The following is a 72,089-nucleotide window of genomic DNA, read 5'->3' as shown; positions in this document are numbered from 1 at the left end:
GTCATTTATGTCAAATATCTTCCGCTGACATTTATTTATCGATTAAATAGGTTGTTTTGGATTGAGGTTTCTTCGTGACGACCAAATCCTCTGACCCCGGATTTGGGGGCGTTACAGTTGAGGTAGAACAGTGTTTTGTCTATTGTTCCTCTGTTGAATCCACTTTCCAGAAGAAACTGAGCTAAAGTCTCATACCATGCTCTAGGAGCTTGCTTAAGTCCATAAAGTGCTTTATCAAGCCTGTAGACATAATCTGGATGTTTGGAATCTACAAAGCCTGGAGGTTGTTTAACATATACTTCCTCCTCCAATTCTCCATTGAGAAAAGCACTTTTCACATCCATTTGAAAGACAGTAAACTTTTTGTGAGCAGTATAAGCCAAAAATATCCTTATGGCTTCTAACCTAGCAACTGGTGCAAATGTTTCATCATAATCAATTCCCTCTTGTTGAGAATATCCTTTTGCAACCAGCCTTGCCTTATTCCTTGTAATTATGCCATCACTGTCAGTTTTGTTTCTGAACACCCACTTTGTACCAACAACAGATCTATTCTTTGGTCTTGGCACTAGGGTCCAGACTGTGTTTCTTTCAAATTCATTTAACTTTTCCTGTATTGCTTGCACTCAATCAGCATCTTGAAGAGCTTCTTCCACTTTCTTTGGCTCAGTATGAGAGAGAAAAGAATTGTAAAGACATTCGTTTGAAGTACATGTTCTAGTTCTAACACCTGCATCAGGATTTCCAATTATCAAATCATGTGTATATGATTTAGTCCACTTCCTTGCAGATGGAAGGTTTTCTCTAGAACTGGATGCTCCCCCATGATCCATGCTGTCTTCATTTTCATTTTCTGATGCTCCCCCTGAAACTATGCTCTCTGAGTTGGATTCTTCAGAATTTAGATTTTCAGAACTATCAGAACTTGGCTTGTCAGAACTTGACGAATCAGAACTTGAAGAGCCAGATGTATGTTCTGATACTTCTTGAGATGTGGTATGTTCTTGAGTATTCTCCCCCTGCATAGGTGCATCTTCCTTTGGCGTAGTCACCACAGTTTCAATAACATCAGAGTTTAATCCATCAGAGTTTACAGTATCAGGACTTAGACTGTCAGGATTTTCAGTATCAGAACTTGAGTCTTCATTTTCAAATCTCAGCTGATCATGATCAATAAAATCTTCAAGACCAGTAATATTCTTGTCATCAAAAGAGACATCGATAGATTCCATGACCACTCTTGTTCTCAAATTATAGACTCTGAAGGCTTTTATGGAAAATAGATATCCAACAAAGATTCATTCATCAGCTTTTAGATCAAATTTAGATAGCTGTTCAGGATGAGTCTTGAGAACAAAACACTTGCATCCAAATACATGAATGTACTTCAGATTTGGCTTCTTTTTCTTCACCATCTCATATGGTGTTTTTCCTTGCTTGTTAATGAGTGTTGCATTTTGAGTAAAACAAGCAGTCTGCACAGCTTCAGCCCAGAAATAGGTTGGAAGCTTTGCTTCTTCAAGCATTGTACGTGCAGCTTCAATTAGAGTTCTATTCTTCCTTTCAACAACTCCATTTTGCTGTGGAGTTCCAGAGCAGAAAATTTATGCTTAATTCCATGGTTTTTGCAGAACTCTTCCATTATCAAATTCTTGAACTCAGTGCCATTATCACTCCTTATGGTTTTCACAGAATCTTTGACCAATTTATCCAGATATTTGACATGATCAATCAAGATAGATGCAGTTTCACTTTTTGTGTGCAAAAAATTCACCCATGTGTATCTGGTGAACTCATCCACTATGACCAACGCATATTTCTTCTTTGCAATAAACATGACATTCACTGGACCAAATAGATCAACATGTAGTAGATGATAAGGCTCAAGAATTGATGATTCAGTCTTGCTCTTGAATGAAGATTTTCTTTGTTTGGCCTTCTGACAAGAATCACAAAGGCCATCAGGAGCAAATACTGACTTTGGCAGTCCTCTCACAAGATCTTTCTTGACTAGTTCATTTATATTGTTGAAATTTAAATGAGAGAGTTTCTTGTGCCAATTCCAGCTTTCTTCAATTGATGCTCTACTCATCAGACAGATTGCAGAACCATCAGTACTTGTTGAAAGCTTAGCTTCATAAATGTTACCACGCATGTATCCTTTTAGAACAACTTTGCCTTTGGATTTACTCACAACTTCACAGTGTTCTTCAAAGAAATCAACATGATAACCTCTGTCACATATTTGACTTATACTCAGCAGATTGTGTTTAAGTCCTGAGACCAGAGCTACTTCTTTAATGATGACATTCCCAAGATTGATATTGCCATATCCCAATGTTTTTCCAATGTTGCCATCTCCATAAGAAACACTTGGGCCAGCTTTCTCCACAAAGTGTGATAGCAGGGCTTTATTTCCAGTCATATGTCCTGAACATCCACTGTCCAGAACTAGAATATTTTTCCTGTTGCCCTGCAATCACAAAGACCACTAATGATTAGTTTTAAGGACCCAGACTTGCTTGAATCCTTTGGCCTTATCAAGTTTGTTAACATTTGCAGCGGATTTAGCATCAGAATTTATGTTAACATTTTTCTTATCAGAACTTACACTATCAGACTTTGAATCAGAATTTACACTAGAAGGAATAATGGAAACTTTCTTCAAAGAAGGTTTTAATTGATAATAATCATAATACAAACTATGATATTCCTTACAAGTATAAATGGAATGTCATAAACTACCACAATGAAAATAAGGATTTTGTGGTTTATATCTAATAGGTTGACTCTTAAATCCTGATTTTGAAGGTAAGGAGTTTATGTTCTTATTCTTCCTGCAAAAAGAAGCCAGATGCTTAGAACTTCCACAGTTATGACATGTTTTCCTAGGAGCATCAGGAACAGGTTTATAATCATTGCTTTTATTCACACCTTCCTTTCCATTCCTATTTTTTCTAGGTGATTTTACCTTGTTTGCATTCTTAACATCTTTCAGCTTATGCTTAAGCTGCTTCTTAGTTATTAAGCCTATGTTTACTTCAGCTGTCTTTTCCTGTTTTAGTTTGTAAGAAGTTAATCCCTCTTTAACTTCTGATTTATCATCATCAGACTTTACAGTTACAAACTTAACAGGTTTTAACTTTGGCTTTTGCTTAACAACAGGCTTAATTTCTACAGTTCCTTTATCATTCTTATCCTCTCCATAACCTAAGCCCTCTTTCCAATTTTCACTACTTAGCAAATTTTGAGTTGTTCTGCCAGAGTTAGTCCAAGTCCTGATTATCTCTCTTTCCTTTTCTAACTCAGTTTTTAGAGATTCATTCATTTTTAGCACTTCATCCCTAACATAAAAAGCAACATCTCTATCCTTCTGAGTTTGATGGAACATAACTAACTCTTTTTCAAAGAAATCATTTCTTTTCTTAAAAGCAAGATTTTTAGAAGTTAATCTTTCACATGTTAAAGTTTGATCTATATAACTAACAAACATGGTTTTAAGATATCTTCTCAACTCATTAATATCATCAGTATGAAAAGCATAGGTAGTCTGAGGTACCTTTGTTTCAGCAGCTTCAGAACTGCTCTCAACACTTTCTTTATCAACATTTGCCATCAAAGCATAGTTCTCCTCACTTTCAGAGTCTGAGGTGTCTGTCCAGCTTTTCTTCTTTGTGACCAGAGCCTTGCCTTTGTCACCCTTCACTTTCTTGCAATCAGGAGATATGTGGCCTTTCTCACCACAGTTTTAGCATTTGACATTGGTATAATCTCCTTTATCAGACTTTCCTCCTCTGCCCTCAGATCTTCTGAAATTCTTTTTATCAGAACTTGTGCCTTTCCTGGAAAACTTCTTTCCCTTCCTGAACTTCCTGTATGCAATCTTTGTGATCCCTTTCACCATAAGAGCACACAGCTTCATCATCTCCTCATCAGCATCAGTCTCAGGCAAGCTTTCAGAATCTGAGTCATTATCACTTTCAGAACTTGATGACTCAGTATCAGACTTTGTGAAAAGAGCTTTACCCTTGTCTTTTCTTGAGTAGCTACCTTGGGGAATTCTTCTTCAGCCTTAAGAGAAACTGTCCTTGACTTTCCTCCTTTCCTCTTGCTTCTTTGTTCCATCTCAAGTTCATAAGTCTTGAGCATTCCATAAATTTCATCAAGAGTTGTTTCATCAAGACTGTAGTTGTCTCTTATTGTTGTTGCCTTCAAATCCCAACATTCAGGAAGAGCTAACAGGAATTTAAGGTTTGAATCTTCAAGATCATACTCATTATTAACCAGTGACAGATCATTCAAGAGTTTGACAAATCTATCATATAAATCAGTCAATGATTCATTAGCCTTTGAGTCAAAGTGTTCATACTCTTGAGTGAGTATTGTCTTCCTGTTCTTCTTAATTGTATCAGTTCCCTGACACCTTGTTTCCAGAGCATCGCATATCTCTTTAGCAGTCTTGCAGTTAATTACCCTATTTGACATTACATTATCAATGGCACTATGCAGTAAGTGTCATACCTTAGCATCCTTAGCAATTGATGCGATATCTTCAGCAGTATAATCACTCTTCTCCTTTGGTACGGTCTTTGCTGCTTCACCTGTAACTGCAACTGCGAGCTTGGTTGGTTTGTGAGGTCCTTCCTTGATTCTATCAAGATATTCTGGATCTGTAGCTTCTAGAAACATGGTCATCCTCACCTTCCATATGGCATATTCAGATGGTCTCAGTATGGGAACTCTGATGGTTTCATACCGACTTTGAATTTGTGTCTTTGGAGGTTCTTCAGCTTTGGTAGGCTTAGTTGGAGTTTCTGTGTCAGACATGATTGTGTTTGGATCTTTAACTGTATGTGCGTTAACAGATAGGCTCTGATACCACTTGTTAGGTCACACACACTATAGAGGGGGTGAATACAGTGTAAAATACAATCAAATCGAACTTTTAATATTTCAAGTAACAGAAAACAAACTTTATTGAAACGATAAACTCTGTTACAGTATGGGACTGTTACCTCTCAGTGATGAACAAATATCACGAGAGCTGCTAGGGTTACAATGAATAATCTTCTCGAATATGATAACACTTCTAGTGTAAACCCTATGTCTGTGTTTATATACTACACAATTACAAGATAATCGCTAATTGATATGGAATATAATTCTGCTTCCTAAAATATATCAATCAGATATCTTTTCTTCCAAGTATTCCATTCTTCACGGAACTCCTTCTTCATGCATATCTCTTCTTATGTTTATCTCGATCTTCTTTCCTTTAATCAGCTACTATCCTTATTTGAACATACTTCAGCACTTAAGTTCTGATAACCATCTTCTGATGATTATCTCCTGATAATATAAGTACTGATATCCTTAAGTCCTGACTTCCAGTAAGTACTGATTTATCCTGTTTAAGTAAGATCTGAAAACTAAACATAAATCATATTAGCCATGACATTATCAAATATATCTAACAAATCCGTCATTTCACATGAATAAAATATCTCACTAATTTTATAATTATGTTTGCATCATAAATAGAAGAATTTTGATTACTTTTCTATACGTGGTGTAACCTTTTTTAATCGGTGAATTGATTAATTCTTATGACTTTTAGTTATACCAGCTTAAATCCGTGCGATGCACAAATCTTTTTTTAATATTATATACCTTTTAAAAAAATTAAATTAAATTGAAATCTTAAATTTTCTCATTTAAATCTTTTAAATAATATAATTTTATAATAAATATATCAATACCCGTATATATTCATAATTTTTTAATAAGAGATATTTGAAAAAGAAAATGATACTTATCGAATGATATAATTTTATTGATATTTTTCCATGTTTTTACAAAAATATTATATTTTAATTAAAAATTAAGTATTAGTTTAGATCAATAATATATGAATTATGCTTAATCAGATATTAACAACATTTTATCTTAAATCATTTGTCTACATTATTGTATTTTAACCCGAGACTAATTATACTAACAAAATCCAACTAATTATTTTAAGTTTGATTTTAATTTTTTAAAACCGGTTCAATATGATAATTTTGTCTTAATCGAAATAAATAATATATATGATTTTATTTTAACTAGTCGAATTATATTTTGATAAATTAATTTTTGATGGTATAAATTTATAGATCTATAATATTTATATAATAATGAAATTATTTGTTATAATAAAAATTATTGTAGAAATTAATTAAATAAAAATTAAGTAGTAAAATAAGTTGAGTTCAGTATTAGTTAGAATAATATAGATACCACGTATGAATTATAATTTAAATTTGTAGAAGACACGACTTTAGTATCAAATATAAATATATAGATTCAATATAAATTAGAATTTAAATTGAGGGTGAAGATGAAAAATACCCATTTTTTATTCATCAAAATACCCATTTTGAAACCATATGGATGAAAAACAGATGGCCCTAAATACCTATGTGATGGCCCTAAATACCCACCATAGAAAACAGATGGCCCAAAATGCCCAGGTTCAAAACAGATGGCCCAAAATACCCCCTGACACGCATGTGGTACATACGTATCCAGAGATACGCATATTCAGAATGCGCATCACGCGATACGCACGTCACACATGCGTATCTTTCCTTTTATTCAGTAACCAAAAATTGAAAAATGCAAAAAAAAAAGATAAGATACGCATTTGTGTTATTATCTTTTGTAAAAAAATTAAAAAAAAATAAGTTAAGACACGCATACCTGATATGTGTATCCCTCGATGCGCATTTGACAAATGCGGGCATTTGACAAATGCGGGTCTTTTATAAAATTGGATACTCCTTTTCAAAATGCGTATCCCGTCGGTATTTAGGGCCATACAATTCAGATCTGGGTATTTTGGGTCGTTGATGCTGAAATGTGGGTATTTTGGGCATTCTCAAAAGTGATACTTATATTTTTATTTTATTTTTAATATATAACTATTTACATGGATAAGAAAGTGTTTGAATTTTTTTAAAAAAATAAGTTCAGATACGCATACCTGAAATGCGTATCCCTGGATGCACATTTGACAAATGCGTGTCTTTTATAAAATTGGATACACCTTTTCAAAATACGTATCCCGTCAGTATTTAGGGCCATATAATTCAGATCTGGGTATTTTGGGTCGTTGATGCTGAAATATGGGTATTTTGGGCATTCTCAAAAATGATACTTATATTTTTATTTTATTTTTAATATATATCTATTTACATGGATAAGAAAATGTTTGATTTTTTTTTAGAAACCAATCAATCAAATGAAACCGTATTTATGTTTTCACTTATAATAATATAACTAGCCTAAAACTCGTGCGGTGCACGGATTATTTTTAATATTATATATTTTTTGAATTTAATTTGAACTGCAAATTTGAAACTCTGAAATTTATTTATTAGAAATTTTTGATAATATGATTTGATAATTATTTTAAATATGCATGTGTATAATTTAGTGAAATTTTAGTTTTTAAAGAATTATTACTTATTGAAAGATTTAGTTTTGTTAAAATTCATAGGTGTGTTTGTAAAAGATAATTATGTTTAATTTAAAAGATAAATTTTAGCTCACATCAATAGCAAACGAATTATCTTTACTTTGGTATACCGAACAAATCTGATTAATAATATTCAAATTTATTTTGGGTTAATTTGTTTAAACCCGGATCAATGATAAAAAGTTTATGTATCAATGATAAACCTCAATAAAAGTATATATTATTTTATGTTAGCTGGTATAATTATTTTCTTATTTTAATTTTGATTTATCATGAATGAATTGTATAATTTTGTTTTAGCCCGGATGAATAACATGTATTGATTTATTTTAGTCTGACGCGATTATACTAACTAAGAAATCATCTCTATTTTCATTTTATTAAAATAATTTTTGTTATTATAAAAATTGAAAAACACCTGTAATTATATAAATCCAAACATTTTATCCACAGATCTGCAATCAAACTTTTAATTTTCGGCTATTAGGGTCGGATCCTAGTTATCCCACAAACCTCAGCCTACATTATACCTAACAACGAATTAGGTAGACTTTAAATTTATTTTAACAGAGATCAATAATATAAGAATTACCTTTATTTTGAATTTAATTTTAGTTTTAGCGTAGATCAATAATATACATTATTTTATTTTAGCCTTAAACCCGTTATATCAACCATCTTTTATTTTGGCTATAATTAAATATTATTTTATTTTAAGCCGAATAAATAACATATTTTATTTTATTCTGATGATATTATATCGACCAACATATTATGGAGAACATTATGTTATAGCCTGGTTTGATAAAATATATTTTAGTTAGATCGGTAGTATTTATTGTATTGTTTTACCCTGAGATAGCAAATCTTGGTTTTAGTCTGAGACCCGTTATGTCAACTTAATCCAGCTAATTATATTTAGTTTTTTTGTTTAATTTCATTTTATACCGGAATGATTATTATTATGTTTTAGACCGAATTGATAATATGTATAATTTTATTTTATTATGACGATATTATATATTCCAAACGAATTTACTTTCAATTTATTTTATTTTAGCTCGTTTATTTTTTTTAGCGTGATGACATTATATCGACCAAACGAATTTGCTTTCCATTTTTTATCAGTCTTTATTATTTTATTTTAATCCGAGACTACAAATCCAACTAATTGTACTTAATTTATTTTTATTTTTATTTAGGATTGGATCAATAGTATAATTTTATTTCATATTATATATTATTTTGTTCAAATCAAAACCATTAGATATATTACAATTCTATTTGTATTTATATAATTATATTGTGAATAATAATCTATTTATGAGAATGTTTTATTTTAATTATTACTTATAATTATGGAGACCAAACCGACTACCAACCAAAGTTTTATTATTTCATTTTTAATATAATAGTATAGATAGTATAGAAGATAGATAGATAATCAGCATATATTAAAAAGAATTATCCATAATATTTTTAGAGAAAGATTTATTTTGTTTGGAGAAAATAAAAAAGACAACATGTTTAATTTAAAAAATGTATTGATTAAAAAGAATTGTCTAAAATATTTATGGAAAAAGTGTTGTTTTAGTTGGTGAAAATAAAGAAGGCAACGTGTTTTATTTATAAAGGTAATTGGTTAGATATTAACTAAGGGCAATTGAGCAAAATATTAATTTTTTTTTATGAAAGGGCAATTATGTAATTAAATAAATAAGCATAAAGTTTCCTAGATAGATAAATATTTCGACTTCAAAAATCATTTTTTTATTTTGTTTATGTAATTGAATTGTAAGATAATTATTACTTTAAGTATATTTGTCTTTAAATTAATTGTAAAAATTATATAAAACAAATATTTTTTACTGTGGAGCCGTTAGAAATGCAGATGATTTTGACTTTTGTACTAGTTTAAAAACAAAAGGTTTTTGCATTATCTTAAATAATGAGATGAGATTGTTGTTTGTTGTTGTTGAGGAATAAGGATGGAGATGCTAAATTATTTTTGTAAAGCAGTTAAGAATTTAGGAATTATTAAAGTCAAGGAGCTTAACAAAGACTTTAAGTAAAATAATAATTAAATAAAATAAATCATTAAGTAGGTGAAAAAGGTAATTTATTAGTTATTAGAGGTTATAAAATATAATTATTATATTTTATTAAATAAACTTGTCAGTGATATTTAAAGAAGTTATTTTAATTGAAAGAAATAAGAAGGTAACGTGTTATAGTTGAAAACGATTTTTATTTTTTTTTCCTATTATAATTCGATTATTAAGGCTAATAAAACTTTAAAGTAAAATAAGGGCAATTCATTAAATTCAGCGTGTATCAAAAAACAGGTACCGTACCAAAAGTTTCAATGTTTCGTCTTTTATATAATAGAAATAGATATAGATAGATAGATTGTCAGAAGGGCATAATTTCAGTAAATATTGTGCATTGCACAAAATTCACTGATCCCCGGAACTAAGACCTGAAATAACGAGTAGGGTTGTAAAAATCGCCGATTTCGACGATTAATCGTTGATCGGCGGCTTACCGATCAAATTCTCCAAAAATGGCCGGAAAAACGATTTTGGAAGAGACCGGTCAAAATCGGACAGAAATCGGGTCAAAATCAAAAAAAAAATTCGCTTTAAATCAGATCTTCGAAGATTTCTTATGAATCTATCAAATCAATTGCTCGATATGCATGTATTATGTATTTTTTTATTGTATCTTGACGGTAGTTAGTTGTGTGTAAATCGAAATAGTTAAGAATCTGTTTGGTTTTGGGGGAAACTGAAGAATGATTACAAGATTTAGAACGGATTCGTGAAACTGTAAAACATAGATGGTTGAGTCGGCGGTGGCGTCGGCGGCGGCGAACGTTGAACCTGTTATTGAGAAAGAAGAAAAGGTTTAAAATGATTAGAAATTTTGATGGCTGGAGATTTAGTTGGGCTTTATGTCTATGGACAAAAGCCCATAGACTATCCTAAACCAATTTCGAGTCTTTCTACAGCTAAGTGCCTAGGTCTTAGAGCTAAGTCCAAGAGTGTCCTAAGAAATATCTTAAAAATATTATAAAATGTGATGTCCTAGTAACTTAGGACAATATTCTCATGTATGCACTCCAACAATAATGTCTTATAATTGTGTCTTTGTTAAGTCTCACACACTGTAGAAGGGGGTTGAATACAGTGTTTATCACAATCAAATCGAATATAAGAACACAGAAAATAGATTTTATTTAACACAATAAACTCTGTTACAATATGGAACTGTCCTCTCTCAGTGATGAACAACTTATCACGAGAGCTGCTAGGGTTACAATGAATAATAACTTCGATTATTATAATACATATAGTGTAAACTCTATGTCTGTGTTTATATACTACACAGTTACAAGATAAATTCTAATTGATATGGAATATAATTCTGCTTCCTAAAATATATCAACTAGTTATATTTTCTTCCAAGTATTCTATTCTTCATAGAATTCCTTCTTTATGCATATCTCTTCTTGTATTTGTCTTGATCTTCTTTCCTTTCAATCAGCCGCCTTCCTTATCTGAAAGTCTCCTTAAGTCCTGATATTATCTCCTGATAAATATCTCCTGGTAACTTAAGTTCTAACAACTTAAGTTATGATATCTTAAGTTCTGACTTTAGTATAAGTATTGATTTCCAGTTAAGTACTGATTTGTCCTGTTATGTAAGATCTTAAAACTAAACACAAATCATATTAGTCATGACATTATCAAATATATCTAACAATCTCCCCCAACTTGTAGCATAATATACAAGTTTAACAGATATTTGATGATGTCAAAAACATTAAGTACAAATGCATGAAAATTTGACTAGATAACTACAACTTACAGTCCTTGTAGCTTTACCATCCTCAAGGTCTAATAACAGCTTCAGTCTTTATACACATCAGAATTTAAGCAGTTGTAGATCTTTGACTTGGCTTCAATTACTGATCTCTTTGATATCAGGAGTTATTCTGAGATAGTTCTTTAACAAACATCTCTCAGCATATTCAAGTTCATTAACCATCCTCTTTTTAGCATTCTTCAATTCAACTGTATCTTCACCAATTTGAAAGATAGCAGCCCTGAGATCATTTATTCTAGCTTTCCTTATATCCTGATCTAGTCTGATTAAATATGCCTTGTCAGAGTCAAGATTGAATTCCACAGCCTTATAACCCAAAAAAGTAGTTATAATCTTAGCAGAATTAGGCTTCATCTCGACAATATCACCTTTGTGATCTCTGTACTTGGGACAGTATGTGCTGTCAGACTTTACAGAGTAAAGCTTCTTCTGTCTTTGAATTTGAGTCTTCAAATAATTTGCAGCACTATCTGTTAATCTGTTCTTCACTTGAAGTAAGAATAGAACATGTTCCAGTTCCTCAAAATACTTCAGTGGTATAGCATTCTGCCTAATATGGTATACCCTTCCATCTGTCATAAAATATAACAAGATGTGTTCTTTCAAAAATGTATGGTAAACCATCTGTACAGATTCAAGCTGATTCAATCTTTCAGGAGTTGCTCCAACACCTGGTTCACTTAAAGAAGTTGGATCATTGGTTGTGTTATGTATACTTCTTTCATCAGCACTACCCAATCCAGATTTATCTCTGACTTCTTTTCATGTAACAACTTTTGCTTCAAAACCACTTGTTGCAGTCTTCAAAGATTGAGTTTGTTTAGCTTTGGTGAATCTTGGTAGGAGTAACTTTGAAGGTTTAACATGAGCAATGTCAGAGGTTTCCTTTTCCTTATCTTCTGATATCAAGCCAACTTGAGCTATGTCAGAGGTTGTTTGCTTCACTGTCATATCAGAACTTACTATATCTTGACTCTGAACAACATGAGCCATGTCAGAGGTTGTTTGAGAAATCTTCCTTTTTATCAGAGTAAGACTAGCATCTTCATCAGATATTTCTTCATCCATGAATAGCAAATAAACCTTTACAGGTTCATCAACTTTTTTTCCCTTGGACCTTGGATCTATCTCCACTTGTAATTTGGCTTTAGTTGCCTCAGGATTTGTCCTTTCTTTTATCACAATGCCTTTAGCCTTAGGAAGTTTCTTTTCAACAACAGAAGCTTTAGATTTGGAGTTTACTTTTTCTAACTTAAGTCTAGCTTCTTCTTCCTTTAGACTCTCAAAGTCCATTCCTGAATTTTCTTTCAGAAATAACTGTCTTGAAAGTTCCTCATCAAGTTCCAGATGTTCATCAGAACTTATCCTTTTACCATTATCAGAACTTATCCTTCTCCTAGTATCAGAACTTGTTCTTTGACTTGTAGTTCCAGCTTTGCTTGATGAAAAACCTTTACTTTGACCATGACCTCCACCAATTCCAGAGTTTCCCTGGTTATCGTTTTTATCATCCTTTCCCTTCAGTGTCTTAACAGTTTTGCATTTGGACTTAATTACTTTCTCCCCCTTTTTGGCATCAGCAGGTAAAAGAAGAGACACAAGTAATTTCACTGAAGATTGGATCTCATTGAGTTGATTTTGATGAGAAGCTTGATTCTTCAAAATTTCATCAATCTGAGCATGTTGCTTCTCCTGAGTTTTCTCAATGTACTCAATTCTGTCAAAGGTAGGTTTGAAAAACCTTTTCTTGTCCAGCTTGACAAGCATATCTTGCTGATTTATGGATTCTTGAATCTTGTCTACCTTGGCCTGAGTTACAGATTATTGACCTTGAAGGTGCCTTGTACTTAGTGCAGTAACTCTGAGCTGTGTCTTGAAATCATCATCGACTAGCATCTCATCAGCTTTGGTCAAGTGCTCAGCAAGTATTGTAACACCCCCAGATCCGGGGTCGGGGATCCGGGTTGTCACGGTCTTTCTTTCCACAATATCACTTCACTTAATTAATAATAAATAACCTCATACTGTGACCCCACACTAACACACACCACAACCCGTTATAGTCTCAGAGATGAAATTGAAATAAGTACAAGTCTTTGAATCCACAATTTAAAATTATTACAACCCAAAATGATTACTTGATAATTTACAGTTAATTGCCGTTATCTGCCACAAGTTATAATTATACATAATTTGATTCTCAAAAGTAGATGGTCTAAACTACAATGGATCTACCTCTGCAGCTATAGCAGCTACAACATCAGCGGGAAGACGCGGGACGCTTCCCACGCGCTTGCGCTGGGTCTGCTGGAGTCTGGCCATCTCTCCTAACTGTTGTTGTGTGATGAAGAAATAAAGCAAGAGTGAGCCTTACAGCTCGCAAGATAATATGTATAGTGATAACAATAATATAAGTATCTAAATGGATACTTGATAGCATCTCTATCATATGCAAGATAATTACTTACTAGATATAAGTAAAAACAAGGAATGAAGTTACCAATACTTCACCACACTTATATCATATATAAAGCTACTTGAACTGCCACCGTTCAAAGTATTATAGGTTTTAAGAAAAACATCCCATAGATGAGACCACAAGTTAAGACTTGAATAGATTCAATCTTTGAAATATTATTGAATGAAAAAGTTATGAGATACTTTATTTAGTCCCGATATATATATATATATATCCACATATATATATATCCCGAAAACATTTCCTGGAACCTCTGTTATGTGAAGTATGAACAGAGTTCGAAACATCCAATGAATTTTGGAAAGGAAAAGAATTTTGGCATAAACCCGATATCTTGCTGATCAGGCAAAGATACCAATAAGTAACCTTTTCTACTAGTAGATGGATGAATCCCCCACCGGTCATCACCCTGGCCTCATAAGGACCTCGCGCTAGACCGTACCCCGGCCCCTCACGCGTTGATGGACTGCCACCCAGCCACTTACACAATAATAGACCGTACCCCGGCCTGTCGCTTATGCCGACTCAATGAGATGGGCTTACTTCCCGAACGTTGGGCAAGTAATCAATTCATTTACCAAATCTGCAACCTCGTTGCGAATATAAAATACACCACAGAGCCGGATTCCCCAGGTTTTGAGCGAGTATTTAAATCCCCTTAAAAAGGAAGATCTTAAATAAAAAAGAAATGAGTTTTGGGATCCGCTTTGACTTTTAAAAATCATTTTGAAGACTCGAAAACACTTTAAAGAGTGTTTGGAGTAAGGCTGATTTAATGAAGTAAATCAGTCCCCAGAATATTAGAAAATATCTGAATATTATTAATTAAATAATATTCCCATAAAGAATAGTCTTTATAAAAATAATTGAAGTAGAAGTATTAAAACTTATACTCGAAACGAGTATTAAATAACCAAAGATATACTTATATGAAAGTATTATCTTTATTTGAATAATCGAAAATAAGTTTGATTATTGACATCTTATTCTTTAATAAAATAAAGAATATATTTCAGCAAATAATCGGAGTCATAGATCCTCAAATGAATATTCAAATAATATTCAATAAATAAAATAAGCTGAGTCATAATACCTCGAATGAATATTATAAATAATATTCATTAAATAAAATAAAGGAATCATAAGTCCTCGAATAATATTCGAAATAATATTCAATAATAAAATAAAGTTTCAAGTTATCGAATAAACCTTATTCGATTAATAGTTTGGAAAACTATAACCATATATATATATAAATATATATATATATATATATATATATATCCATATCCATATATACAAGATTACTCGGGATCCTCGACTCCCGGTTTTTAGAAAATATTTTCACCTTTGAGTCCCTATACTAAGGGTATATGCAAGATACAACTATCCTCTAGCATAGGTATTATCAAATAAACCAACAGATATATATCTCAAGAATATAAAACAGGCATGCATATATACCATATCACATGCTACAATATATCGCAACATTTGCTAAATAACAATCATGCAATATCACAAGATAATGCATAAACATACATTTACATCACAACAACAGTGTATCGGATAGAATACTTGCCTGAGCGACTTGGGGGTGAGAAAGGCTCGGGACGAGTCTGGTAACCTATAAACAACAAGTAAGTTGGAATTAAACCAAAATCACTTGTAAATCTATACTTTAACTAACTTAGACTCTAACGCTTGTTTTGCGCTCACCGATTTGCTTAAGTCACTCGGGTACCCTCGGCTCCATCATTTTTAATAATTTAATCTTTACGAGTTTTAAAGCGATTCCTTCGCGAATGACTTACCAACTGCCTAACACACTTACCATAAATGTTTCACACATTAATTAACCCTTTTTGGTCTTTAACCTATGTTTCAAAGTAAGGCGAGGGAAAAAGTTTCGTTCGCGAAACGCCGTTACTTGAAACGGTCGTTTCTCTTAAACCGTAAATCGGAATCGAACGAACTACATATCAAAACGAAGCTCGTAACATGAGCTATCTAAACATAGCAGTGGTCATAATTTAGCAGGGGGTTCTCGGGTCCTAATGCTATGCACAAAAACAGTCCAAAGAAAATCGGACGTTACGACGGCTATGTTTACGTGATATCCAATTTTTAACCCATTCACAAACAACCCAAATCAACCTCAAATCCAACATACAACCATCCTCCATCCTTATTACATCATAGCAACCCCAACCAATTCAATTTAATCTTTCATACTTATGCTTAAACCTAACTTTAATCATACTTAAGTTTCTTTAAATCAAAACCACAAAATTACCATTTCATTTCACTACCATTCCAAATCTCAAACTCTAATCATAATAACAACTACAATAACATCCTACTCATCAAAATCACCTTATAATATATATGAACCTAGGGTTTGAAAATGGTATACCTTCCTTGGATGGGTGGGTGGAGCTAGGAAGCCTTAAGAAGCTTGGAGAAGCCTTAGGAAAGCTTGGATCTTCAAGAAAAACAAGAAAAAGTTCAAGTTAAAAACTTGAAAACACTATTCATTGTCTTCTTCATTGATTAAATGAAGAAGCTAGAGAAAGAATTAATGGCTTAAACTCATGATATAGCCATAACTAAGCATAAAGATGGTTAGGGAATTTTCTTACCAATTAAGGATGCTTGGATCTTGATTTTGAAAATTTTAGCCTTGAAAAAGTGTAAAAAGCCGAAAGCTAGGTGATGAACAAATGCCTTGGTTGATTTTTTGATTTTTGATGAAATGATTTGCTAGCTTGGTTGGCTTGGTTTTGTTTTTGATTTAGCAAATTACTACCTTGCCCTTGAATTTGTGTGGTCCTTAATCAACCACACCTCCCTTCTTCCCATGTCATGCTTACCTCATCCCCATGATGTCATCCTTCCTTCCTTGTCTTCTTTCTATTGGTTGGATGACATCACTCCCATTAATCCCTTTGATTAACTTCCTAATCGTTTGCCTAATGACCGCTGATCTGTTATACGGTTCGCTTAACTTTCGTTCTCGTTTATCGTTTGAAGGATCATACCCGGGATCTTATTACTTAGGTTCCCTTAACCTTTCTCAATACATTATATTCCTTTTTTATGATCCTCTATTATAATCCTTTAATTTAAATCCTTTTTATCCTGTTACCTTATACTCAATTCTCTCCGTATCTTATGGATTTCCGGGAAAAACCAAAGTGTTCGGAATTGGGTTCTGACGATATTTACATACACTTATATACTTCATAGAGTACTAATAAAATCCCAGACTATCCATAACAGAACCCCTACATAGTGTGGCGTGAAAAGTTTTCTCATTCAGCTAAAACACTATTCACAAGGGTTACAAAAAGTTGAAAAATTTTGGGGTTATTACAGTCTCCCCTCCTTAAAAGGATTCTGTCCCGGAATCAAACAGAAAACAAATGGGGGTACTTTTCTAGCATTGTGCTCTCTAGTTCCCAAGTTGATTCTTCCACATTATGATTCTGCCATAGTACCCTGACTAGCTTGATCACTTTGTTCCGAAGCACCTGCTCCTTCTTATCCATAATCCTTACTGGCTTCTCCACGTAAGTTAGATCTGGCTGCATATCCACCTGCTCGTACTCCACTATGTGCCTGGCATCCCGATGATACATCCTTAACATTGACACATGGAACACATTATGAACTTGTTGCAAATTAGGGGGTAGGGCTAGCTCGTAAGCTAACTTTCCAATCCGTCTTAATATCTCAAAAGGTCCAATATATCTTGGGCTTAGTTTTCCTTTCTTTCCGAACCTTATTAATCCCTTCCAAGGGGATACTTTCAACAGTACTAAGTCCCCTACTTCATATTCCTTGTCCTTTCGGGCTAGGTCTGCATATTTCTTCTGTCTGTCTTGGGCTGCTACAAGTCGCCCTCTGATAAGATCCACTATATCTTTGGTCCTTTGGACCACTTCGGGTCCGAGCATCTTCCGCTCTCCTACTTCATCCCAGTATAAGGGAGATCGACACCTTCTTCCGTACAAGGCCTCATAAGGCGGCATCCCGATGCTAGCATGAAAGCTATTGTTATAAGAAAACTCGATCAACGGCAGGTGATCATCCCAACTTCCTTTAAGGTCTATTGCACAGACTCTCAACATATCCTCTAGTGTCTGGATGGTCCTTTCACTCTGTCCATCCGTCTGGGGATGGTACGCGGTACTCATATTTAACTTGGTCCCCGCACATTCCTGAAAGCTCCTCCAAAATCTGGAGTTGAACCTTGGGTCTCGGTCTGAGACAATGGACGCTGGGACTCCATGTCGCGTTACTATTTCCTTAAGGTAAATGTCCACCAGTCTATCGACTGTGTATCTCTCATTGATAGGAATGAAATGAGCTGACTTTGTCAATCGGTCTATAATTACCCAAATGGCGTCGTGATTGGCTTTCGTCCTTGGCAAGCCTACAACAAAATCCATCGCTATCTGTTCCCATTTCCATTCGGGAATCTCCAGGGGTCGCAAAAGTCCACTGGGTCTCTGGTGCTCTGCCTTTACTCTTTGGCAAGTCAAACACTTGTTCACCCATTCTGCTACGTCCCTCTTCATGTTGGGCCACCAGTAATATTCCTTCAAATCCCTATACATCTTGGTACTTCCCGGGTGAATGGAATACCTTGAACTATGGCTTTCATCCAAAATCTCATCTTTAAGTTCTTGAACATTCGGAACCCAAATTCGGTAGGAATACCTCATTATCCCTTTATCATCTTTCTCAGTATGGATCTCCTCTCCAGTCATTGACTTTCTGTCTTCATTCATTATTTTCTCTTGGCACAATCTGATCTTTTCCAATAATTCTGGCTGCATTGAGATCTCAAAAAGCTTTTCAGTTCCGGTTCCGGTTACCTTTACCTCTATTTCCATTTTCTCAAAATCCCTTATCAATTCTTCCGAAGTCGTTATCATTCTGAGTCTTTCCTTTCTACTAAGGGCATCAGCCACCACATTGGCTTTCCCTGGATGATAGAGAATCTCACAATCGTAGTCCTTGATTAGTTCTAACCATCTCCTCTGGCGCATGTTGAGCTCTTTCTGCGTAAATATGTACTTGAGGCTCTTATGGTCTGTGAAAATCTCGCACTTCTCTCCATACAAGTAGTGCCTCCAAATTTTTAAAGCAAATACTATTGCCGCGAGCTCAAGGTCATGAGTAGGATATCTAACCTCGTATTCCTTCAGTTGTCTCGACGCATACGCAATGACCTTACCGTGCTGCATAAGCACACATCCTAATCCTTTGTGCGATGCGTCACTATATATCACAAAATCTCCTTTTCCATCCGGCAATGCCAATACCGGAGCCGTTATCAACCTTTTCTTTAACTCCTGAAAACTGTTCTCGCATTTCTCCGTCCATTCAAACTTCTCTGTCTTACGAGTAAGTCGTGTCAAAGGGGCTGCGATCTTCGCAAAGTCCTGCACAAATCTACGATAGTAGCCGGCCAATCCTATGAAACTCCTTACCTCTGTGGGTGTGGTTGGCCTTTCCCAATTTGAGACCGCCTCTATCTTGGAGGGGTCGACCAATACTCCTTCTTTATTGATCACATGTCCTAAAAACTGTACTTCATTCCGCCAGAATTCACACTTCGAGAATTTGGCATATAACTGCTCCTCTCTGAGTATTCCTAGAGCTATCCTCAAATGCTCTGCATGTTCTGCCTCAGTCCTTGAGTAGATCAAAATATCATCGATAAAAACTATCACACACTTGTCCAAGTACTTCTTAAATACTCTATTCATTAAATCCATGAAAGCTGCTGGGGCGTTGGTTAATCCAAAGGACATTACCAAGAACTCATAATGCCCATACCTGGTACGGAACGCTGTCTTGGAAATATCTTCGGGTTTAATCTTTAGTTGGTGATATCCAGTTCTCAGGTCAATCTTGGAAAAATAAACAGCATCCTTTAGCTGGTCGAACAGATCGTCTATTCTAGGTAATGGGTACCTGTTCTTTATGGTTAGCTTGTTCAACTCTCGATAGTCTATGCACAACCTCATGCTCCCATCTTTCTTCTTAACAAATAAAACTGGTGCTCCCCACGGGGACACACTGGGTCTTATCATACCTTTATCCAAGAGTTCCTGCAATTGGATAGCTAATTCCTTCATTTCTAACGGGGCTAACCGGTAAGGTGCTTTTGAAACTGGCGCCGTCCCTGGGGCCAACTCAATAGCAAATTCAATCACTCTATCGGGTGGTAATCCCGGAAGGTCTTGGGGGAATACATCCTCAAATTCGTTGACTACTGGAATATCTTGTAAGTTGGGCACTTCCTTCTGCGTGTCCACCACATAGGCTAGGTAGGCCTCACTTCCTTTTCGTAGCATCCTTTTGGCCTGAGCCATGGTCAAAAATTTCTGCGTCTGCCTTTTTCCTCTAAATATAATTTCTTTCTTCCCGGGGATATTTAACTTAACTTTCTTCCCTTTACAGTCTATCTGAGCATCGTTTCTAGATAGCCAGTCCATTCCCAAAATTACATCAAACTCCCCTAATTTAAAAGGAATCAGATCAACACTGAAAGATTGCTCCCCTATGCCTATCTCGCAGGCGGGGTGAATCTGGTTAACAGGAATAATTTCATGATTGGCTATTTCTACCTGTAAGGGTTCTATCAAGGGTTTAGCCTTAAGTCTTAACTTACGTGCAAAGTCCTTTGATATAAAAGATTTAGTTGCTCCCGAATCAAATAAAACATTTGCACTGACTGAATTTAGAGAAAGGGTACCTGCTATCACATCTGAATCTTTCATAGCATCCTGGACTGTCATGTTGAAAGTCCTCGCAGTAGGTGGCTTATTGGAAGCAGCCCTGCTTGCTCCCGAAGCTGCTGGTTTGTTCATTGGGCATTCCTTCTTCCAATGACCCGAGCGTCCACACTGATGACAATTGGTGGTTGGAACGACAGCAGGGTTCAATGATGGGCACTTATTTGAATAGTGGCCCTCCCGACCGCACTTAAAACAGGTTACTGGCCTTTCCTTACACTCCCCAGTGTGATTCCTTCCACATCTGTTACAGGCTGGCAATGGGGGTCGAGACTGGTTGGAATAGGACATTCTTGACTTCTGGCCGCCCTGGCTCACACTCACACTCATTGGTCGCTTAAACCCAGTGTTCCTTCCTGGCAGGGACACTGCTCCTCGATTAAACCTAGTTGGGAAGCTCCTTCCTGCGGAACCTCCACCCATGCTCATACTTTTCCTCTTTATTCCTTTCTTCTCTCTTTCCTTCTGCATCTGCTCACTTCCAACTTCTACAATCGTTGCTTTTTGCACCAGAGTGGCATAGTCCGTAAGCTCAAGGATTGCCACCCTATTCTGAATCCATGGTTTCAGTCCCTGCTGAAACCTCCTAGCTTTCTTTTCCTCAGTGCTCACAAACTCCGGCATAAACCTTGATAATTCAGTAAATTTCGCTTCGTACTCTGCTACAGACAAGTCATTCTGCTTTAGCTCCAAGAACTTGAGCTCCATCTGGTTTTCCATAAACCTCGGGAAATACTTTCCCAGAAACAACTGACTAAATCTCTCCCAGGTTATAATAGCATCTGTCTCCATGTTTTTCTTGGCCTCCCACCAGTAGTTAGCTTCTCCTTTCAGAAGGTAGGTAGCAAATACAGTTTTCTGTGCCTCATCGATACTCAAAATCTCAAAAGATTTCTCCATTTCCTTTAACCATGCCCTTGCCTCAACTGGGTCGGCTGATCCGTGGAACTCAGGGGGCTTAAGGGACTTAAAAGCCCTGAAAGAGTTTGCCACTGCATTGTTACTTCCTTGAGGGGGTGGGTTGGGTTGACGTTCCAAATTCTGTCTTAGGAGTTGCATGAACTGGCTCATGGGATCCATGCCTGGGTTTGGTACTGGTTGCTCAACCTCGGTTTCTCCTTCTTCAGCCTCTATCTCGAATCCCTCAACATCATACGTTTCCTCTTCCTCTTCATACAGGGAGTCATCCTGTTCCACATAATCCTCATCTTCCTCTTCACTGTGTTCTTGGTTTCTATTGTCCTGATTATGGCTTCCCTGGTCCTCAGACCCAGGGTTCGCCCTAGTTCCAATCTTTCTTGGCGGCATGATTCTGATAATAATAAAAACAATTATTGAGAAAAATTCAACGTTAGGTCCCAATCATATACAACATTGTGCCTTGCACAGCTCTTATAATGGGGAGAACGTATATCGCAATTCTATTATTTTAAGAAAGTTCTAATACGAAGTGCAGTAATAATAATAATAAAACAGTGATCCCGTCACTATGGAACTGAACTGAAAGGAAACAAATATATACATAATGCGAGAATACATAGTTTGATCTGGTCAAAAGTACAACAGTGCTACAGTCATCTGTCCCAAAAGTGATACACAAGAGTCTATCTGTCTAGTCAGAAAAAGGGATGCTATATACAAGTCAACTATCCCGGAAAATTGGCTCTTACTAAGGCCTCGGCTAACTAGACAACTAGACTATTCCATCATCAATCCTGAATCACACACCGGAACGGGTCAGCTCCCAAACCCTTTCCATCGCACGACGGAAGATATAGTCGGCCTGCCGCCTGGAGATCCTACCATGCCTGTCCCCCTGGAGAGATCTGAGTCTCGCTCGGGACGTGAGCTCTATCCCCGTAAGCTCCCTCCTCAAGGATCGGGGTATAGAAGCCCTGGTCTCATAAGCTCGGGTACGCCTACCCGCCCTCTCTGCATCCAACTCCCTCCTGGCCTCATCCAGTCGGGCCTCGGCAACAGCCACTCGGGTCCTCAAAACATCCTGAACATATCCATGAGCTAACGAAGACTGTCTCTGGGCAGGGTCAAGAGGTGGTGAATCCGGAGCCGCTGAGGGTGCCTCCTCGGTCTGCCTAGGCTCGGAAGTATGGGTCTCTGAGCTGTCATCATCAGGAATCCAAGATAGTGGTGGAGGGGTAGGGGCTCTGACCACCGGAAGTGTGGGTAAAGGGATACCATCATACACTACCATAGGTCCAACACACTCCTCAGCTACTGGGACCTCATCCGGGTCCTCCTCATCTGAAATAGCAATGACCTCCGTCTCTGACTCCTCTGAGGGGTCCTCCTCATCCTCCTCCATCTCAGGCTCCTCCTGATCCTCAACATCTAGCAGTGCCTCATCATGCTCACGCTCGTACATCTCAGGGTCCTCCGTCTCAGGCGCCTACACATTAAACGAGCTAAGTTACTATCATGATACTTATAAGGGTTCCCGTAAGGGTTTTAGCTGTCAGTACTACTTTAAGTAGTCCGACCATGAACTTGGCAAGAGTTCTTATTATCTTTGTGAGTTTATTATTTTATCGTCGCATCATCTCTGAGGTTTATAACGCTTAGCTCTGATACCATTTCTGTAACACCCCCAGATCCGGGGTCGGGGATCCGGGTTGTCACGGTCTTTCTTTCCACAATATCACTTCACTTAATTAATAATAAATAACCTCATACTGTGACCCCACACTAACACACACCACAACCCGTTATAGTCTCAGAGATGAAATTGAAATAAGTACAAGTCTTTGAATCCACAATTTAAAATTATTACAACCCAAAATGATTACTTGATAATTTACAGTTAATTGCCGTTATCTGCCACAAGTTATAATTATACATAATTTGATTCTCAAAAGTAGATGGTCTAAACTACAATGGATCTACCTCTGCAGCTATAGCAGCTACAACATCAGCGGGAAGACGCGGGACGCTTCCCACGCGCTTGCGCTGGGTCTGCTGGAGTCTGGCCATCTCTCCTAACTGTTGTTGTGTGATGAAGAAATAAAGCAAGAGTGAGCCTTACAGCTCGCAAGATAATATGTATAGTGATAACAATAATATAAGTATCTAAATGGATACTTGATAGCATCTCTATCATATGCAAGATAATTACTTACTAGATATAAGTAAAAACAAGGAATGAAGTTACCAATACTTCACCACACTTATATCATATATAAAGCTACTTGAACTGCCACCGTTCAAAGTATTATAGGTTTTAAGAAAAACATCCCATAGATGAGACCACAAGTTAAGACTTGAATAGATTCAATCTTTGAAATATTATTGAATGAAAAAGTTATGAGATACTTTATTTAGTCCCGATATATATATATATCCACATATATATATATATCCCGAAAACATTTCCTGGAACCTCTGTTATGTGAAGTATGAACAGAGTTCGAAACATCCAATGAATTTTGGAAAGGAAAAGAATTTTGGCATAAACCCGATATCTTGCTGATCAGGCAAAGATACCAATAAGTAACCTTTTCTACTAGTAGATGGATGAATCCCCCACCGGTCATCACCCTGGCCTCATAAGGACCTCGCGCTAGACCGTACCCCGGCCCCTCACGCGTTGATGGACTGCCACCCAGCCACTTACACAATAATAGACCGTACCCCGGCCTGTCGCTTATGCCGACTCAATGAGATGGGCTTACTTCCCGAACGTTGGGCAAGTAATCAATTCATTTACCAAATCTGCAACCTCGTTGCGAATATAAAATACACCACAGAGCCGGATTCCCCAGGTTTTGAGCGAGTATTTAAATCCTCTTAAAAAGGAAGATCTTAAATAAAAAAGAAATGAGTTTTGGGATCCGCTCCGACTTTTAAAAATCATTTTGAAGACTCGAAAACACTTTAAAGAGTGTTTGGAGTAAGGCTGATTTAATGAAGTAAATCAGTCCCCAGAATATTAGAAAATATCTGAATATTATTAATTAAATAATATTCCCATAAAGAATAGTCTTTATAAAAATAATTGAAGTAGAAGTATTAAAACTTATACTCGAAACGAGTATTAAATAACCAAAGATATACTTATATGAAAGTATTATCTTTATTTGAATAATCGAAAATAAGTTTGATTATTGACATCTTATTCTTTAATAAAATAAAGAATATATTTCAGCAAATAATCGGAGTCATAGATCCTCAAATGAATATTCAAATAATATTCAATAAATAAAATAAGCTGAGTCATAATACCTCGAATGAATATTATAAATAATATTCATTAAATAAAATAAAGGAATCATAAGTCCTCGAATAATATTCGAAATAATATTCAATAATAAAATAAAGTTTCAAGTTATCGAATAAACCTTATTCGATTAATAGTTTGGAAAACTATAACCATATATATATATATAAATATATATATATATATATCCATATCCATATATACAAGATTACTCGGGATCCTCGACTCCCGGTTTTTAGAAAATATTTTCACCTTTGAGTCCCTATACTAAGGGTATATGCAAGATACAACTATCCTCTAGCATAGGTATTATCAAATAAACCAACAGATATATATCTCAAGAATATAAAACAGGCATGCATATATACCATATCACATGCTACAATATATCGCAACAGTTGCTAAATAACAATCATGCAATATCACAAGATAATGCATAAACATACATTTACATCACAACAACAGTGTATCGGATAGAATACTTGCCTGAGCGACTTGGGGGTGAGAAAGGCTCGGGACGAGTCTGGTAACCTATAAACAACAAGTAAGTTGGAATTAAACCAAAATCACTTGTAAATCTATACTTTAACTAACTTAGACTCTAACGCTTGTTTTGCGCTCACCGATTTGCTTAAGTCACTCGGGTACCCTCGGCTCCATCATTTTTAATAATTTAATCTTTACGAGTTTTAAAGCGATTCCTTCGCGAATGACTTACCAACTGCCTAACACACTTACCATAAATGTTTCACACATTAATTAACCCTTTTTGGTCTTTAACCTATGTGTCAAAGTAAGGCGAGGGAAAAAGTTTCGTTCGCGAAACGCCGTTACTTGAAACGGTCGTTTCTCTTAAACCGTAAATCGGAATCGAACGAACTACATATCAAAACGAAGCTCGTAACATGAGCTATCTAAACATGGCAGTGGTCATAATTTAGCAGGGGGTTCTCGGGTCCTAATGCTATGCACAAAAACAGTCCAAAGAAAATCGGACGTTACGACGGCTATGTTTACGTGATATCCAATTTTTAACCCATTCACAAACAACCCAAATCAACCTCAAATCCAACATACAACCATCCTCCATCCTTATTACATCATAGCAACCCCAACCAATTCAATTTAATCTTTCATACTTATGCTTAAACCTAACTTTAATCATACTTAAGTTTCTTTAAATCAAAACCACAAAATTACCATTTCATTTCACTACCATTCCAAATCTCAAACTCTAATCATAATAACAACTACAATAACATCCTACTCATCAAAATCACCTTATAATATATATGAACCTAGGGTTTGAAAATGGTATACCTTCCTTGGATGGGTGGGTGGAGCTAGGAAGCCTTAAGAAGCTTGGAGAAGCCTTAGGAAAGCTTGGATCTTCAAGAAAAACAAGAAAAAGTTCAAGTTAAAAACTTGAAAACACTATTCATTGTCTTCTTCATTGATTAAATGAAGAAGCTAGAGAAAGAATTAATGGCTTAAACTCATGATATAGCCATAACTAAGCATAAAGATGGTTAGGGAATTTTCTTACCAATTAAGGATGCTTGGATCTTGATTTTGAAAATTTTAGCCTTGAAAAAGTGTAAAAAGCCGAGAGCTAGGTGATGAACAAATGCCTTGGTTGATTTTTTGATTTTTGATGAAATGATTTGCTAGCTTGGTTGGCTTGGTTTTGTTTTTGATTTAGCAAATTACTACCTTGCCCTTGAATTTGTGTGGTCCTTAATCAACCACACCTCCCTTCTTCCCATGTCATGCTTACCTCATCCCCATGATGTCATCCTTCCTTCCTTGTCTTCTTTCTATTGGTTGGATGACATCACTCCCATTAATCCCTTTGATTAACTTCCTAATCGTTTGCCTAATGACCGCTGATCTGTTATACGGTTCGCTTAACTTTCGTTCTCGTTTATCGTTTGAAGGATCATACCCGGGATCTTATTACTTAGGTTCCCTTAACCTTTCTCAATACATTATATTCCTTTTTTATGATCCTCTATTATAATCCTTTAATTTAAATCCTTTTTATCCTGTTACCTTATACTCAATTCTCTCCGTATCTTATGGATTTCCGGGAAAAACCAAAGTGTTCGGAATTGGGTTCTGACGATATTTACATACACTTATATACTTCATAGAGTACTAATAAAATCCCAGACTATCCATAACAAAACCCCTACATAGTGTGGCGTGAAAAGTTTTCTCATTCAGCTAAAACACTATTCACAAGGGTTACAAAAAGTTGAAAATTTTTGGGGTTATTACAAGTATGGTTGAAGAAGGAACAAAATCAACTTTGTTCCATTCCTTAGTCAACTCCCTTCCTCTAGGAGTTTCACTCCAAGGTACTGGTGCATCTTCTCTAACAAACTTCTTGATTAATTCAGCTTTGTTTGGAGCTTGTTAAGGTGCATGTCCTGATGGACCAGCTGCATCAGCATCTACATTGGTAGCAGCTTCACCAGTAAGTTCAGCATTAGCAGCATCAGAACTTATAGAATCAGCATCATCAGCATCCTCTGATACAAGAATAGTATGAGAGGCTATTGAGGCTTCAACATCATCCTCTAAGTGCTGATCTCCAACTAAGTTTTGATCAACAGCCAAACCTTGATGCCCACCTAAAATCTGATTTTCATCATCCAGATTCAGAATTGGTGTAGTAGGAATATCTTCATTAAAATCAGCATCTAGAATTGGTGTTGTTGGTGGAGTGATTTGAGTTGGTGGAGCTTCTAAGTACAAAACCTCAGGCACAATCAAGTTATGAATATCAATCTCGGCACTTGTACCTGGGTCATCAGTATGTACTTTTTCAATTATAGGTGACACAGGAGGAGTAGGCACTCTGTCTTGAGCAGTTTCTGGTTGTGCTGAAGGAAGTGATTCAATAACAATTGGTTCTGTTGGGATCAGAGATTCCTGACCCCCTTCCTTAGCTGCTTCCTCATCTTCTGATTCTGACTCAACCGTGTCCCTGTGAGCTCTTTGCTTTTTCATTTTCTTCAAGGGTGGAGACACTGTAGGAGCTTTATCATCAGGATTTAGCTTTCTAAGCCTTTTGAGAGGCCTAGAACTCCCAGTTACAGTGTCTTTCTGAGAAGAGATCTTCTCAGCTTCTACTATAACAGGTTCAGACATGGGAACCAGTTCCTCATTGTCTGACTCATCTCTCAGAACAAGTTTCCTTCTCTTCTGTTGAATCTGAGGTACTGTCTTAGTCCTCTTGGGTTTGGAAGATGAAGGCCTCACAGGATGTACTGAAGGTTGAGATTGAGATGACTGTGATGGTTTGAAATATGTCCTGATTGAGGGTTGAGTAGGTCGAGGTTGAGAAGTTTGAGGTGTTTGTGTAGATGTGGTATGTTTTGATGGCTGTTGTGGTGGCTGGGATGTGGGTTGAACATCAGGGTAAACAGATGTGTAGGTTTGAGGATCAGCATTTACCAGTATCTGTTTCACTAACTGAGGTATTTGTAAGGGTCTAACCACTTGTTTCTTAATGTCAGCATTTAACAAATCATTAAAAGCCATTTTTGCAAGCTTAAAGGGTGGAATTAAATCAGTGGTAGGTTGGGGTTCATCAGCACAACAAAAAGTATATATAAGCTGACATAATCTAGCTAAGTATACTACATTCCTATCCTCTTCATCCTATCCCCTATGAAACCTAGCACAACACTTGCAAAATCAAAGTGAGTTTGATGAATAAGAGAATACCCGATTTGCTGACTCATGATTGGAATAACATCAAAGTTGGAGCATTTATTGGCGAATGCCTTAGTGATGCAATCAAAGAAAAAGCTCCATTCTTTCCTGATATTTGCTCTTTTCAATTGCCCAAGCTTTCCCAAATTTTTCTCATAACCCAAACTGGCCATAAGCTGCTGTAGAACAGGGTCCTCCACTGTTGAGAATGTACAGCCTTCTGGTAAGTGGAGAGCTTTGCGAACTGCCCCAGGAGTAACTATATGTTCAACATCATTTACTTCAAATATGATGCTTGGAGTACCAGTATCACCACCATCATCAAAAATCCCAATCCGCCAAAACGTCAGTACTTGTTGGCTTGAAATGGTTTGAGGTTGGGTCAAAGCATACCCAATCTCACTATTTGCTAAGAAATCTTGCACAAAGTGCAAATCTGATGGAGCTTCAGCCTTATTCAAGATTGCAACATAGTTATTCGGTACAAACTTGGCTCCATCAACAATTAAATCCTTGGGCGCCATCAGAAATAAGTGAGAAACTTGTTTGCCTGAAAGGTGTTTGTTGAAATGTCTGTATAGTGAACCGTCAGAAAATGTGAGAGAATAAGAAAATAGAGAGAGTGAAATAGAATAAAAATATGAATAAAAGATTTAAAAATCTTTTATCTCTTTTACTTAGACAACCCACGTTACAACAGTTAATGAGGAGTGGAACAGACCTTTATACCTGTCAAACATGCAGCAGTTAAGGCAAAAGTTAATGGGCACGGTAAATAAGCAATTATGACTTTGCACGTTCAGTTTTAAAAAAAATATTCCCACTAAACAAATGATTATTACTGCTTTATCTCACATAAACCAATATTCTGAAAAAAAATGTGACCGTTGAGGTAATGACCAAAAATAAACCAAGTATATAAATACTGCCACGTCAACATCAGAACTTGATTATTATCAGAATTTAAAAGTCATCAGAATATGGCTTCTTAACTCGAAAAGTGAATGTTTATTCCTATAATTCTTCACACAAATACTGATATGGGTACATCAGAACTTAATCATCAGAACTTCCATCAGAACTTGTCCTCAGAATATATGTAACTAACGCTTAAATAGTTCATCCAAAATAACATTTATTACCACAGTAATTTTCATCATTCATATGGAGTATATGTGTGTGCATTAAGCTAAATATCAGACAGAGAGTAAAGTCTGATTCATGTCAGTACATCTTAGAAATAAGGCATAACTAAGAACTTTACTTAAAATCTGTCATTATTCTGAAGTCTACTATAGAATGAGTTCATGCATGAGTCCACCTCAACTGTTTTGTGCTCATTTTATGCATCTTTTGAAATTCCTTTTTACAGTGGCTTCTCAGTGTAAGTGATTCACAACTGCTTATTAGAATTTATGTTATTATCAGAGTATTTCTCCCGTAATCAGAGAATGTGAAAAGTCACCAAGAAAACTTTATTTTGCTTTTCTAATGCATATTACTTAATACCAGCAATGCACTTGGGTCTTCCCTTCCACATTTTTTACTCTAGATCTCAAAGGAATACCTGATTTTTATTTCTTTTCTTTTTTATTGATAAGTGAGGCTTATCAGCTCTTAGTACATCCATCAGATTTACTAACATCAGAACTTAACAGATAAGAAGCACTATTCTAGTTTTTGACTTAGTAATAAGATACACAAAGTAAAGTTCAACTAAGCTCAATATCAGAATTTGCTTTTGTTAAGAGATTTCCACATAAACAATTACTTCAGACATGGGATCTTTAGTATATTAAAGACTACTAGTTCAGCATCTAGCACAATTATCCTCATTGGATTGAATAGTCACAGAAACATTCATATCACTATCAGAGTTTAGAAATTCACATCACACAACAATCAGCATTTAAGCAAATTTTCAATTTAGGCACAAAATTCACAAAGATAGTAATATCTGTAAATACTGATCATAAAGTCTGATGTATCAGAACATAAACTAAGCAGATTTAGAAAAAGAACCTGAAACCATTCCAAGTTCATTTACCAATCTTGTAAAGGTTGCTTCACATAGTCGTTTTGTGAAGATATCTGCTAGTTGTTGATCTGTTGGAACAAAATGCAATTCCAGTGTACCTTCATCCACATGTTCCCTTATTAAGTGGTACCTAATGCTGATGTGCTTTGTTATTGAGTGTCGAACTGGATTACCTGTCATAGCAATAGCACTTTGATTATCACAGTAAATAGGGATTTTAGAATATATTAACCCATAATCCAGCAACTGATTCTTCATCCAAAGAATCTGTGCACAACAGCTTCCTGTAGCAATGTACTCTGCTTCTACAGTTGATGTGGAAATTGACTTATGTTTCTTGCTAAACCAAGAAACTAATCTGCCTCCAAGAAATTGGCAGCTTCCACTTGTGCTTTTCCTGTCAATTTTACATCTTGCAAAATCTGCATCTGAGTAACCTATTAGCTTAAAGTCTGATTCTCTAGGATACCACAATCCCAGATCAGCTGTACCCTTAAGGTATTTGAAAATTCTTTTCACAACTGTTAAGTGAGGTTCTCTTAGATATGCTTGAAATCTTGCACAAAGACAGGTAGCATACATGATATCAGGTATACTTGCAGTTAGATAGAGTAGTGAGCCAATCATACCTCTGTAATCAGTAATATCTACTGATGTACCAGTAACCTTATCCAATTTTGTTGCAGTGGCCATAGGAGTGGATGCAATTGAACAATCTTGCATTCTAAATTTCTTCAACAAATTTCTGGTGTACTTAGATTGACAAATAAAAGTTCCTTCTTCATTCTGCTTGACTTGAAGGCCCAGAAAATAGCTAAGTTCTCCCATCATACTCATTTGATATCTTGACTGCATTAGCTTGGCAAACCTGTTACAAAGTCTATCATTTGTAGAACCAAAAATGATATCATCAACATATATCTGCACCAAAAGTAAGTCCTTTCCATGGTTGAGATAAAACAATGTTTTGTCAATAGTCCCTCTGTTAAATCCACTTTCCAGAAGAAACTGAGCTATGTCTCATACCATGCTCTTGGAGCTTGCTTAAGGCCATAAGGTGCTTTGTCAAGTCAGTAGATATGATTAGGAAATTTTGAATCTAAAAAACCTGGAGGTTGTTCAACATATACTTCTTCTTCCAATTCTCCATTAAGAAAAGCACTTTTTACATCCATTTGAAAAACTGTAAACTTTTTGTGAGCAGCATAAGCCAAAAATATCCTTATGGCTTCCAATCTAGCAACTGGTGCAAATGTTTCATCATAATCAATTCTCTCCTGTTGAGAATATCCTTTTGCTACCAGCCTTGCTTTATTCCTTATAATTATGCCATCACTATCAGTTTTGTTTCTGAACACCCACTTTGTACCAACTACAGATCTGTTCTTTGGTCTTGGCACTAGGGTCCAGACTTTATTTCTTTCAAATTCATTTAACTCTTCCTGCATTGCTTGCACCCAATCAGCATCTTGAAGAGCTTCTTCCACTTTCTTTGGTTCAGTCTGAGAAAGAAAAGAGTGATAGAGACATTCATTTGATGTAGCTGTTCTAGTTCTGACACCTGCATCAGGATTTCCAATAATTAAGTCAGGTGTATGTGCTTTAGTCCACTTCCTTACAGATGGAAGGTTTTCTATAGAACTGGATGCTCCCCCATAATCCATGTTGTCTTCATCAACCTTTTCTGATGCTCCCCCTGAAATTATGCTCTCTGAGTTGGATCCTTCAAAATTGGAGTTCCCGGAATTATCAGAACTTGACCCATCAGAACTTGAAGAGCTAGTTGTAGGTTATGATGCTTCTTGAGATGTGGTTGTATCTTCAGTATGCTCCCTCTGTACAGGTGCATCTTCCTTTGGCGTAGTCACCACAGTTTCAATAACATCAGAGTTTAATCCATCAGAGTTTGCAGTATCAGGATTTAGACTGTCAGGATTTACAGTATCATAATTTAAAACTTCATTCTCAGATCTCAACTGATCATGATCATTGAAATCTTCAAGTCCTGTAATCTTCTTATCATCAAAAGAGACATTGATAAATTCCATGACAACCCTTGTTCTTAAATTGTAGACTCTGAAGGCTTTTGTGGAAAGTGGATATCCAACAAAAATTCCTTCATCAGCTTTTAGATCAAATTTGGATAGCTGTTCAGGATGAGTCTTAAGAACAAAACACTTGCATCCAAATACATGAAAATACTTCAGATTTGGCTTCTTTTTCTTCACCATCTCATATGGTGTCTTTCCATGCTTGTTAATGAGTGTTGCATTTTGAGTAAAACAAGCAGTCTGCACAGCTTCAGCCCAAAAATAGGTTGGTAACTTTGCCTCATCAAGCATAGTTCGTGCAGCTTCAATGAGAGTTCTATTCTTTCTTTCAACCACTCCATTTTGCTGTGGAGTTCCAGGAGCAAAGAATTCCTGCTTGATTCCCTGGTCTTTGCAGAACTCTTCCATAATCAAATTCTTGAACTCAGTGTCACTATCACTTCTTATGATTTTCACAGAGTCTTTAACCACTTTATCCAGTTGTTTGACATGATCAATCAAGATAGATGCAGTTTCACTTTTTGTGTGCAAGAAATACACCCATGCATATCTGGTGAACTCATCCACTATGACCATAGCATATTTCTTCTTTACAATAGACATGACATTCACTGGACCAAATAGATCAACATGTAATAGGTGATAAGGCTCAAGAATTGAAGATTCAGTCTTGCTCTTGAATGACGATTTTCTTTGTTTTGCCTTTTGACAGGAATCACAAAGACCATCAGGAGCAAATACTGATTTTGGCAAACCTCTCACAAGATCTTTCTTGACTAGTTCATTTATATTATTGAAATTTAAATGAGAGAGTTTCTTGTGCCAATTTCAGCTTTCTTTAATTGATGCTCTACTTAACAGACAGATTGCAGAACCATCAGTACTTGTTGAAAGCTTGGCTTCATAAATGTTACCATGTTTGTATCCTTTCAGAACAACTTTTCCTGTAGATTTGCTTACAACTTCACAGTGTTCTTCAAAGAAATCCACATGATAACCTCTGTCATAGATTTGACTATGTTAGGTCCCAATGTGTTTGTAGAAGGGGGGTTGAATACAAACAGTACCGAATAATCGAATTAAATGCGGAATAAAAGTGTGAAACAAAATTCAAGTTAAATAAGAATATTATTAAACTTGAAAGGTGTTACAACAACTGTATCGATTACAAGGAATTAATCTCAAATTAATTATCACAAATCTAGAATAAATTCGACATGAACTTTTTCTATTTTTGTAATAAAAAGATTCAAATGCTAAACGCAATTTGAGATTAAGTTCTAGGGATTTTGATCCGCTAGATAGTTACACAAGAACAAGAGAAAGATTTCTAGTTGATTGGATTTAACTTTACAAACTAGAAATGGATGATCTTGAATTAGCAAAGAAAATGAAATATTGCTTCTGCTTCTTTTCTTTTTGCTGTGTTCTTGACTTCTGTTTATTGGATGATAAAAAATGTCTGCTGCTTCTTTTCTTTTTAAATCAATCAACAGACTCTAGTTGAACTGGCAAGACAATCCTGAGCTCAGCAAGACAATCGGTAGGACTATTGATTGTACTAGCAAGACAATCTGATTGAACTATAATGACTTTCGGTATGACAATCAGTTGAACTAGCAAGACAATCTCCTTCCCAGTAGAACTTTCGGTATGACTATTGAAATGACTTGGCATGACAATCGGTATGACAATCCAGATTATCATGCTAGTTCATTTTCAATTGTCTTGCTGATTTAAGACTGTTTTTAATCCAATTAAACTTCTGAAAATTCTTAATATTATATCTGAATTAATTAATCAATTAATTCAATTAATAAATAAATTTATCTTTGCAGATATAATTTATTTTCTTAATTAAATTATATGACTTAATTAATTAATACTAATCCTGAGCAGCAACCATTCTTCTGAAAATCTTCTGAAAATCACTGAGAATTATGAATCAATTCCACCACTTCAATGTTGACACTCGATGTACTGTCTGGTTCATGAGTGACTAACTTCCGTGACTTTTCTTCATGTCTTGACTTTGATTTTAGATTAAATTCAGATTAAATCCCTGTAATTATCTGATACCCTGACGAGATCTCTGTCACTTGATTAAATCCACAATCTTGATTTATATCACTGAGGTTTGATCAATTTCTTGAGCTTCTTCCAGTGAATTAATTCCTCAAGTCTGTAGATGAACCTTATTTCTGAATCCTCTGACAGATGTTACTCTGTGAGATCTCTTTGACGGTAGATCCACTATTTACTTGTTACATTCTTATTTGAGTTGAGTTAAATCCTCGAATATACAAATAGGCTATGACATATGACTTACAGACTAACACTCAGCAAATTGTGTTTAAGTCCTGAGACTAGAGCTACTTTTTCAATGATGACATTCCCCAGATTGACATTGCCATATCCCAAAGTTTTTCCCATATTGCCATCTCCATAAGAAACACTTGGGCCAGCTTTCTCCACAAAGTCTGATAGCAAGGCTTTATTTCCAGTCATATGTCCTGAACATCCACTGTCCAGAACTAGGATGTTTTTCCTGTTGCCCTGCAATCACAAAGACCACTAATGATTAGTTTTAAGGACCCAGACTTGCTTGGATCCTTTGGCCTTATTAAGTTTGTTAACATTTGCAGCGGATTTAGCATCAGAGTTTATGTTAACATTTTTCTTATCAGCATTTACACTATCAGACTTTGCATCAGAACTTACACTAGAAGGAATAATGCTAACTTTCTTTAAAGAAGGTTTTATTTGATAATAATCATAGTATAAACTATGATATTCCTTGCAAGTATAAATGGAATGCCATAAACTACCACAACGAAAACAAGGATTTTGTGGCATATATCTAACAGACTGACTCTTAACTCCTCACTTTGAAGGTAAGGAGTTTATGTTCTTATTTTTCCTGCAAAAAGAAGCCAGATGGTTAGAATTTCTACAGTTATAACATTTCTTTCTAGGAGCATTAGGAACAGGCTTATAATCATTACTTTTATTCACACCTTCCTTTCCATTCCTATTTTTCCTAGGGAGCTTTACCTTGTTTACATTCTTAACATCTTTCAGCTTATGCTTAAGCTGCTTCTTTGTCATTAAGCCTATGTTAACTTCAGTTGGCTTATCATGTTTTGGTTTGTCAGAAGTTAATTTCTCTTTAACTTCTGATTTATCAATATCAGACTTTACAGGTACAAACTTAACATGATTTACCTTTGGCTTTTGTTTAACAACTATAGGCTCAATTTCTACAGTTCCCTTATCATTCTTATCATCTCCATAAACTAAGTCTTCTTTCCAGTTTCCACTACTTAACAAATTCTGAGTTGTTCTTCCAGAGTTAGTCCAAGTCATGATAATCCCTCTTTCCTTTTCTAACTCAGTTTTTAGAGATTCATTTATTTTAAGTACTTCATCCCTAACATAAAAGGCATTATCTCTATCTTTCTGAGTTTGATGGAACATGACTAACTCTTTTTCTAAATAATCATTCCTCTTTTTATAAGCAATATTTTCAGAAGTTAATCTTACACATGTTAAAGTTTGATCTCTATAACTAATGAACATGGTTTTAAGATATCTTCTCAACTTAGTAATATCATCAGTATGAAAGGCATAAGTAGTTTGAGGTACCTTTAACTCAGCATTATCAGAACTGCTATCAGCATTTGCCATCAAGGCATAGTTCACCTCACTTTCAGAATCTGAAGTGTCTGTCCAGCTTTTCTTTTTTGTGACAAGAGCCTTGCCTTTGTCACTCTTCACTTTCTTGCAATCAGGAGATATGTGGCCTTTCTCACCACAGTTGTAGCACTTGACATTTGAGTAATCTCATATGTCAGACTTTCCTCCTTTGCCTTCAGATTTTCTGAAACCCTTCTTATCAGAACTTGCACCTTTCCTGGAAAATTTCTTTCCCTTTCTGAATTTCCTGTATACAATCCTTGTGATTCCTTTCACCATAAGAGCACACAGCTTCATCATCTCTTCATCAACATCCTTCTCAGGTAAGCTTTCAGTTTTCGAGTCATCATCACTATCAGAACTTGATGACTCAGTATCAGACTTTGTGATTAGAGCTTTTCCTTTGCCTTTTCTTGAGGCAGCTGCTTTGGGGGATTCCTCCTCAGCCTTTAGAGCAACTGTCCTTGACTTTCTTCCATTCCTGTTAGGTCCCAATTTGTTTGTAGAAGGGGGGGTTGAATGCAAACAATACCGTTTCGTCGAATAAAATGCGGAATAAAATTGTGAAACAAAATTCAAGTTAAATAAAACTTTTATTAAACTTGAAAGGTGTTACAACTACGGTATCGATTACAAGGGTTTAATCTCAAATCAATTATTACAAATTTAGAATAAATTCGACATGAACTTTTTCTATTTTTGTAATTAAAAGATCAAATGCTAAAAGCGATTTGAGATTAAGTTCTAGGGATTTTAATCCGCTAGATTGATATACAAGAACAAGATAAGTAATTCTAGTGGTTTGGATTTAACATTAACAAGCTAGAATATTTGATCTTGAATAAGCAGATTAAGGATGAAATATTTTCTCTTATTTTTCTGCTGTGTTTTCTTGTTCTGTGTATTAGCTGCTCTATTTTTGCTGTGTTATAATGAGATGATGTCTTCTGCTTCTATTTATCAAAACAGTCGAAGTTGTTGAACTGCAGTGACAATCTTTTTAAGCTTGAATGACTTTCGGTGAGACAATCTCATTAGAGCTAGGAAGACAATTAAAATGAACTAGCAAGACTTTCGGTATGACTATTGATTGTCATACCGATTGTCATATTAGTTCAAATGAAATTGTTTTTCTGAATACTTAATTGATTTTATTCTAATTGAAAATTCTATCAATTCAATTAACTGACTTAGCAAGACATTCGGTATGACTATCAATTGTCATACCGATTGTCATGCTAGTTCAATCAGTTGCCTTTTTAGAATTATCACAGATTTTAATCAATTAATATTCTGAAAATCCTTAATATTAATTCTAAATTAATTAATCACTTTAATTCAATTAATCAATAAATTAATCCTTGCAGATAGAATTTATTTTCTTAATTAAATTATATGACTTAATTAAATTAATAGAGAATTAATACTATCTCTGAGCAGCATCCATTCTTCAGACAATCTTCGAGACTTATGAATCAATTCCGTCACTTCAATGCTGACACTCGATGTACTGTCTGGTTCATGAGTGACTAACTTTCGTGACGTTTCTTCATGTCTTGACTTTGTTGTTCTGATTGAATCCTTGTAATAAATGATACCTTGACGAGATCTCTGTCACTTGATTAATTCCACGATCTTGATTTATATCACTGAGGCATGATCAACTTCTTGAACTTCTTCCAGTGAATCTTCAAGACTGCAGATGAACAATGTTTCTTTATTCTTTGACAGATGTTACTTTGTGAGATCTCTCTGATGCTTGATCCACTATTTACTTATTACATTCTTATTTGAGTTGAGTTAAATACTCGAATAAACGAGTAGGCTATGACATATGCCTTTCAATCTCCCCCTATTTGCTTGTTAGACAATAACAACAAATACCTAGAGGATAACTCAACTAACAAATAAGAAAAAGATATGAACAGTAATGTAAAGTAAATAGCAGAAAAGTTCTGGATTATATTTAACATTTTCCAGATTCCAAATGAAATTTACAAGTGAATACAAGATAGATGTTCCTCTAGCCTGAACATATAACTACATTAGACTATCTTGATTCATAACGCTCTAATCATATTACATTGAGTTTTGAGCTAATTGAGTTTAGTTGTCTTCTCTTCTGACTTCACCTTCTTCCAAATCTTGAAGCAATTCCTTGTCAAAAACACGATCCTTTTCTGAAGTGAAGCTTGCAGGTCTGACTGGTTGAACTCCAACTGTCTTCAACTTATTCTTGAGTTGATTGTACCTTTTAACATTCTTCTCACAATAAGCTTGAATCAAGTCAGCAGCTTGAGTCTTCAACATGGATGAATATCCAGCTGTTCTCAAATGATGTTCCATCCAGACCAGATGCTTAGCTGAGTAGTCTTTAAGAGATTGTACATCTAGCTGACAGATTTGAAGACAATCAGACTTAAAGAATCTCACTTGATGAGGATTGTTGACCACTTGAGGACTAGCCCTGCTGGCAAACTCTTTAAGTCTTTCCCGAAGAACTTCATTCAACTCTGAGCTTCTTTTCACTTTGTTTAAAAGAACCCAAATCTCTGACAACGAACGATTCTCGAATAGATGAAGTGACACCTTGAATGATCCTTCACTCTGACAATATACAAAAATGCTCATCTCATTTAGGGATCTATCAAAAGCAGCTGTGATCCTTGAGACTTCAGTCTTGATAGCATTCATGTACATGTCATTGTTAGTATTTGATATTTCCAGCTTGTCAAGAAGATGTAAGAACTGCCTATCATTGTTAGTGCATAGCTGAGGCATATCGAGTACTCTCCTAGCTTCATCCCACTTTACACCCATCTTCAGTCTGACATCTCTTCTCCTTTCTTGAGCTTTAATGTCATGAAGACGTTGCTTCTGAAGAGTTTCTGTCCTTTGTATGTCTTTTCTCCTATCAATGATCTGTGAGACCTTCTTGAGTTCAGCTTCTTTTCTTTGCATTTCTGACTGTTCTTTCTGAAATTCTTTCTCAAACCTAGGATCCACTGTATCTTCTTCTTCCCAATCTTCAAAATCACTTTCTTCTTCAGCTTCAAATAACCCATCTTTATCTTCCTGAACTGGTTCAGTGGGGATGTCAAAAATATCGAAGTCATCCTGTTCTCCACTGTAGTAGGCATCATCAGCCTTTCCTTTATCTCCAGCAGAAGTATCTTTTTCTTTCCCTTTGGAACTACTCCCTCCTTTCTTCTCCCCCTTAGTTGAGGGATCCTCTACAGACTTTCCTTTGAAACCTCCACCACTTCCAGAGCCTGATCCTCCACCAGACGGTCCTTCAAAATAAGCTCTTTGTTCTTCATTAGGGCAATGAGAATTCTTGATCATGTAATATAAGTGCTTCATGCCTTCATTCAGATGTTCCATGCCCGTCTCGATCTTTAGAAATCTTGAGTTGTCTAGTGAATGATTCATCTCAACGAGGTCTTCAAGAGAAGTCATTCTTGTATGTAGGGAGCAGAAGTTGGATATGTCATCAGCTGATAAGTTTGGAGTGTCCTGAATAGAATTGAGCTTTGGTATTACAGCAGACTTTAAATCTGAGATGTCATTCCTTATGATTGCAAGCTGATTGTCGACAGAGGTGGAAGAAGAAGACCGTTCAACCACTTGTTCTTTGAATGCTTGAGCTTCAGCTTGACTTTTAGCAAGTTCTTCTTTCAGGGCAGCAATCTGAGCTAACAGGTTGACAGTATCAGTGTTTGTGTGTGCTCTCACCTGAAGTTCACTCATATTTGGTTCACTCATCTCACGTGCATGTGTTTCTCTCAATATGATTGCTCGTGAGGAGTCTTCCAATTGCTGTCCTTGGGTACCTGCATTAAAAATCACCCTAGCCTCTTCAAGAGAGGTCAGTGGTGGTGCAATGGGAATTCGCGAGTCCCGATCCTCAGTCAATGCTATCAAATCTTTTGGAATAGATGTCTGAATTGCTTCAGGGATAGATTGACCGAGTTGCCCTCCACTTTCTCCAGATAAATCTGCGAGTGGAGAATCCCATAAGGGAGCCAGAGTTGTTGGATCTGGGAGGGGAGAAAATGACTCTATTAAAGATGGCGGAGAGTCAGATTTTCCCTCTGAAGCATGTGAATGCTCTTCTGCCGTAACTATGGCAGGCACTGTAACCGACTCGACGTGCACTCCTCGCTGGGTGTCCTGAGTATTATCTGGGGAAGTGTATGGTTCCATTGTGAGTAATGGAATTGTGCTTGACTCAGTACAGGATGCCATGGCCCGATGGCGAATTTCAATAGATGCATCCTGTTGAGAGAATGCCTCTAGAAACTGTTCATTGGCCATTTCAAAGTCCATGTCCTGTTGGGAGGACAAGGATGGGCTTTCAGATGCCTCAGAATAGGTTTTTCTTTTCTTAGGAGGAGGCAGAGCTGATGGTTCACTCATATTTAACAATTTACTACTTCCTAATAATCTTCTGGGTAACATTTTTGACAGTGGGGGAGAGGGTGAGATAGAATGAGACTCTGTGTTTGGCTCTATGACCTGGGATTGAAGCTGTGGTTCTACAACTTCATGGTCAGCCCTATCAACCACTGAGGGTCTGTTAACAGAAGTAGGAAGAGAGTGAGAGAGAGGAATTACTACCTGTAATGGAAGAGTCTGGGTGGCTTGTACCACTGGAGGTTGAGGTTGCTGTTCATGGCCGGGTAGATTAAAAATAGGTAATGGAATATAATTGGCCATGAAAGCAGATACAAGTACTGGTACTTGCATAAATTTGAAGGTTGTGTCTTGGCGAGTGTAAATCTTTTTGCTAACTGGTGGGGGTTCAGTTACAGCAGAGTTAGCAAAAAGTGATTTGTGTTCAGGGGTGAGTAGATGATCTGCTATGAGCATAAGAAAACGAGCATAGTAACATGATACCCTACGATTTGTAGAATGATCACGTAAAGCAGAAGTTAGACGTCTCAGGAGAATGGGAAAAAGTAGTTTGCCAAAATTGATCCTTTGATTGAAAACAACCGCAAGACCAATATACTGCAGGGTGGAAGTAATGTTATGAAAATTAGATTTTGTGCAGTTGGCAAACACTTTGGAAAGGGTATCGAAGAAAATATCCCATTCAGACACCAAATTTGATTTAGAAAGTTTGGTTAAATTGATCACCCCCTGATAGTGAATGGCATTGAATAAAATTGTGATATCATTTTCAGAGGGTAAATTACAGAAATTGTCTAGTGGAAAATTTAAAGCACGATTGACGACTGTTTCATCAACTACATACTGTGTGTTTGCGATGGTGAATGAAAAAGATTTTGAATCATCGGCCACAGTAGAAGTTGTGCAAATCAGTCTAAGTAGATCGACGTTTAAAATCACATTTGATTTAATAGCAGAGCTAACAATCGAATGATCATTTAAAAATCTAATCCAAGGCTTAAATTTTTCAACATCACATTTTTCCGGATTGAAGTAACCAACTTGATTATGCGCGACAATTTGGAAATTGAGAGCCATTTTTTTTTTTTTTTATAAAATAATAATAAGACACAAGCTTTTCAGAATTTTAAGAATAATATTAAGAAAATTCGAATTAATTAAATTAATTTAATAATTCGAATTAAATTAATTATAATCGAAAAATTTAGACAGAAATGTATCTCGTTAAAATTCTTAATTACTAACACAGTTTTGACACACCAAAAGACACAAGTAAGAAATTAAAATTAAAATGGAATTTGAAGGGGCAACTTGATTTTAATTTGATTTTTGCGTTTTTTATAATAATTTTTATTTTTAAGAAAATTTCAGCAGCACTTCTTTATGTATATACTTGTATGTATATATCACAAAGTGATGATTAAGTGTGCTGAGTAAAAACTCGAGCAAAGAAATGAATCAGATTTTTGGTTTGGTTTTGATCTTGTTCGAGGAGAGAGAAGAGAGTAAAAGAGAGTAAACTGTTAGAAATTTTTTAAAGAAATGAACTGCTATATTGAAAATGACTTAACACAACACAGCACAAGCCTTTATATAACAGCTGGTATGACAATCCGGGATTGTCATACCGATTGTCATACCAGGCAAAAGAAGGAAAATAAAACAAATAAAAATACACAACTGGTATGACAATCTGATAGTCATACCGATTGTCATACCAGTACAAAATAAAACAATAAAATTCTGATATTAATTTTATTACTGGCATGACAATCAATAGTCCTACCGATTGTCTTGCCAGTTATAAAATTAATCTGATATTTAAAATAAGCAATCAATTATTACTAAAATGACTTTCAGCAAGACAATTTCAATTGTCTTGCCGATTGTCTTTCTAGAACAAGATAAAATAACTAATAACATATTTATATTTACACGAATACTGAAATGATTTTCAGCAAGACAATTTTAATTGTCTTGCCGATAGTCTTTCTAGTATTAAAATTAAAATAAAATGAATATGTACAGACATCTAATTAAGTACTGAACCTTCATTTCAAAAATAGTAAAACTGAAATAGTAAAACTGAAATAGTAAAACTGAAATAGTAAAACTTATAATAATTTTTTTTTTACAGAAACAAAGATAATATATCAGAATTAATTATTTTTATTCCAAAAAATAGATTTCTGTTAATTTTAGCAAATAAAATTCATAGAAAAATATTTTTAGAGGAAATAAAATATTCTGAGATATTTTCAATTAACAAGTAGAGTAAATAACCATAGATAAGATAATATATATTACATAGAAATAAGCAAGAAATATGATAAAATGATAAAATAAATTTGCAAATGAATTTTTCATTTATGAAAAATTTATTTGTAAATTCATTCAAGAACAGATTCCAGATATTAATTAAATTAATCACTAAAACTATTTAACATGCCCAATTTACCAACTAATCTGGTAAATGTGGATTCGTCAAGTGGTTTAGTGAAAATATCTGCTATTTGTTCTTCTGTTGGAACAAAAAATAGTTCAACAGTACCATTCATGACGTGCTCTCTAATAAAATGATACCTGATGTCAATGTGCTTTGTCCTCGAGTGCTGCACAGGGTTGTTGGTGATGGCTATTGCACTTGTATTATCACATAAAATAGGAATCTTGTTCAATACAGAGCCATAGTCTCGTAGTTGATTCCTAATCCACAAGATCTGAGCACAGCAGCTTCCAGCAGCAATATATTCAGCCTCGGCCGTTGAGTTGGAAACTGTTTGCTGTTTCTTGCTGTACCATGAGACTAGCCTGCTTCCTAGGAATTGACAACTTCCTGAGGTGCTTTTCCTATCAACAACACTTCCTGCGTAATCTGAATCTGTATATCCAACAAGGTTAAAACCAGATTCTTTAGGGTACCAAATACCTAGATTTGGTGTTCCCTTAAGATATCTTAAGATTCGTTTAACAGCAACGAGATGAATATCTCTAGGATCCGCTTGGAACCTTGCACATAGGCATGTAGCATACATAATATCTGGTCTACTTGCAGTAAGATAGAGTAACGAGCCAATCATACCTCTGTAGCTTGTGACATCTACCTTAATGGAGTTTTCACATGGTCCAAGCTTGACAGCTGTAGTTGATGGAGTCCTTGCTGATGCAGAATCCTCTAGATTGTACTTTTTGAGGAGTTCCTTGAGATACTTGGATTGACAAATAAATGTTCCATCTAACCTTTGATTTACTTGTAATCCAAGAAAGAACTTCAGCTCTCCCATCATGCTCATTTCAAACTTGCTGTGCATTAACTTAGCAAATCTCTTACAGAGATTATCATTAGTAGACCCAAATATTATATCATCCACATAGACTTGGACTAATATAGTATCATTCTTATGTTTTTTAGAAAAGAGAGTTTTGTCTATGACACCTCTAATAAAGCTATTTTCAATAAGAAATTCAGAGAGAGTGTCATACCATTTTCTTGGTGACTGTTTTAGCCCATAGATAGCCTTGAAAAGAAAGAAGACAAAATCCATATGATCTGGATCTTCAAAACCAGGAGGTTGCTCTACATATACCTCTTCATCCAACTTTCCATTCAGAAAGGCGCTCTTGACATCCATTTGATAAACTTTAAAGTTTGAAAATGCTGCGAATGCCAGAAATATCCTTATGGCCTCAAGTCTAGCCACTGGAGCATAGGTTTCATCATAATCAATACCTTCAGCTTGAGAATACCCTTTAGCTACCAGTCTTGCCTTGTTTCTTGTAACCACACCATCTTCATCTAGTTTATTCCTGAATACCCACCTTGTACCAACAGCTTTCTTGTGTACAGGCCTAGGTACCAGTTTCCAGACTTGTTGACTTTCAAACTGATTGAGTTCATCTTGCATAGCAATCACCCAATCTGGATCAGTTAGTGCTTCTTCAATTTTCTTAGGTTCTATCTCAGAAAGAAATCCTGAGAACAGACACTCATTTTGAGTAGCACGTCTAGTTCTGACTCCAACATCTGGATCACCAATAATCAACTCAAAAGGGTGAGCTTTATTCCAGACTGTCTGTCTTGGAAGATTTGATCTTGATGATTCGCCTTGAAATTCATTGTGATGTTGTGTCCTACTAGATGATCCTTCAGCATCTCCCCCTGAGTTGTTGCCATGTTGACTTGAAGATTCTCCGTCAGTAGCAGTGGTATCTCCATTGTTTCCAGAGTTTCCATCACTATTACCTTGAGTATTATCAGGATTAACAGGTTCTTCAACAGCAACAACCTCAGGTTCTTGACCATGTTCTGACTCTGAATCTGACATATCATCAAACTTCAGTTTCTCAGAAGGATCTTCAGTTTGGATACTAGGGAGTTTAGTGTCATCAAAAGTAACATTGACACTTTCAGTTACTTTGTGTTGATCAATGATATACACTCTATATGATCTTCTTCCATATCCAACAAAAATACCCTCATATGCCTTTGCCTCGAACTTACCACGACGATCATCTCCATCCTTGAGCACGAAGCATCTGGCACCAAATACATGAAAGTATTTGATAGAAGGTTTCTGTTCATTCAAAATCTCATAAGGAGTTTTCATGAAGTCTTTGTTGATTAGAGTTCGATTCTGAGTATAACATGCAGTATTGACAGCTTCAGCCCAAAAGTACATTGGAAGACCTGATTCATTTAACATCGTTCTAGAAGCTTCAATCAATGTACGATTCTTCCTTTCTACCACTCCATTTTGCTGAGGGGTTCTAGGAGCTGAAAATTGTCTGGTAATCCCTTTGTCTGTACAGAATCCATTTAGAAGTGCATTCTTGAATTCTGTTCCATTATCTGACCTTATTGCTCTAACAGGGACGTTAGAATCTAACTCAATCATCTTGATATGATCAATCACAACTTGTGGTGTTTCATCCTTAGAGTGAAGAAATAAAACCCACGTATACTTGGAATAGTCATCAACTATCACAAGACAGTAACACTTCTTTGACATAGAAAGGATATTAACTGGTCCAAATAAATCCATGTGCAATAATTGCAGAACACCAGTTATGGAAGATGTGTCAGTGCCTTTGTGACTTGCTTTCTTTGACTTTCCTTTCTGGCAAGCCTCACATAGTCCTTCTGGAGAGAATTCCAGCTGAGGCAGACCTCTTACCAGTTCTCTTTTGACAAGAGAATTCATTGTCTTGAAATTGAGATGGGAAAGTCTCTTGTGCCATAGCCAACTCTCATTTGACGATGCTTTTGCATAGAAACAATTGACTCCAAGATTGCTTCCAGAGTTCATGTCAGCTACGAACAGATTTCCTTTCCGTATTCCCATTAAAGAGGGTTTTTCACTTTTCTTGTGCAGAATCTGACACTTCAGCTTGTCGAATAAAACATTGTAGCCGTTGTCACAGAACTGACTAATGCTAAGCAGATTGTGTTCAAGTCCTTGCACAAGATATACATTTTCAATGATAACATTTCCAGCTTGCAAACAGCCATATCCCTCCGTTAAACCTTTGCTGTTATCTCCAAAGGTAACCACTGGGCCAGCTTTCTCAACCACATTTGATAGCAGGGCTCTATCTCCGGTCATATGTCTTGACGATCCACTGTCAAGAATCCACACTACCGGTTGTACCTGTTTAATGCCCTGCAATACAAATGGATTAGAACTTCTTCGGAACCCAAGCTTGGCTGGGTCCGGCATACTTGTAAAATTGGCCTTTATCAGGCAAAACAACATTCTTAATTTCACTATTCTCAACATTCTCAATGACTGAACATTTGACCTTTAAAACAGCCTTATCAGATTTATGTTTAGGCTTAGGCACAAATGTCTCCTTTCTAACTTTAGGAGGACTAGCAGTCTTAGACCTATCATGCTTTCTATTATTCACATGCTGACGAGGAGTAGTCTTATCATTAGAAGCATGCTTACCATTAAAATAAGCAAACAACAGATTAAAAGCACAAGACATACAATCAGGAACACCACATGCTTTATGAGAAGGATTAACAATAGGCAACTTATGCATGGTAGACATGGCATTTGTGCTATCCAACTCATGTGTGTCTGAGTTAGTCTCAGTTGCTTTCACAACCTTGACTGGAACTTTTGACACACTTGACTTGGAGACAGTTTTCCCATTAGCATTATCTTCAGCACGAATTTCTTCTTGAATAATAAAAGAAGTCTCATCAAATGGTTCAGCAATTGATTCCTTATAGAGGGGTTCATCAACACCCTTAAGCACATGTGGTACTTCCCTGCCTTTAGCACATACATGAGGAGGGGAGTTTATGCCTAATTTTCCAATAGCAGCATTGTAATCATAACCTATTCCATGTGTTTGATTAACAGCTTGCTTATTGTAAAACTCTTTGGACTTCGAACAAGAATTAAAGTAAGCTTTAACCTTAGCCTCAAGACCGGTGATCTTGTCTTTGAGAATAGTTTCGAGTTGTCTATAACAGTCAACTCTATTCTCTAGAAAAGATACTTGGTCTTTAAGTTTATCTTGATTAATGTGCACAAGTCTTAATTCATTGACCTCTTTCTCAAGGTCTTTGATTTGTTGATTTAACAATTCATTATCACGACGAGCACAATCTAAGTTACCTCTTAGATGATAAACCATTTCAGCATCAGAAAGTTTTACCTCTTTTCTTGACGATGAGGTGCTTGCATCACTAGCCATGAGAGCAAGATTCCCAACTTCTTCATCTTCACTGTCAGTATCATCCCAACTTCTTCCCTTTGCCAGGTACGCCCTTTCAGATTTACTCTTCTGATTAGAATCATAAGAGTTCTTCCTTGCCTGTTTTGGCTTTCTGCATTCTGTGGCAAAGTGTCCCAACTCATTACAGTTGAAGCATCGGATGGTGCTTCGATCAACCATCCCTGTTTTATACCCACCACTGCTGGTGTTAGAGGATGAAGATCCACCTTTCTGGAATCTGTTGTAGTTGGACTTGTACTTGAACTTGGGATTCCTTTTGAATCTGACATTTGAGAATCTCTTGACAATCAGGGCCATTGACTCATCCTCCAATTGCTCCAGTTCTTCCAAGGAATAATAATCATCTCCTGATTGATTGGTAGTAGGAGAATCAAATTCTGCTACTATAACATTGTCTTCAACCTTGGAAGACTGTACCATTCTGTCTGACTGTTGAGATTGTTGTTGATATAGTGGTTGTTGTTGTTGTTGTTCATCAGCTACCAGAGCAGTAGACGTGCTGACCACCCTTCCTTTCCCGTAAACCTCCTTCTGCTGAATCTGCTCCAACTCATAAGTCTTTAACACACCATAGAGCCTTTCCAAAGAAATCTCACTCAGATCTCTTGCTTCTCTTATGGCAGTGATTCTATGTTCGAGATGAGTTGGCAGTGTCAAAAGGAACTTTTTGTTGACCTCCCTGATGGAATAGTATTTACCATTAATATTCAGGTTATTGATCAATGCATTGTACCTCTCAAACACTTCAGTGATTCCTTCTCCTGGATTGGATTTAAAGTATTCATACTCAGAGGTTAGGATTTCTAGTTTGTTCTCCCTAACTTCCTCTGTGCCTTCATTAATAATCTCAATAGTTTCCCAGATATGTTTGGAATCTTTACAATTCATCACATGTCTATTCATTAGGGGATTAAGGGAATCTACTAAGATTAATTGAAGGCTAGCATCCAGGGAAGATTCTTCTATTTCAGCAGGAGAGAAGTCCTCAGGATCCTTCACATAAGTTCTCGCTTGGGTGATCACCACATCATTCTCTATTACCTCTGGTTCAATAACCATAGGTATTTTTGGACCCTTCTTCAATACTTGCAAATATTTGGGATTAGCAACCTGTAAAAACAGTAGCATCTTCTTCTTCCACATCACATAATTTTCTTTATCGAAAAGTGGAATTTTAACGGTTCCAACTTTTTGTGTAGTCATTATGAATTTTTGAGTGAATAAAAATTCAAGAAGTGAAAGAAACACAAAAGTCTAGGATCTAGATTTGTACGTTAATCAGAAGGCTCTGATACCAATTGTTAGGTCCCAATTTGTTTGTAGAAGGGGGGGTTGAATGCAAACAATACCGTTTCGTCGAATAAAATGCGGAATAAAATTGTGAAACAAAATTCAAGTTAAATAAAACTTTTATTAAACTTGAAAGGTGTTACAACTACGGTATCGATTACAAGGGTTTAATCTCAAATCAATTATTACAAATTTAGAATAAATTCGACATGAACTTTTTCTATTTTTGTAATTAAAAGATCAAATGCTAAAAGCGATTTGAGATTAAGTTCTAGGGATTTTAATCCGCTAGATTGATATACAAGAACAAGATAAGTAATTCTAGTGGTTTGGATTTAACATTAACAAGCTAGAATATTTGATCTTGAATAAGCAGATTAAGGATGAAATATTTTCTCTTATTTTTCTGCTGTGTTTTCTTGTTCTGTGTATTAGCTGCTCTATTTTTGCTGTGTTATAATGAGATGATGTCTTCTGCTTCTATTTATCAAAACAGTCGAAGTTGTTGAACTGCAGTGACAATCTTTTTAAGCTTGAATGACTTTCGGTGAGACAATCTCATTAGAGCTAGGAAGACAATTAAAATGAACTAGCAAGACTTTCGGTATGACTATTGATTGTCATACCGATTGTCATATTAGTTCAAATGAAATTGTTTTTCTGAATACTTAATTGATTTTATTCTAATTGAAAATTCTATCAATTCAATTAACTGACTTAGCAAGACATTCGGTATGACTATCAATTGTCATACCGATTGTCATGCTAGTTCAATCAGTTGCCTTTTTAGAATTATCACAGATTTTAATCAATTAATATTCTGAAAATCCTTAATATTAATTCTAAATTAATTAATCACTTTAATTCAATTAATCAATAAATTAATCCTTGCAGATAGAATTTATTTTCTTAATTAAATTATATGACTTAATTAAATTAATAGAGAATTAATACTATCTCTGAGCAGCATCCATTCTTCAGACAATCTTCGAGACTTATGAATCAATTCCGTCACTTCAATGCTGACACTCGATGTACTGTCTGGTTCATGAGTGACTAACTTTCGTGACGTTTCTTCATGTCTTGACTTTGTTGTTCTGATTGAATCCTTGTAATAAATGATACCTTGACGAGATCTCTGTCACTTGATTAATTCCACGATCTTGATTTATATCACTGAGGCATGATCAACTTCTTGAACTTCTTCCAGTGAATCTTCAAGACTGCAGATGAACAATGTTTCTTTATTCTTTGACAGATGTTACTTTGTGAGATCTCTCTGATGCTTGATCCACTATTTACTTATTACATTCTTATTTGAGTTGAGTTAAATACTCGAATAAACGAGTAGGCTATGACATATGCCTTTCAATTCCTCTTGCTTCTTTGTTCCATCTCAAGTTCATGAGTCTTGAGCATCCCATAAATTTCATCAAGAGTTGTTTCTTCAAGATTATAGTTGCCTCTTATAGTGGTGGCCTTCAAATCCCAACTTTCAGGAAGAGCTAACAGGAATTTAAGATTTGAATCTTCAAGGTCATATTACTTGTCAACTAGTGACAAATCATTCAAGAGTTTGATAAATCTGTCATATAAACCAGTCAATGACTCATCAGGTTTTGAGTCAAAGTGCTCATACTCTTGAGTGAGTATAGTCTTCTTGTTCTTCTTAATTGAATCAGTTCCCTGGCATCTTGTCTCCAAGGCATCCCATATCTCCTTTGTAGTCTTGCAGTTAATTACCCTATTTGACATGACATTATCAATGGCACTATGCAGCAAATATCGTACCTTAGCATCCTTAGCAATCGATGAGATATCTTCAGCAGTGTAATCACTCTTCTCCTTTGGAACAGACTTTGCTGGTTCACCTGCAACTACAACAGAGAGTTTGGTTGGCTTGTGTGGTCCTTCATTGATTCTGTCAAGGTATTCTGGATCTGTAGCTTCCAGAAACATAGACATCCTCACCTTCCATATGGGACATTCAGATGGTTTCAGTATGGAAACTCTAATAGTCTCATATTGATTATGAATTTGAGTCTTTGGAGGTTCTTCAGTTTTGGCGGGCTTGGTTGGAGTTTGTTCTTCTTCAGACATAATTGTTTTTGGATCTTAAACTGTTTGTGTGTTAACAGATCAGCTCTGATACCACTTGTTAGGTCTCACACACTGTAGAAGGGGGTTGAATACAGTGTTTAACACAATCAAATCGAATATAAGAACACAGAAAACATATTTTATTTAACATAATAAACTCTGTTACAATATGGAACTGTCCTCTCTCAGTGATGAACAACTTATCACGAGAGCTGCTAGGGTTACAATGAATAATAATTTCGATTATTATAACACATATAGTGTAAACCCTATGTCTGTGTTTATATACTACACAGTTACAAGATAAATTCTAATTGATATGGAATATAATTCTGCTTCCTAAAATATATCAACTAGTTATCTTTTCTTCAAAGTATTCAATTCTTCATAGAATTCCTTCTTCATGCATATCTCTTCTTGCGTTTGTCTTGATCTTCTTTCCTTTCAATCAACCGCCTTCTTTATCTGAAAGTCTCCTTAAGTCCTGATACTATCTCCTGATAAATATCTCCTGATAACTTAAGTTCTGACAACTTAAGTTCTGATATCTTAAGTTCTGACTTCAGTATAAGTACTGAATTTCAGTTAAGTACTGATTTGTCCTGTTAAGTAAGATCTGAAAACTAAACACAAATCATATTAGTCATGACATTATCAAATATATCTAACAGTCTTATCATTAAAATAATATTATATTTGGAGGGAATGGAAAAGATGATTGAGAAGATAAGTCTAAAAAAAGGAGGGAAATAATTTTTTATTAAAAAAATTAAAATAAGGCATGCCTAGTAGAGCCTTAAAAATGAGACATGTGATGAATGTCCTAGTGTTTTAAGGCATCACTAAGACATTGTTGGAGCATCTAATCTCTTCTATATATAATAGGAGAACAAGGGTATAATATTTATGAGATTAAAAAGTCTCGTTGAAAAGACTAAATTACCCATGTTTTTAATATTTATATAAAAGATGTGGTTTGTGGGAATCGAACTCGAGTTATTTCATTCAACTATACAACCTCTTACCACTACATCATATTGTCACATATGCATTTTATCATACACATAATATGTAAATATGCTAAATGAATATTTTATTTAACTTTAAAGATACTTACTTGAATTCCGCAAAAAAAATGATAGTTAGTTGAATATTTGTACAGTTAATTTTAAAGATTTGAATTCCAGATATAAAATTAGGCATAGTACACAAATGGATTATTATTATATTTATTTATCATTTTTTTGTTTTAAAATATATCTCATATATTTTTAACATATTTTTTATTATAAAAAATAATTAAAATGTACATATATAATTTTAAAAAATATATTAAAAATAGAATCGCTTATATATAAATAATTTATATTAGTATTACATATTTAGATAAGTTCGAATTATAATGAGTCAATGCATTTTAGAACTTGGCACATTGTTCAAAAAATACTCGAAATTTGACTACATGGCTCGGCCGAAAAACATCGTCTAATTCTACGTTTAGTAAATTTAAATTACAAGCTCGACGAGAATATCTTACCAATAATGTGAAATTTTTTGATATCTTATGTTAATATAAATCAATGTGTTTGAGATCTTTATAGGATCAAGTCAATTAATTATTTATATTAAAATTACTAACTCACTGGTAACGCATTATTATTTTTGGGATTTGTCCCAAATTTAAGAATATTTGAAATTTGAAATGAGATCTCACGAGATTTGTTAAAACTACGATGATATATTAAATCAATTTATTTCTCATTTTTCACTTTAAAAAAACTAGTTTTTTTAAAAGAATTCTTTTAGATCAGCAATATTCATTGATCAATATAATATTGTACAAATATTTTGAATTATTCAAATAAAAGTTATATCTATACTATATTGTAGCATTTGATTCAATACATTTTATATTATTTAAGGAAAAAACATATATTTTTCAATAATTTGAAGAAATTAACCAGTTCAACTGATATTTATAAAACTTTATCGAACTAAATTTTTTTAATTTTAGGAGAATAGTATACAATGTTATCAAATTGTTATATGAAGAAATATTAGAGTCTTAATAAAAGAAATTTAAAAATAGTTTAAATAACAATATAATTACAATTTTTCTTTCGAATTCTTGGAAAAAATCATGAATATTAATAATAAGTCTTAAAAATATATAATTAATTTTTATGTTACAACCATGATTCATAACTGGTTGCGTAAAAAATAGATATGGATTGTTTGTCAGTGACAATGTAAATACCATATATAAATTATAGCAATTTATTTATTACATAACTTTAATTTTTGAATAATTATAAATGCATGTTATTTAAGTAATCAATCGTCTTCTAGATGTTAATAACAATTATACATGTACATAAATTAGATATTTAGCATATAAATAATTGAAACCATCATAATTTACTAAGAGATGTAACATACAATAATTTACATGATAACACACACATACATATAACTTAATCTTATTTTGTTAATAGTATTGTAAATAAAAAACTAACATTTTCGTTAAATTTCAAAAGCTAATATTTTTCATTAAAATCAACTTTAATATTAACAATAATGTAAATTTTACATTATTGTATATTATGAATGCAAGTCATTCTGACTTCAGTTATACTTTTTTTATCCTTTTAAATTGAGTAAGTTAATTGTAAGTTAGTTGTGAATTCAGTAATAATATAGACCAGTACATATAGTTTACTTAAATAAAATTCAAAATTTTTGATAACTCTGTATTCAACATATATGTTAATTTTTAGCTTTTTATTTGTAAATATACTAACGACATTCTACAAATTAAGTTTAATCGTTTCGTTTTAAACGTACACTTACTACCCTGTTTATATTCATTCATTAAATATAAATTAACGGGTAAGAAAAATATAATATAATAATAGTTGAGAGAATATTCACTCCTAAAAGTGAGAAAGCATTTGAAACTCGTAATGTTATATAGGGGGATATGGAGCTTGTTGGAGAGAAATTTTATCTCCATTTTTTCAAAATTTGACTCAAGAGCCTGTATAAGGACATTGTTGGAGTTACTCTAAAAATATTATAATTGCATGATGCATAAAAAAATTCTAGAAAATGACCCGTGTCTTGCACGGGTTATTATGCTAGTTATTCAGAATGCCTCAAATTATAGTTTAGGACAACAATATAAGGCACCGTTAGACTTGCTCTTAAATACTAATATATGTTACTAATAATATGTTATATTTATAATTTATAAAAATTAATATATTAGTTATTCCGATTTTTGCTCCGATTAATCCTTCTGATTAATCCCCGTATTACTGATTAATCCCTAAGCCATAGCTCTACCGATTAGTGCTGATTTCCGATTTTTACAACCATAAAACCTAAAAATGAGTAAATATTCATGAAATATTTCGAGGATAAAAAACATAACACTCAACCCGGAGGAAAACATGGATTAAAGCTAACAAAAGAAAAACTAATTTTACCTAATATTCTACTAAGAGATTCAATTAAAAACTTAAAAATTTAATTAAAGTATCAATGTATAATGTAGCAAAGTTCATCAGAATATGTACTCTTAACTCTTTCATATTCGGCTACTAGATACTATGCTAGTGTATATATCATTATTTTCATCCTGGCTCTTAGATGAGTAAATAATATCTTGTGTGTTACTGATTTTAAAAACTGTACTGCCATTCTGCCAACAACACCTACTGCATTGGAGATTGTGCAAAAGGGGAGCCGATTGGAGGAGCAAGGCCAAGAGATCTCATAATTCTCAAGCGCCTAGAATCCTTTACTGATTTTGAGGGAACGTTCAACTCCTAAAGAACAAGTAAAACAAACGTTTAATACTGATGCAACAAAATTTTCTGCCAGATTAGCAGGATATGTGTGTTTAGTATAACTTACATCAAAGTGAACTTTCGGCTTTCTTCGTCTTTTACTCCTTCCTTTTACCAAGCAGTCATGTTCTGTTTCGCTTGAATTTGTTGAGTTTAAGCAAACATGCCCTTTATCAGGAACAAACAATTTTCTGGACAAACTTTGGTGTTCCTTCTGATGAATAGCCTGCGACCAGAAGGTAGTACAATTAGAGTATGAAACAGAGAGAAACCAGATGCAACAAAAGAAGAAGAAGAATGCACATTAGCAGAACAGAGCTAACATACCTGTTTCAGTGCCTCTTGAAACTCTTCTGAAGGGTTGCAACTTCTTTCTTCAAAGCACTGAAGATAAGAAAACCTTAAATGAATTATGTGGCTACTTATAATGTGCAACAAAAAAGAGCAAATATTGCATGAAAAAAAATAGCATCTTGGTTTTCTTTTTTTTGCTAAATAGCATCTTGATTTCTTCATTATTTAATATCCTTTATTGACTTTCAGTTTCTGGCTCACAAAGTTTCTGACACTCAAGTACATCAAGCTAAAGGTCAGTTGTAGAAACTGAAACGGAACTATTATTCAGGCTTCAGTTAACAACAACAAGGATTGAGCAAGTTACTAGAATAAGTAGCTCAAGATTAGCATTTTTTCGAACTGTGCTTTAAAAATTTAGCTGATAGAAAAGACAGCAAAGAAAGTGCCACAGGAATTGTAGCAATAGCAAGTGTAATTTTTTTTTAAAAAGGAGGAAAGATTGTTCGATGCACTGCACTTTCACCATTTGAAATCAAGTTCAAGGGTATAGTAACGCTTGAAATAGTGAACATTAAAATACCCAATTTACCAAGTCCTCTCTTATGCATAAGTTTGACGGTAGAAATAAAGGATATTGGCACTTGGAAAGTAGGTTATAGTGGCCTCTTAGAATACATGAATTATACTTACCTCCTCAAATGGTGAGAGATCTCTAGCTGGATCGACCCAATCGCTGAAAAGTAATGACAAATAAAAGGCTAGTGATTACAATTTGAAGCTGAGATCAGAAAATTTTAGAGCTCTAAAATATATCAGTGTAAGAGCTACTACAAGTTACCTCTTCTCACTGCCGTAGTAATGCACTCGAAAAAGTCCCCCAGTGTCTTCGATACCAGAGTCAAGTGCTAGAACTTTAACTATTAAGACCTGAATAAATAAAGGGAATGTTGTCATATTGCTACATAATAAGCTCATTTCAAATTCCACCACATATAATGGAATATTTCAAGAAACCAAGATTAAAATTTCGCTTGAAAAGCAAATCTACATATTTAAGGACAATCAGACAACTAGTGATAGAGTTGAAACAGAAACATAGGCATCTAAGGCATTAATATATACATTATGATTGGACACGAACATATATTCTATTCCATAATCCATGTAACTTTATTTCTTGAAAAATCATACATAGTAACTAAGTTAATAAATTGGGTTTGTCTAGTGTGTGCCCATGCTAAGAAAGTGTGATTGATGAGTTGTAAAAATTTTAATTGGTGGAGATTTTTGTGCATGCAGGGGGGGTCCATCATTATTAATGAGCTCTCCACCAATATTTTGTGGACAACTCATCAATCACTAACTCTTAGCATGTGCCCATGGGTACACACTAGAAAAACCGTAATAAATTATCATATACTCCCCCCCTCCCGAAAAATTCCCCGATAAGGATTAAGATTAGGATGCATCAAAGAATGTTGTGCTTAACACACTTAATAGTAAAGCCAAAAACAAATTTACATGAGGATCGAGGACTAAGCCAGAAACATATTGTCGACTAGTCGACTAGTCAGCTGACTTATCAACTAGTCGGTCGACTTGTGCAAAATCCAATTAAAATTGAAATGGGAAAAAATTAATCTAAAAACCTACTCAACATCAACAATAATCAACATGCTAATCTTCGTGTTGGTGTGTGTGTAAATTGATAAATATTGAATATGCATATAATATAATATGTTTATATATTATATTATATTATATTATATTATATTATATGGGTTAGGTTCAAATGAGAACTAGTTCCCCGGAGAACTAGTTCCCCGGAGAACTATTTTGTTCTGTAATTATACTTTATGTGTTCTGCAATTTTTTGTTCACTTTTTTTGTTGATTTGCATAAAAAATTCTCATAAATATATTTTAGTTTTACATAACACGTCAAATTTTAATAAATATTGTCATGATTGCTATAGAACATTAAATATAGAAGTATAGTATGTTCTGTGATTTGTGCATAACATATGTATATGTTCCGTAAATAATTTCTCATGTTTTTTATCTATATACAAATTTTTGTTTTCATTAACATAACATATGCATTTTGAATAAGAGATACAAAAAAATATAAGAAAAATAAAATATTCTCCGGTGTTCTCCAATTAAGGTGTTCTCCATGGAAGCCAACCCTATATTATATATATATATATATATATATTATATAGAGAGAGTTAAGTTCTATGAAATTCTTGTTTTCTTTGGAGTCTTGGAGTCCACCTATTCTGCAATTAAAAATACTAGCTTAAATCCCGTGCGATGCACGAGTTCCCGTTAATATTTAAAAAATTTATTTATCCCGTCATATTATAGTTTTAAAATATTTATATAAATATATAACAATTATAAATTTATAATTTAAATTATAGGACAACCTGTGATCGTAGTTTAGTAGGATAAGTATACAATGTCTAGTAGTTTAGCGGATATATAACACTATTTATTTATTTTTTAATAATATGATAAATTGTGGTTGTAGTTTAGTAGGATAAGTAAACTATATCTAGTATTTTAACAATTCAGTAGTTTAACGGATATAAAACACTATTTATTTATTATTTTAATAACCAAAATTAGGGAATAACCGTTGAACCAAATTATACCCCATTCCGGTTATTATAGTATAGTATAGATTATGTAAAATGTCGTAGAACGTATTATTTTGCGAATTATCTTGCATTAACATCAATATTTTAATGAAAATCTTGCAACATACATGCAATTTACGAGTAAAAAATTGCAAAACATATTATTCTACAAAATATGTTTAGTTTGCAAAACATAAATGTTCACATTGCAGAACATACATGCTCTACTTGTAAAAAATATGAGATTCGCAAGGTTTTCATTAAAATAATAATGTTAATGCAAGATAATTCGCAAAATAATACGTTTTGCAACTTTCTATATAATATTTTAATTGCAGAACGTAATTGGACTCCGGGACTCCACACAAAACAAGGATTACATAGAAATTTCTTATATATATATATGTATATATATAGAGTAGTGTATCTATGTGCGTACATGGAAATGGAAAAAAAGATATGTTTGTAATTAACAATATCTATTTTGTGATCGATATATAAATGAGTATGAGAATTTTAGACTTCTGTCGTGGGAAATCATATATCTAAGATATTTATTATTATCTATTCTTTAATTAATTAGTAACAATTTGTCTACTCGACAAGTTGGACCTCCATCGACTCGACTCGACTTATCGACATGATTACCATGTATGTGGCGAGAGGTCACAATTATAAGCATAAAAATAACGTTAGAACTAAATAAATTTTTCAAATTTTGTAATTTCCACCAACAATCTTGTCTCAAAACTCGTTCCGACTTGGAAAAAATTCTGATACCACTAATGTGTGAAGAAAATATGTAGGCTGCACTATAACAACAATTACATTTTTCACAAAGAAATTTCACTATTTTTATATATTTAAGATTAAATTGCACTTTGGGTATCCGAAAACTAATTAAATTGTAGCATGATGGCTAAATTATAATTTTAGCCACTTGCTTTTCTAAATTTTTATTTTCTTATAATGCGGGGGCTCCCTCCCAACACCGTTAGAATCGTCATGGGAAAGAAAGGCAGAAATAATATAGAGATTATTCCCTTAGAGCTTGTCCAATACCACTAGTACCAGAAACGCATCTCCTTCGCCCGCGCAAGATACTTCTATGCCAGCCGGGAAAAATGGCTCTATAAGTACACAGTGCCCCCACAACTATGAATAGTATAGTGGGGTTGAAAGACAGGAGTGCCCGCCCCTCAACTCAAGTAGGCTACTGTTTCCGGAACGCAGTCCAAGATAACCGTAACCGTGTATAGATATAAATCTATCTTCGATACTGTCATTTCGAAATGTCCGCCTCAACCGTTGTTTCACCTCCCAAAGAGCAAAGCTGGCTTGATGAGCACAGATGAGGAAGCGGGAGCAAAAAAACCAATAACATTTTTCTTGTCCTTCTACTTAAGGGGCAAAGAGAAGCGCTTTTGCTACTGAGAAAGCGAACGGTCAGCGCGAAGGTTCAAGACTTAGCCGAGCGTTCTTTTTGTTTCGAGGTACCTTCCTTTTCGGTCTCTCGTTTATTGCCCTTCAGGCTAAGTAAAGAATTTAATCATTCTTTCTCTAAATAAGTTTTTTGCTCTTTCGAGCTTTCGATTCATCTGGTAACTCTTGTACCCAATACAATAGGTCCTAGACATTATTCCATCCAGGGATAAGCCCTGTACGCATAGAAGCGAAAGATGATAGGAGATAATCTAGTCGTCCTTTGAAGTCTTCTTCCTTGCCCTTCAGGTTCCCTAAGTCATTAGCTGAAGAAGTCCCGTCAATGGATAAGAATCTCCGTCAACTTGATAACTGATATATAAGGGTATTATAGTCTACTAACATTTAAACATTTTATATTGTGTACATAACTCCATCCACCCATCAGATTCATTCGGAAGTATAATATCCCCAAATACAAACTCAACAAATATAACCTAATTGCGTGTAGTGAAACCCTAATTGGTTGTTGATATAAGTCGTGGCTCACTTGCTCACGTGAATTGGTGAATGTTGTCACAATGGTCTAAACTACAATCACTTTATTGCAGATGCAATATCCTCATAGACTATCAATCCAAGTCGTAAGCTCAAAATATATTGTATTTAAGAAGCCCAAAGCATTGTAATGCCCTGTCTTTGATTATAATGCAGAATTGATAAGATTTTAAGTACGTCCATGTTTCAGATTGTATAAAGCACACTCTTCAAGCTCAGCCAGTATATTAAATTGTGCTGCCCATGTCAGGGGAGCCTCAATCAAAATCGAATCCCATTCTAGTTTCTGTGAACCATGGCTAAACGGATATTTATGTGGTTGAGTGGCTGGCTAAATGGACTCTAGAATTTGTACTCCACCCGCCTGCTAGGATATTTTTGATCGAGAGAAAGGAGACGAAGAGCAAGAAGAGGCAAAATGTGAGTAATATGTACATGTATATGTAAGCAAGTGAATTTACTATGTTGCCCACCCCCTGAAAGAATAATTACTAACGGTGTTAATCACAGCCTAACAGAGTTGGGTGGCAGCCCCCATACTGTAAAATAAAATTTTAGACAAGTGGCTAAAATTATAATTTAGCCATCACTGTGCAATTTAATAATTCTTCGGCTACCCAAGATACAATTTAGTCTATATTTAATTAAATTACATTCTAACTAAATAGGAGGCCAGTCACGAGAGAAATCAAAAGTTCAATGAAAAGTATTAGTTCAAATAATGATACTGGGATATGACTTTAATATTACGAAATCATTGACAGCTAACAAGAAAAAACTCAAATCTGAATTTAGAGTTACTCTGGTGTATAAATATACACGAGGAGATGGTCCAGGACAAGTGCTTGTAATAAATGAACTTCATCCTTCTTATACAATTACTTGCATAATTTTGCACACAAAAAATATGTCCACTGAACCGGCTCTCATATATTATGTAACTAGGAATTTATAGTATTAAATTATTTTATAATAATTTTTACAAAATGATAGATTACATAGCTACTTGTTACAAAAGTAAAGTAGTCATTAAGGTGACCTTTTTCCCACTCTAGCAAACAGGTTAAGAAAATTTTCAAAAGTTAAGTTATAGATGGGAATGATTATTAACTTACTTTAGCTGGCCACCACATCTGAGAAGCCTTTTTGGCCCAAACGACACTCCCTGGAGTTAGGCATACATCGCCATTTTGTGCATCAACATTACTATATAGGCGAGAAAGACAGAATTTTAAAACTAGTTAAATATCGGTACGGGAAATTAGAGCTCTCATATAAATCATACAAGGAGAATAATACAGCTACATCTTATAAGTTGTAACTGTCTCATCTTTAATAACAAATAGGTGACTAAAGCTTGAATTTGAGAAAACAGAAGCTTTCCCACCAATTAAGCTCATGATATCAGTCTCACTACATGTACAACACACACATGGTGATACATTTTAGTTCTACTGACTAGAATAAACTGAACGCCGTAAGTAACGTACAGGTCACATTTTCAAAGAGGCCGTTTATGTGGTGAAATCCAGATAACGAGTTTGTTTCAGTTTAGTTGGTATGTTTAATTGAGGTTGGAATAAATTTCTATCCAAACGAGCTTATAGCCTCGATAACTGTTGAAGTTCCATTTATGTTTTAGATTCATTGAAAACATTATATCCAGCGAGACAAACCTTTTGCTCCACGATTCCACAGGTTTAAGTTTCGCATTTGAGCTGACTTTCAGGGTTGTAGTTTCTGAACTCACTACTCTCCTTTTATTTTGGGATTGAGTCCATTGAGCCAAAGGTAGGTCAAGTTCATCCGCTTCTGTGTCTATTTTCTCATCTGGACTAAATCCAATCAGTGTGGATGATTTCTCTATACTGCCTGCAGATTCTGGCAATGAGTTCATCGAATGAGACCCCGGTTTGTGAGAAAAATAAAAGAGAGGGAGACTTATAACAAGCAAATATTTTTAAAATCTTTTACAACCGCAAGTGTTTTTTAAATCTTTTACAGCTTTGATTAAAACCAAATAAATTTTCATATAAGCATAGTTCCTGCAGCAGGAAAGTATCCTAACTATAACGTAAACATTTCGCTATATTCATCATAGGTTCATCTTCTTTTTGATGAAGAAGTACTCTTTCCTAAATAGTATTTGTAGAGATGTCACGGAGCATTATTGTGATGGCAATTCCTAGATAAGCACAACTGATTAAAAGACTTAAATAGCATAAACTACATTCCAGAAAACTCAATCGAAAAATATCTCGAAATCAAAACAATTTCAAGTCTGAAACAAAGGTAAACTCAATTGTATCTAACAAAAACATGTAAGTGCTGGGCTGGGCAAAAAACAGATCACAAAACAAATAGGCCTTACTTATATTTTAATATACATTTAACCGAATAATCAGACCACAAAATTCAGTCAACCTCAAAAAACATCAAGAATAATACAAAACAGGTTACAAAATACAAGCTTGATCAATGCAAAACAATTGACATAAAAAAGCACATATGTGAATTATAAATTGATTAAAAAGCAAGAAAAGACCTTGTTGATGATGATGAGAATTGGGTTGAATAAAGTGATCAAATTCGATGACCCTTTTATCTCTACTCTTTCTTCTCACATAAGTCTGCATCTTTTTCTTGTAAAAATCAAATCTTTATGGTGTTTTATCAATCAAGAAAGACAAGAAAATTGTGTTATGACTTGAATTTTGAGAAGGAATGTAAAAGGCCACTCTTGATCTCCCCAAATTCTGTTTGTAAATGTCTGTGTATGTATAATATTGTGTATATATATATATACTAGTTCCAGTAGCATGTCAAGACTATGACTTGTGTTACAATGTGTCATTGGATTTGGATTTACAGCTCCAGGCGGTATGATCCTTCACTTTCATGTTAAGATTATGACTTGTATTAGTACAATGTTTTATAATTGATATATAGTTGCAATAAGGGGAAATATATAATAGGCAATCATGTTTTAAATCTTTTTAACTTTTTTTTTTTTGCCGCAAAAGATTCCAATTTTATTGATGATTCAAATCATTCGATAATACAGTAGACAAATCGGGATGGACATCTCCCACTCTCCAGCTACGATCAGCTATAGAACAAGTGGATTTCGCTAAGAAATGAGCGACCTTGTTCGCGCACCGTTTAACGAACCTAAACTTGACGTTTTTGCTACTCAAACTTGCTAGAATATCCCGACAATCCTTAACAACTCTCCCCAAATACGAAAAACAAAGAAAGGAGCTACGGATGGACTGAACTATCTGCAAGCAATCAGACTCTATAACAACATTCTCATGACCTCCATTTTTCACCCAACTTAAAGCCTCCCGGATACCGACTGCTTTAGCCAACTCCAGACTAGGCCTTCCTCTCAAACACTGCGCTCTAGCCTCGATCAACCCTCCATTCTGATCCCTACCTATATACGCATAACTATAACAACCATCCTCCTCAAAAATGGCAGCGTCAGAGTTTACCTTAACACCATTAACCTGGGGTAATCGCCAATGCTCATCTCCGTCTTCGTTGGACATAAAGCCCAAAAAACGATCGAAAGTTCGATCTTGAACGCATTTCCATTGGTTAAGGACCGAGTACGCTGATTCCACCACTGCTGAAGATTCCAAGCTGCGTTGTTTCCAAATAAGATCATTCCTACTCTTCCACAACATCCAGCAAACCATAGCAATAAGCGTAATTTTCTCCTGATTATGCTGTTGAAAAACCAGCTCAAGCCATTCTGGGAACGAAGTAAACTCACCAGAAACTTGTATGATAGCCAATTTCTCCCAACTGGAAACAGCATGACAACATAACACTAAAACATGCAGCACTGATTCTGAATATGCATTGCACACTGCGCAAAACTCGTTTACTGGTACCTTTCTAGAACGAAGCAAATCTTTCGTAGGTAAGCAATTCGTAGAAGCTCTCCATAAAAAAAAATTAACCTTAGGTGGAATTTTCAAATTCCAAATCTTCCGCCAGAATCCAGAACTCGCAGCTGAACTATTCGCATTACTTTCACCTTCAAGAAGCAAATAACCAGTTTTGACAGAGTAATATCCTAACTTTTCTTTCCTCCAATACCATGCATCTTCGACTTCGTTATTCAGAGGAGTGGACAAAATAATATCCGCATCCCTTGCATCAAAAATGTCCAAAATAAGATCAACATCCCAACTGTTTCCTTCCATATTCATCAGAGAAGAAACCTTTTGACCTCGAATGGCTTCATTATCAGTATGAATATACGGATCGTTCTCCATTGACAACCAAGGATCATTCAGAATACTAATAGAGTTGCCATTGCCCACCCTGCAACCAATACCTTTCTTAATAATATGCTGAGATTCCATCACACTCCGCCATATATAACTAAGATTGTGCCTGATTTTAGCATTAATAAAAGAACCTGTAGGATAGTAACGAGCCTTATAAACCCTACTCACCAACTTTTCTGGATATTTCAACAATCTCCATCCCTGGTTACCAAGAAGAGCTATATTGAAGTCACGAACCCTTCTAAAACCCATACCCCCAGAAGCCTTCCTTTTGCACATATTACCCCAACTCTTCCAGTGAATATCTCTATCCTTCTTAGCATCATTTTTCCACAAAAACTTACACATCAAATTCTCCAACTGCTGACACAAGTCCAAAGGCAATAAAAAAACACTCATAGCATAGTTCGGAAGTGTTTGGGCCACAGTCTTCAACAACACTTCTTTGCCTCCTTTTGACATAAAATTCTTATCCCAAATCTGAATACGATCTTGCATCTTGTCCTTCAGAAAACCAAAGATTGATGACTTATTTCTTCCTATTATATTAGGAAAACCTAAGTACATACACTGGTCATTGGCCTCCTTAAATCTGAGCTTCTGACAAAGCTCTCTCTTCAGAGAACAGGAAGAATTCTTACTGAAAAACACTGAGGATTTATCAACATTTATTTGTTGCCCTGAAGCTCTTTCGAAAATTTTCAACAATTGCAAGACATGATCAGCACTTTCCATGTTGGCTTTGCAAAACACATAAGAATCATCAGCAAAAAATATGTGAGAAATAGAAGGCGCCGTCCTAGCAACTTTTATTCCTTTGATCAGATTACGCCTTTCAAAATCATGTAACAAAGTTGTCAAACCTTCAATACATATTAAGAACAAGTACGATGATAGGGGGTCTCCCTGTCTTAGGCCCCTTTCAGGAATAATATTCCCAAAAATTCTACCAGCATGAGAAAAACTATACCTTGCAGAGGTGATACATCCCATGAACAAATTAACAACTCTCTGAGCAAACCCCATCTTCAACAACATTGCTTGTAAAAAAATTCCACTCGACACGATCATAGGCTTTGGAAATATCCAACTTTAAAGCCATCCAACTCTCTTTTCCTTTTGTCTTTCGTTTCATATAATGCATAACCTCGAAAGCAACCATTATATTGTCAGTAATAAGTCTGCCAGGAATGAAGGCGCTCTGTGAATCAGAGATTATTAAATCAATAATCTTTTTCAATCTGTTCGCTAAAACCTTGAAAATAATTTTGTAAACAATGTTACAAAGAGAAATGGGACGGAGATCCGTCATGAGCACTGGATTTGACTTTTTAGGAATCAACGCTATATTAGTATATCTAAGCTGCTCATCCATCTTTCCATTCACAAAGAAGCCTTGCACTATTGAGACTACATCTGATTTGACAATATTCCAACACTTCTGATAAAAACCCGGAGTCATACCGTCTGGACCCGGTGACTTGTCTGGATGCATGTTGAAAAGAGCTGCTTTAACTTCTTTTTCATCCACTTCTGCACACAGCATTTCATTTTGAACAACATTGACTCTACTAGAAACACAACCAGTCACCCTTTCCCAATCTGTAACCGAAGCTGTGAATAACTGGGCAAAATAATCCTCTATAGTCTTTTCAATACCGTTACCCCATTCCACTTTATTCCTTTGACTATCCTGCAAATGGCTTATATGATTTGTTTTCCTTCTATTCTTCATTGCGGCATGGAAGAATTTACTATTCTGGTCCCCTTCACGAAGCCATAACTGTTTTGACCGCTGTCGCCAAAAGACCTCTTGCTGAGCGTAAATTTCTGACAACTTCTTCTTCTCCTCCTGAACCACTTTTACTGAATGATCATCCCTTCGACCTTTCAACGTCTGTAAAATCCTCTTACTTTTACTAATACGCCCCTTGAAATTGCCCGTGATTTCCTTACCCCAAGCTGATAATATCTCAGAAACAAAAGACAGCTTATCATAAAAAGAACCCACATTATTGCTCCAAGCATCCTCAACTAATTGATAGCACATAGGCTCCCTGAGCCAGGCATTTTCAAAACGAAACGGTCTATCACGGAAGAATATATTACACACTTGTGGTTCCAGCAAAATCGGACAATGATCGGAAGTTGACACTTCCAAATTAGTGAGCTTAGCATCCTTAAACAAGTTCAAAAAATCAGGACTGACAAGTGCCCGATCAAGACGTACCTCAATATGATTACTCGTACCAAAACCACGCTCCCAAGTATACTGATACCCACACAGATTCATATCTACCAGATCACAGTCATTAAGAACCTCTTGGAACCCCTGTAACAACCGATTAGGGTATGGCCTACCACCTCTTTTATCCCTCTGAGAAAGAACATTGTTCATATCCCCGATTAGACACCACGGGAGAGTATTGTGACTAGCCAAACTCCTTATCAAACTCCATGTCTCATGATGCTTTGATCTATCCGGTTTATCATATACCCCTGTGAGTCTATACTTTACACCTTCTGGAGTAGTGACAATCCCGTCAATATGATTTTTACTAAACGAACACAAACTAACTGCATCCTTATTATGCCATAATAAAGCAATACCACCACTGTGACCTATGGCTTCCACTACAATCGTCCCTTCAAAACCTAAAGATGATCTTACTCTTTCCACTATTCCTTTTCTGCAAAGCGTTTCACATAAAAAAACATAATTGGGCTTCTTTTGGAGCACGACCTCCTTTAGGAATTGTAACGCCCACGGGGTCCCAAGTCCATGGCAATTCCAACTTACAATACTCATAATGCTAGGCGAGCACCACCTTGGGTACCCGCCTCTGGTCCGTTTTTTGAATCCATAAAATTATTTGGGCTTACTTGATCAGTAGTCATGTTTATATCATCCTCAGCGTCCAATGTTACTTCATTGTTCAGGCCCACTTAATTCTCAAAGCCCATATTATCATCCGTTTTACGTTTCTTGGACTCTACAGTTGTTATCTCTTTTCTCACATTTACTGGCGAAATAATAGGCAAAGAATTTTGAACTTGCCTTATCCCAGAACTCCCGCCAATCTGATTTTTTTGAAATTCGTTAGTTACCAAAATCCCACCCTTTCCAACTGCACCCTGATTTTATGGAGCAAACCGTGGATCTTGATTTCTGTCACTACCATTTTGAAAACCTGCCATTGCTGCATACCGATCATCCTCCTCACTACCATTACGAAGCCATTTTGCACCAATAGGTTTAACTTGCTTTCTAAACGGTGCTCGCATCCAAGCTCCATATGGCCTGACAATTTCAGATTCCGGTGTGTCAAACCACCTGCTACAGAACTTCTCCGAATGGCCCAGAATTCCACAGATAAAACAAAACATTGGCAAATTTTCATATTTAAAATTAATTCAATACCAATCGTTCTCTGCCTTCTTGATTTTCATTCTACGCTTGAGGGGCTTAGTAACATCTACTTCAACACGAACACGGAAGTATTCTCTCCAAACTCCCACAAAATGGCTGGAACAAGAAGCTACAAACCTTCCTATATTATTACCCACCTCTGTGATAATTCTCTCCGTCATGAACCCAACTTTAAGATCATAAACCTGAACCCATAATTCCATAACGTTCAAATCAACATTGCGGGGATTTTCTCCCTCCTTTAGACGACGCATAATCAGAGCTCTCCTATTGAATGACCATGGACACCCCTCCATTACTCTCTTTACATCGACTTCATGATAGAATTGAAACAAAAAGAGATTTGTTTCCAACTCTTTAATGTAAACCCCCATTCCTGGCTTCCAAATTGCTGCAAGCGTCTGTTGCATAGCTGCAAAATCTACCTTACCATCCGATAAGAAACGGGCCACAACACATAGTTTTGCATCAAACCCATGTAATTGTTGTGCATTCCCCAAAACTTCTTCTGATTCTAACGCCACTCCTCCATCATCTTCATCCTCCAAAGAAATACTATTCATAGCATTAACTAAATTGCTTGTTGACACCATAGAACAAGACGAACAAGATAATCAGAGACAAACTAACAAAATAAAACAGAGACAATCAGACCATGTCACAAAGACAAGACTTTTTCTGAATAATAATTTTGAAGAACTATTATTCACTTTAATCTTTTTAACTTTTAAGTCATAGGAGAATGTGTTTTTGATTTTGTTTATTTCAGAGAGACTATAAGATAAAATTATGTTTAAAATGGATATTGCAAATTTGATATTTTCCATCATAACATAACCAGGTCACAAGTCCTACCTTGCTCCTGAATTTTAAAAAGGAAGGAAAACAAGTAAAGAATAACTAAAATAATTTCACTTAGGCCTCATTTGTTAATAGGTGAATGAGTGACTATAAACTGAATCATTCTTTTTTCCTCTGTTCAGATTGTTGATTCAAATATTATGTACCTGAACTGGATTTCTTCTGAATAAGTGCTGGACGAGTGGGCTTCTAAATTTCCACTTAACCAGTCAAATTATATTTATGTCAATTTACTTCTTTCAATTCTCGTGTAGTAATTTTATATTTTATCATTTTATTTATTATTATTCATCTTTTATTAAAAAATAATCTTCTTGTCCTCCTAATAGTATGCAAACAGTGGAATCTGTTTTGTGACTAAAAAAGTTTGTTAATTTTTAAATTTCATGTTTTATATTTAGAAAATAAAATTTAAATTTAAATTACTTCTGAATGAATAACAAATAATAAAATGGATAATTATTTAAATTAAAATAGAAAAATACTTAAACTTTATTTGAAGCTTATATATATATGGGGAGGTCAATACATGAATTAATTTTTATATAGAGATGAACTATTATTTAAAGAATATAAATACATAATTTATTTCATTTTTCATCATATATAGTTATAAATTTGAAGTACCAAATTAATGATAAATTACACAATTTTTTTATTTAAAAATTATTGTAATTTGATGAAATTGTTTAAAATGATTTTGTAGTAAAATCACAGTTATCTAAAATTATTTCACAATAGAATCAAATCTAAAATTAATTTTTTTCCAAATTTCAATTATTAAACTTTTTATTATATTTAAATATATAATTTTTATTCTACGTTAGCAATAAATTTGATGAAATTTTATAATAGAATCAAGGTTATTTACGGTTCTATATATAAAAAGGGTTCTCTCTTGAAAAAACACACACACATATATATATATTTAAAAAAATATTTTTATTTTTAATATGTTGTATTATCTTAAAATTATTAGTGATTGTACTTATTTATGGTCTAATTTTTAAAGTTGCCTAATTATTACAAAATGATAAATTTTTAACTTGTCAAAAAATTATTTTAATTTTATATATTTTAATTTAAATAACTTTTAATAAAAAGAATTATTAAATATTATCAACCACTCAATCACAAATAGGTTAATGTTATCATTGAGAAATTTAAATAATTTTATCAAACAATCTTATTCATTACTGTTCATATTATTACTGATTCAGATTTTTTAACTATTCAGAACATTCTGTTCAGATTTAACAAATGAGCCCTTACTTCCGTAGTCGTGCTCAGGGCCGGCCCTTGGGTAAGGCGACCAAGGCGGCCGCCTAGGGCACCACCGCGCACAGGGGCACCAAAATATTTCAATAACATATGTATATAGGTGTATTTATTTTTTATATTATTATTTTTTTTATATTTTAAAATACAAATTTTAATTAGAATACATTAACATATATGTGATTGGGGGACATATTAAAATTTTAAAATATATTATTATCTTTGTGATAACTTTATTTTAAAATTAAAATATAATTTACTTTAATTTACTTTAAAAATATAATTAATAAATTTATTTAATAAATAAAACAAAGTAAAAATGTGAAAGGTTTGGAAAAATTGAGTTTTTGGACTATGCGCGTCTATACCCATTATCCCAGATGGCCAGATGAAGTCATATAACAAAAGTACAAAACCCTCTCCTTCCCTCTGCTTAGCTACCGAATAAAATACAGAACACAAATTGTTCTTTGTTCATTCTGAATATCAATTATCAAAACACTGGAAGTCATCGACTCATCGTGAAGATCGGATCATCTGTGCTTTGCAATTCAGCAATTATAACACATGTATGGTTTAAAGATTTCTATTCTAATTACTTTTTCAATAATATTGTAATTTACTATTTGTTTATTATTATTTTTCAATTTAAGGATTTGATGTGAATAAATAAAGAATAATTGAGATTTGTTTTTGTAAAAAGTAGTATGTCTTTTGTGATTTACTGATTTGGGATTGGTGACTAAAATTAATTGCATTATTTTGTTTGATGACTTGATAATTTGAAAATGAAGCGTAACCAGTTATCGGGGCATCAAAAAAGGCAAAAGAAATTGAAAACGGCGGAAGCAGAGAAATTGCAAATGGGCTCTCTTGACAAGTTTTTTGGGGAAAAAACAACTAATAGTGGTGATATTGGGGTTCCTATTGAGAATACATATATTAAAAAAGAATCTGAGAATGAAACTACATATACTGAATTTGAGCAGGAGACTGAAACTGAGGAGTCAGAAACTCAAAATTTAAAAGATGGGTCTGTCGAGAATAATGTAGAAGAGACTGAGAAAGAACTTGTTCATTTTGATGATCTTGGGGTTACTGCAGCTGATGATGATCAGAACTTGAGTGCTGAACAAAAATTCAGAAGGTATTATTTCTTGTATATTGTTGATCAAGGTGCTTTTCAACTCAAAGAACGGTTTAAACAGTTTCAAGATTATAAGGAAAAATTTGGGTTTTTATTTAACCTGAAGAAGCATTTATCTGGTGATGATGAGGGGTTAAAATCTTGTTGCATGAAACTTGAGGGATTTCTTAGACAAGATATGCGATATGATATTGTTGGCGCAGAGTTGTTTAACGAGTTACTAGTGCTTCGAATGGTAATACCCGATGAGATAACAAAGGCAACAGATGTGCTTAATTATTTAAGTTCTAGTTCAAGACAAATAAATTATCCAAATGCTTGGATAGCTTATAGAATCGTTATGACCATTCCTGTTACAGTGGTAGAGGCGGAAATGACATTTTCTAGATTGAAACTGATCAAATCTTATCTCCACTCTTCGATGTTTCAAGATAGATTTAATGGATTGACTTTATTGTCTATTGAAAGTGAGTTGACAAGTTCTCTAGATTATAGCAAAATCATAGAGAGATTCACATCTCAAAAGCCTAGAAAAAAGTTTCAAAATCAATAAAGGTAAACTCATTTTTATAACTTTATTTTGACATTGTTGTGTACTAGTAATGATGATTGTTCTATATTCATGATATTACATCAGTGGCTTGCAGGAGATTATTGCAGGAGGTTGAAAACTTGGATATTTAGCGTACAAGAAATTCATTATATTAACTTGCTACTTTAAATTCAAGTAAGTTTTCTTTTATACAATGAATATATCTTATTGTGATTTTTTGGTTATGAATATGGGGCACCATTTTTGAATCCCGCCTAGGGCACCCAAATACATAGGGCCGGCCCTGGTCGTGCTTCCGAGTTTTTAAAAGGAGCAAAAGTAAGTGTTAATGAATGCAAATTTGACAAATTTTCACTTCAAAACTTTCGCTCCAAAAATGAGATGAAAGTAATTTACCTCATAAACATTTCCTTCCTTCCCGTTAAACAACTCGGGAACAAGCCTTCAATTTTTAGCGGTTAGAGATTTAATCTTTTTATTTTAACGGTTAGGAATTTAATCTTTGATTTACAAACAATTATGAGAAATGCTAAAATCATGTAACGCCTTCATAAATTGTTCTCAAACATTAAGTCGTCGTAGAATAAAAATGAGGATTTGTTAGTATTTTTTATATACACATATCTCGTAGTTAATCCGTAGCTGCTACACTTCGGGTGTGAACTGTGTAAATTTTTACGGGTTCATGCAATAGTCTTAGTCTGCAAACCACGTGAACCAAGGTAAACCGCATTTAAACAGTAGGTTCTAA

At 34.8% G+C, this 72,089-nt stretch overlaps 1 protein-coding gene across 2 annotated transcripts; it reads right to left on the bottom strand.

Annotated features, from left to right (window-relative positions):
* Window positions 1–54,501: 54,501 nt before the first annotated feature.
* Window positions 54,502–62,684, bottom strand: LOC141692406 (uncharacterized). Of its 2 annotated transcripts, none has more exons than XM_074497229.1 (8): window positions 62,311–62,684; window positions 61,442–61,637; window positions 60,881–60,971; window positions 55,980–56,068; window positions 55,832–55,874; window positions 55,172–55,228; window positions 54,912–55,070; window positions 54,502–54,823 (listed from the first exon to the last, which is right to left on the bottom strand). In XM_074497229.1, exons 1-8 carry the CDS (start codon window positions 62,399–62,401, stop codon window positions 54,710–54,712), a joined length of 840 nt encoding a protein of 279 aa, XP_074353330.1. In that variant the 5' UTR covers window positions 62,402–62,684; the 3' UTR covers window positions 54,502–54,709. The 2 variants fall into 2 exon arrangements, with proteins under 2 accessions (XP_074353330.1, XP_074353329.1); XM_074497228.1 differs by having other exon boundaries at window positions 54,505–54,823; window positions 61,442–61,646; window positions 62,311–62,682.
* Window positions 62,685–72,089: the final 9,405 nt, after the last annotated feature.

The sequence above is a fragment of the Apium graveolens genome, chromosome 10 (assembly GCF_009905375.1).
Source record: "Apium graveolens cultivar Ventura chromosome 10, ASM990537v1, whole genome shotgun sequence".
Classification (NCBI taxonomy): Eukaryota; Viridiplantae; Streptophyta; class Magnoliopsida; order Apiales; family Apiaceae; genus Apium; species Apium graveolens.
Note: the sequence above shows the minus strand (reverse complement) of the source record. Positions and strands in the feature narration are given on the sequence as shown.

Bases quoted from the DNA above. Each gene is read 5' to 3' on its own strand.
- LOC141692406 (XM_074497228.1), bottom strand. From the start codon at position 62,401: ATGCAGACTTATGTGAGAAGAAAGAGTAGAGATAAAAGGGTCATCGAA. The intron at 56,069-60,880 runs GTAAGTTAATAA...TTATTTATTCAG, and splicing joins AGATGTGGTGGCCAGCTAAA to GTCTTAATAGTTAAAGTTCT. The intron at 54,824-54,911 runs GTAAGTTATACT...CTTGTTCTTTAG, and splicing joins AGCCGAAAGTTCACTTTGAT to GAGTTGAACGTTCCCTCAAA.